The 72089-nt window shown below is 40.4% G+C and overlaps 1 protein-coding gene and 1 non-coding gene across 2 annotated transcripts; one reads left to right on the top strand and one right to left on the bottom strand.

Annotated features, from left to right (window-relative positions):
- Nucleotides 1-1639: 1639 nt before the first annotated feature.
- Nucleotides 1640-1746, bottom strand: LOC142173141 (small nucleolar RNA R71). The gene has a single exon (XR_012702574.1). It is a non-coding gene; the product is annotated as a small nucleolar RNA R71 (small nucleolar RNA).
- A 27215-nt stretch (nt 1747-28961) lies between these two features.
- LOC107798850 (receptor-like protein Cf-9 homolog) lies at nt 28962-55669 on the top strand. Its single transcript, XM_075236469.1, has 4 exons — nt 28962-29116; nt 54555-55392; nt 55482-55554; nt 55653-55669. The coding sequence occupies exons 1-4, from the start codon at nt 28962-28964 to the stop codon at nt 55667-55669; spliced, it is 1083 nt and encodes a 360-aa protein (XP_075092570.1).
- Nucleotides 55670-72089: the final 16420 nt, after the last annotated feature.

The raw sequence follows: 72089 nt of genomic DNA, 5'->3' as shown, positions 1-72089 counted from the left end.
TAGCCTAGTTTCGGAAGAGTAAATTGCAGGGGTAAAATTGGAAGTTCGAGGGCAAATCCACTTAACCTATAGAAGGTCTAGCTCGCCCAAGAAAGGATTATCAAGGTTTTCTTAGCTTAGTTCAAGGCAAGGAGAGGCAAGAAGGATAATTCAACATCGAGTTCTTCCTTTCTTCCTTTTGTTTTTACGATTTGTGATGAATTTGAATATTGTTATGATGAACCCTAGTATAATTAGCTAAATATTTAGTCTAAGGTTTTGATGGAACCTATTGAAGGATGAACTTCTTGTTATGTTAATATAGATTGCCTGGTTTAATCTCTATTTGTTCATTTACGTTCTTGTTGTAGTTAATTGATAGGATCCTCAATTAGTTGTGCCTATTTAGTGTGCATAACTCAGAAGAGAGTGCATATTTAGGTAATTGTTGAACAACATCACTCCCAAAGTATATGACGGATCAATAACTGAGGGTTTAAAGGCGGGATTAGGGATAACGAAGCCTTGGGTGCAGTCAAAAGTGAGCTGTAATAGACAAAACCAGCTAGCGTATCTCGGGAGAGTGCGTCTAGTAAATTATTGTGATTACTCGGGAGAGATTCATGGTAATAAGAGTGCTCATGATTGATAGAGACAATTAGGTTAATCTATGTGAACCATAACCGAAAGGGATTCCATCAATAAGGGAAATCATAACCTTAGAACCTTCTCTTAATTGTTTAAAACTTAATCATAGCTAGTTTTCAGTTGCTTATTTACAGTCATTCTTAGTTAGTAGAAATATCTTCAATTGTTATTCAGAACGTTTGTGAAGTTGATTCCATATAATTTAGTAAGTCTAATGAGAGTAATTAATAAATTAATTCCTTATGGGTTCGACTCTGGGCGAAATACTCAGATTATATTTGCAACGTCCGTGTGTCCTTTTTATAAGGCATAGTTGGGCATGATTAAATTTTGGCGCCGTTGCCGGGGAATTAACAATGTTATCAATTACAATTGAAAGAAATACAAAAATTCTTAGTGTAGTCAGTTTTCTCTACACCCAATCTATACATTGAAATTTTAACGTTTGTTGACTTGGGTATACAGGTGCATGCCTAGAAACTCATCGGGAACTGATGAAGTATTTGAAGCATTATCAGATCCCGAGAGAGTTTTCAAGGCCTTGAATCGGGCCAACCGGAAAAAACAAATAACAACAAACAACTGAACAATTTGAACCAGACATGGAGGATCACGAAGTAGACCCAGCTATACCAATAGCGCCAGAGGTTGCTCTCTATGACTGGGCACAACCCACAGCTGAAAATCTGTCCACAACGATTGTAGTCCCGCAGATACAGGCTGAATTGTTTCAAATCACGAATAACATGTTGCACTTGTTGCAAAACAAGGGACTATTTTCGGGGTCATAAATCGAAGATCCTCAACAGCACTTGAAAATTTTTCTGTCAATCTGCAAAACCCAAAGGCAGCCCAACATAACTTCGGAAGCAATCAAGCTGTTATTGTTTCCATTCTCAGTGACAGGAGCTTCCCAGACCTAGATAAACTCACTCCCCATTAATTCCATAACAACTTGGGAGGAGTTAGTCAAGCAGTTCCATAACAAGTCCCCCCACCCAACAAGACTGCTCAACAAATTGATGAAATTTTGAGTTTTAAACAGAGACCAATGGAGACACTGCATGAAACATGGGAACCTTTCAAAGGGATGCTGGTTATATGTCCGCATCATGGTGTTCCAGATCTGATGTTGGGGTAGAGGTTTTACATGGGATTGTCAGATAGCGTGAAGAACATTGTCGATGCTTCAGCTGGTGGAGCATTTTTGAGCAAAAATATGGAGAGAAGGCTAGAGTCTGCTTGACAAGATGGCACAGAATTTGAGATGGACAACCAGGAATGCACCTATCACTCCAGTGGTTCACTCAGTGCCCTTAGATCCATCCAACTCTATGGCTGAAAATATGGCCACCTTATTGACACAAATGAGTATACTCACCAAAAAGGTGGAAGAGTTAGGGCAGAAGCAGCAGGTACACATCGTAGATACTACCAATAGGGGCTTGTGCACATCTTGCATTAGTCAGTCAATTGGTAACCAGTGGAATGCAGAACATGATCATCATCACTACCCTGAAGACATGAACTATGTGTCTAATTATGGAGGCCAGAGACAGGGTGGTCAGAATTGGGGCCAGCAAAATCAGTCGTACAGGCCAGCCCAACCACAGTTCAACAATGGGAACATGGGAGGTATGAGACCTCCTAACAATATGGCACCTTACCCAAGGCCACGGGGATATAACAATCAGAATCAGCAGCAGGGGTATCACCCTCCTCAGCAGTAGAATAGTGGACAACAGGAAGATGGGTTTTCTAGACTTGAGGCAATGATGCAGCAGGTTATTGGGTCTAATGCTAAAATTAGTGAGAGAGTAGATGCACATGATTCAGCTATTAAGAATATTGAAGTGCAAATGGGCCAAATTTCTATGTCTCTGAACAATCGTCCTCATGGGACATTACATGCAGACACCCAGATAAATCCAAAAGATCAAGGCCCGAAGCAGCTGATGACAGTGAGTCTACGTAATGGTAGAGATTTGAATGTAGATCAAGAGAGAGCTCGAGAAACCAGACAGGCTGAGACACTCATACCAGTGCCCATTAAGCTAGATGAGTCAACGAAACTGACATAGGTGATAGTCCAGCCTGCCCAGGAAGAAAATAACATTCAGATTGAGACTGAGAAAGAAGCTGAGACAGCCCAGGAACCAGTAGTTGAGGTGGCAGCTGATAAAGAGCAATCCCAAATCATTGGGAAGAAGAGACATCCTACACCATTCCCTCAGAGGCTGGCTAAGTACAAAAAAGAGGAGCAACATAAAAAGTTCTTGGAGATGCTGAAACAAATCTAGGTAAATATTCCCTTGATAGATGCTTTGAAAGAGATGTCTGGGTATGAAAAAATGATAAAGGATTTAATGTCCCGAAAATTTGATTTCCAAGACTTGGCCACGGTGACTCTTACTCAGACCTGCAGTGCAGTGGTGACTAGACCAATTGCGAAGAAGCTATCTGACCCAGGGAGCTTTACAATTCCATGCACTATTGGTAATTTTGCTTTTGCTAAGACACTTTGTGATCTAGGGGCCAGCATAAATCTTATTCCCCTAGCGATTTATAAGAGGCTAGGGATTGGAGGAGCTAGGCCCGCCTCTATGTTGTTGCAGCTAGCTGACATGACTGTAAAAAGACCCTCTGGTATCCTGGATGACGTGTTGATTCAGGTGGGGAAATTTGTGTTCCCTGCAGATTTCGTGATCTTAGATTGCAAGGTGGATGAAAAAATTCCCATAATTTTGGGAAGGTCGTACTTGGCCACTGAGAGAGCTCTTATTGATTGTAAGACTGGGGAGCTCAAGATGAGATTGAACGATGAAGAGATAACATTCAATGTGCAGAAATCTATGAGGAGACCAAGTGAATTCGCCAATTGCACTCTTATTAATGTCGTGGATGTAATCGTAGAAACTGATGATGAGATGTTGACTATTGAGGATCTTTTTGTTGCATGTTTGATGAATTTAGATAAGGTGAATGTAGAAGAACTGGCAGAATGGGTGTTGGCATTAGAGGGCAGAGGGTTCTGGGATAGAACTCTTGAATTTGAGCTCTTGCACTTAGAAAATAGAGAAACTCCTCCAGCCAAGCCATCCATCGAAGAACCACCAAAGCTGGAGTTAAAGCCACTGCCCGCCCATCTCAGGTATGGGTTTCTTGGACCTGACTCCACATTACCTGTTATTATCTTATCTAGTTTGTTAGATGTGCAGGCACAACAACTCTTGCAGGTACTCAAGGAGTGTAAAACTGCCATTGGGTGGACCATGGCAGACATAAAGGGGATCAACCCCGCCTACTGTATGCATAAAATTCTACTGGAAGAGGGACACAAACCTTCCAGGAAACCCCAAAGAAGGTTGAACCCCAACATGAAGGAAGTGGTGAAGAAAGAAGTGATAAAGTGGTTAGATATGGGAATCATTTTCCCAATCTCTGACAGCAGCTGGGTTACCCCGGTTCAATGTGTACCTAAAAAGGGTGGCATGATGGTAGTTAAAAATGATAACAATGATGAGATGTCGTGGATGTAATCGTAGAAACTGATGATGAGATGCTGACTATTGAGGATCCTCTTGCTGCATGTTTGATGAATTTAGATGAGGTGAATGGAGAAGAACTAGCAAAATGGGTATTGACATTAGAGGGCAGAGGCTTCTGGGATAGAACTCTTGAATTTGAGCCCTTGCACTTAGAAAATAGAGAAACTCCTCCAGCCAAGCCATCCATCGAAGAACCACCAAAGCTGGAGTTGAAGCCACTGCCCGCCAATCTCAGGTATGAGTTCCTTGGACCTGACTCCACATTACCTATTATTATCTCATCTAGTTTGTTAGATGTGTAGGCACAACAACTCTTGCAGGTACTCAAGGAGTGTAAGACTGCCATTGGGTGGACCATGGAAGATATTAAGGGGATCAGCCCCGCCTACTATATGCATAAAATTCTGCTGAAAGAGGGACACAAACCTTCCAGGGAACACCAAAGAAGGCTAAACCCCAACATGAAGGAAGTGGTGAAGAAAGAAGTAATAAAGTGGTTAGATGCAGGAATCATTTTTCCAATCTTTGACAGCAGCTGGGTTAGCCCGGTTCAATGTGTACCTAAAAAGGGTGGCATGACGGTAGTTAAAAATGAAAACAATGAACTGATCTCTAAGAGAACTGTCATGGGTTGGAGAATTTGCATGGATTACAGGAAGTTAAATCTAGCCACCCGAAAAGACCACTTCCCACTTCCCTTCATTGATCAGATACTAGACAGATTGGCAGGGAGGTCACACTTCTATTTTCTGGATGGGTGCTCAAGGTACAATTAGATCTCCATTGCACCAGAGGACAGAGAGAAGACCTCCTTCACTTGCCCGTATGGCATTTATGCCTTTCGAAGGATGCCCTTTGGCCTATGCAATGCACCTACCACATTCCAAAGGTGCATGATGGCCATATTCACTGACATGTTGGAAGACATAATGGAGGTATTCATGGATGATTTCTCAGTGGTGGGGAACTCATTTGATGAGTGCCTTGTAAATCTGACTCGTGTGTTGAAATAGTGTATTGAGACTAACCTTGTTCTTAATTGGCAGAAGTGCCATTTCATGGTACAAGAGGGCATAGTCTTGGGGCACCGAGTGTCAGGCAAATGAATTGAGGTGGATCGTGCTAAAGTGGATGTGATAGCAAAGCTGCCCCCTCCAACTTCAGTCAAAGCAATCAGGAACTTCCTCGGGCATGCCGATTTCTACCGGCGATGCATAAGAGACTTCTCAAAAATTACGAACCCTCTCTGTAATTTGTTAGAAAAAGATCACCCCTTCTTGTTTTCTGATGATTACAAGGTAGCATTCGAGGAGCTGAAAAATAGGCTAGTCACAACACCCATCATTGTTGCCTCCGAATGGGAGCAACCATTCAAACTCATGTGTGATGCTAGTGACTATGCAGTGGGGCAGTGCTGGGACAGCGGAAACACAAGCTAATGCATCCAATCTACTATGCTAGTAGAATGCTGAGTGGAGCCCAGCTGAATTACACTGTGACTGAGAAGGAAATGTTGGCTGTGGTGTTTGCTTTCGACAAATTCAGATCGTACCTGATTGGATATAAGGTAATTGTATACACTGATCATGCAACTCTCAGGTACTTGATTGAGAAGAAGGAGTCTAAGTCGTGCCTGATTCGTTGGGTGCTGCTACTGCAAGAATTCAACCTCAAAATTCGTGACCGTAAGGGCACCAAAAACCAAGTCGCTAACTATTTATCACGACTTGAGGGAGCTGAAAACTCAGTTGAAATTGAGGATATTCTGGAAATCTTTCCAGACGAGCAGCTACTCGCTACTAGTCTTGAAGAAGTGCCATGATATGCGGACTTTGTAAATTACCTGGCCAACGGTATAGTTCCCTATGACCTTTCCTCTGTACAAAAGAAAATGTTTTATCCTGACTGCCGCATGTATTATTGGGATGAGCCTTACTTGTTTCGAATATATGTTGACAATATGATCCGTAGGTGTGTCCCCGAGATAGAACAATCTTCTGTTTTGCAGGCATGTCATGCATCGGCGTATGAAGGGCATTTTGGAGGAGTTAGGACAGCGGCGAAAGTGCTAGAGGCCGGTTTCTTTTGGCCAACATTGTTTAAAGTGCGCACCAATGGGTGAAGGGCTGCAATGAATGTCAGCGGACCGAGAACATTTCTCGTCGCCCTGAGATGCCCATGAACCTGATTCAAGAGGTGGAAGTGTTCGATGTCTGGGGGATTGACTTCATGGGACCCTTCGTCAGCTCCTTTAGAAATAAGTACATACTTATTGCTGTGGATTACGTGTACAAATAGGTAGAAGCTGTAGCATTGCCCACTAATGATGCAAAAGTGGTGGTGGGGATTTTGAAGAAGAACATGTTCACCCATTTTGGGACCCCGAGAGCGATTATCAGTGACGGAGGCACCCACTTCTGCAATAGAGCCTTCGAGAAGTTGCTAGCAAAGTATGATGTGTGCCACAAGGTGGCTACCCCTTATCACCTACAAACTAGTGGACAGGTGGAAGTGTCTAATAGAGAGATAAAGAGTGTATTGACCAAAACTATAAACTCCACAAGAACTGATTGGGCGAAAAAGCTAGATGATGCACTCTAGGCTTATAAAATTGCTTTTAAAACGCCAATTGGTATGTCCCCATATAAGTTGTCACTTGCCAGTGGAACTTGAAAATAAGGCTTAGTGAGCACTGAAACAACTGAACCTAGACATTGAGGCTGCGGGCACAACGAGAATCACTGAATTGCATAAGCTTGACGAGTTCCAACATCTTGCTTTTGAGAGCACAAGGTTGTACAAGGAAAGAATGAAGGAGTTGCACGACCAGAACATTGTTGAGCGAGATTTCAAACCCAGGGACATGGTATTGCTCTAGAATTCAAGATTATGGCTGTTCCCTGGTAAGCTTAAGTCACGATGGTCTGGTCCATTTCGAGTGGTTGAAGTATTCCCTTCAAGGGCTGTAGAGATTGCCTCAGAGAAAGACTCTCACACGTTTAGAGTCAATGGGCAGATGAAGTTATACATAGGCATGAAAGAATCAAAGAAAGTGTCAGAGATCAACCTGACGGAACCTCAGAGGTTGAGCAAGCGTTAAATGCACTTGTCTATGTCGTGATGCGATGTTAGGCGCTGCATGGGAGGCAACCCATTGAATTGTTGTAATCGTCGTGCCACAACATTAACTAAGGCGTTGGTTGGGAGGCAACCCAACAATAGTAGTCGTTGTTAATTGTGAGTTTTTAGGACATGCTAACCATTGCAGGTGACAATGGGCAGGTGATAAGTCCATCAAAGTGGTAAGAATAGGTGAAAAACATGAAAACAAAATCACCCAAGAGCGCGCCCGCGCTACAGGCCGCTCATATGGGAAAATATTCTGCATGGACTCAAACATATTAGTGCTCCTGTGCTATTGAATGCGCTACTGGCCACGCTACTAGCGCGATTGCGCTAGTGGCCGCACTAGTGGGATTGTGTTCTACCTGGGCTAGCGTGTCCACGCTTGTACCGCGCTAGTTCTGCCCAAAATCTGACGACTTTTGTGTTATGTTTTATGATTTGTTTTAATTTTTTTATGTTATTTTTTTCCTTTATTCTAATAACCTCTCATCTAATAAACCCTTCTTAAATCACAAAATCACCCCCCCCCCATCGGTACAACCATCTTCAAGACCCCTCCCTAACCCTAACCCCCCTTCTTCTTCAAAGAACTATCCTCTTCTCCAACATATTGCGGATAAGGCCTTTAAAAAGCCGATTCCGGAGAAGGGAATTGACATAGGATCGATTCAGCTACACTACCCTCACATGTACACTGAGTTGGTGAGGCTGGGGTTGCAAACTTTCATCGACGAGCCGGGCGAGGGCAATGTAATGGTTGTTAGAGAATTTTATGCCAATGTGAAGGAGCATGTCAATGGTATAGTCACTATGCACAGAAACTGTAGATGCCTCTGGTGAGGCTATACGGATGATGTACCAGCTGCCCCCTCCTGTGGACTCATATGAAGACTTTTAAGAGATGTATGGCAGAAAATACACGCAGTGGGCGATGTTCTTTGAAACTAGGGCTGGGCATATATCAGGTAAAACCGATAACCCGAACCATTAATTTTTTATTGGGTTATCGGTATCGGGTTATTGGGTTAATGGTTCGATAACGGTTTAAAATATTTTTACTATTGGGTTATCGGTTCGGGCCTCAGTTTGCCAATTTTGTTAATGGGTTAACCGATAATCCAATAAGAATTAATAAAATTATGACTTTATCCTTAAGTATATACAAATGCTAGGGCTTCAGTTCATACTCTCCTATTCTTTCTCAACCCCACTCTTCAGTTGCTTCATTTTCATTCTTCATAGACCTTACTAGTTACTCCTAGCATAAGTCTTTAGTATGCTATATGTGAATTCTTCTCTTTTTTGCTTAACTCCGATGAATTGTCTTTTCTTTTTTGCTTAACTCTAGATTGAGTTATCTTATCGGGTATACCGATAACCGAACCGATAATGATCGATAACCGATTAACCGATACCCGATAACTGATATCTTATCGGTTTGGTTATCGGTTTGTCAAATTTGTAAACCGATAACCGATATGCTAAACCGATAATATTCATAATCGAACCGAACCGGCCGATGCCCACCCCTATTTGAAACGATCTGTGTACCCGGGAAGGAGGTGATCTGGATGAAGTATGGTGAGAAATTTCACTCCTCAGCACTAAACTTTGAAGGGAAGTGCTGGTTGTACATTATCAACAATCATCTGATCCTGTCCCTCAACACTACGGAAGTGAATGGCCCCCGGGCGGCCTTGATTTGGTGCTTCATCAATGGTCACAACTTCGACGTGGCCAAAGTGATTCAGGAGGAGATATTCATCCGCTGTCCAGTCAAAAGATATGGATTCTTTTTCCCTTCTTTGGTCACTAACCTTTGCAGGCAAGCTCGAGTGCCGGAAAATCTGGCGGTGGATGGGTTGGTACCAAAAGATCGCAAGTTTCGCGCTGACAAGGTAACCACGGGTAAGGAGCTGACGGCAGCAGGTGGGGAGGATAGTAGTGGCTCTGATGACTCTGAGGATGAGGAGGTTGGGCAGGAGGACGTGGGGGCCAAACCACAGGACCATGAGCAAAGTGCATCAGTTGTAGTACCATCTGTCACTACAACACCTTCACAGCCACGCGCAGTACCTGCATGACCGCTTTGGAGCAGGATATGGCTAGGTTGCGTACCTCAGTCACTGATTTGGGTGCCTGCATTGACGCGGTGGCTGACCGACAGGTGAAGTCGGAAAAGAAATTCTTAGGCTGGCTGAGAGCTCTGGGTCGTGCTTGCCATGTGAACCCAGACACCGTCTCCGATCAGGAGTGATATTTCAGGGAAGTTCCTTTACCTCACTGTTCTTTAACTTTTTATGCCATGAGGACATGTCTACATTTTAAGTGTGGGGTGGAGGATACTTCGATGTACATATGTATATGTAGCAAGTTGACTGGTTGATGTTTATTTGTTTCTCTTTGATTGTTTTTGGTATTTTGAGTAATAGTTTTATTAGGTAATTTTAAAGTAGGTAAGTGAATTGTGCCGACGACGGATCTCTTTCGGCGGGGTTCTTGAGGGACTAAGTCGATAAAAAAAGGGGAATATGGAGACCCTTCCTGATGACGGATCCTTTAGATAATTTTCTTGACGGAAGTAAGTCTAGAGAAAAGACCAAAAAGATTTTTTATTTTTAGGTAATGTAGTAACTCCTCCTTGGTTTTTCTTTGGGCCACAGTTCTTTTCCAAGGATTTAGCTTGAACCGGGTGTAGGTAGTTTTTGGTTATTTTGTTTTTCTGTTTTTTAGTCTTTTAGTTAAAATTAATGGGCTACGAGCTGAAATCGAAAGAGAAACCCTTAACGTTGATACACTTGAACACAATAGACACTAGAGTGTAACGCTTAGTCTCAGTGGTTGATTCTTGCTAAAGTTCCTTAAAATTGTATGTTTGTCACTAACTTGAATACTCAGAAGAGAATGTCTTGATAAGCCAATCTGGAATGAGTCATATGCCATGTGGGTGTGAGTTTTACTGTATTCCATGATTAACATTTGATGCCTAGAACTTGCCCTGTGTGTTTACAAAGCGAAATAGTAGTTTCATTCAGTCTTAGAACTGATATAGGCATTTCTTTGTTGAGCCAAACATATAAAGTAAACCCACCTAACTGTAATACATCATAGTTAAACCTGCTTTGGCAACCACATTGCGAACCTTACCCAATTATTTGAATAGCCTTTTGTTTGAACCCGTTACCTCCCATAATCACTTGAATGGTATTGAAATTATGCAAAAGCAAAAGTTTTGGGTGGTGGTTTGGTTTTTGAGTGGAACCATTGAAATAGAGAAAATGTGCAGTGTTTGGAAAAGTGAAAGAATAAGCACCACGAAAAAAAAAGAAAAGAAAAAAAAATGAGTAAATGTAGTAATCGATAAGTGGTGGGTTGTTATAATTGCACCTAATGGATAAGGTTGTTGTAAATAAAAAAAAGTAGTGGAGTGTTTGGTTGACATAAGTATGGTTTTGAAAGTTAATGTAATTGTATTAAAAGTGCTTAGGGAGGTTAGTCACTATATCCAAATATATCCTACCCGTCCCTTAGCCTACATTACAACCAAGTGAAGTCCTATTGATCTTAGACTGAGTGGGCTCGATTAGTAGAGTAGTACACTACGGGCAAGCCTATGGTGCATCTTTGTGGCATGTGAATGTTCTTTTTGACAGTGAGCAAATTTTGTCTACTAAGTTCCTAATTGTTCTAAATATCATAATATGTAGAACTACTCTTTTAGGTGATGTGACGGAATGTGATTCATGAAGGAAAGGCAAGTCCTGACATCTGTGTAGAGTAATTTGAGTAAGTATGAATAATGCACGGCATGTGAGAGTCGACTTTTGAGGCAAAGGTTGTTCATTACTAGGCGTAACTTATGTGATATGTTCTTGGTGTGATGCGTTAGGGAATAATGCTTAGTGAAGGAACCTCTATAGAGTGTGGTGGATTGCTCGAGGACTAGCAATGATTTAAGTGTGGGTTATTGATAATAGGCTAGATTTATGTAATTTGGCGATTGTTTATGCCCCATCTCGATTATGTTTCAATGCTAAAATATAGTTAAATGATGTTAAATTGGCTCTAATTGTGAATTTCACACGTTGCAGGAGTGCGTAGCATGTATGAGGACTTAAGACAATGATTGGAGCTAAATTGAAGCAAGAAAAGCCCCTAGGAGCTGAGTACGTAGGAACACGAGGGAAATAAGTGATGAAATGAAGACCTGGACTAGCACGACCGTGCTAGCCCAGATGGTCGAGGCAGAATGGTAGGGCATATGCGCGGTCGCTAGCGCATCCACTAGCGCGACCGCGCTAGCCAGTTTCGGTAGAGTAAATTATAGGGGTAAAATTGGAAGTTCGGGGGCAAATCCACTTAACCTATAGAAGGTCTAGCTCGCCCAAGAGAGGATTATCAAGGTTTTTATAGCTTAGTTCAAGGCAAGGAGAGGCAAGAGGCAAGGAGGATAATTCAACATCGAGTTCTTCCTTTCTTCCTTTTGTTTTTACGATTTGTGATGAATTTGAATATTGTTATGCTGAACCCTAGTATGAGTAGCTAAATATTTAGTCTAAGGTTTTGATGGAACCTATTGAAGGATGAACTTCTTGTTATGTTAATATAGTTTGTCTAGTTTAATCTCTATTTGTTCAACTACGTTCTTGTTGTAGTTAATTGATAGGATCCTCAATTAACTGTACCTATTTAGTGTGCATAACTTGGGAGAGAGTGCATATTTAGGTAATTGTTGAACAACATCACTCCAAAAGTATATGAGAGATCAATAACTGAGGGTTTAAAGGCGGGATTAGGGATAACGAAGCCTTGGGTGTAGTCTAAAGTGAGCTGTAACAGACAAAGCCAGCTAGCGTATCTCGGGAGAGTGCGTCTAGTAAATTATTGTGATTACTCGGGAGATATTTACGGTAATAAGAGTGCTCATGATTGATAGAGGCAATTAGGTTAATCTATGTGAACTATAACCGAAAGGGATTCCATCAATAAGGGAAATCATAACCTTAGAACCTTCTCTTAATTGTTTACAACTTAATCATAGCTAGTTTTCAGTTGCTTATTTACAGTCATTCTTAGTTAGTAGAAATAACTTCAATTGTTATTTAGAACGTTTGGGAAGTTGATTCCGTAGAATTTAGTAAGTCTAACGAGAGTAATTGATAAGTTAATTACTTGTGGGTTCGACTCTGGGCTAAATACTCAGATTATATTTGCAACGTCCGCGTGTCCTTTTTATAAGGCATAGTTGGGCGTGATCAGAATGCCGGCAGATCTACCTTGGGTCTCCTGTTGGATTAAAGGCAACAACCCAACTGTAATTAACACGGTCCAGTACCGAAATCTACACAGAAACTGTAGAGTGCAGTATAAGTACAACCGACACCATGCACTGGTAAGTGTCAGCCTAATCTCGACAAAGTAGTGACGAGGCTAGGACAAGACACATATATAAACCTGTGCAATTAAGCAATATACGGGCATAATAACAGACAATAGAAATTAAACACATATTAACGGGAGGGGGAAAACATGGTGAGGGGAGTACGAGATCATGAGAATAGAATAGTAAAGAAACACAGTAAAACAAGTGCACGGTATCACCCTTCGTGCTTTTACTCTCGTTCTCACCATAACAAAATAAATGAATAATGATAGTGAATATAAAATGGTACGACATCACCCTTCATGCTTTACACTCTTCCTCACATGATAATAAATATGCAATGGCACGACGTCACCCTTCGTTCTTTACACTCTTCCTCACCCAAACAACAAAATAATAACAACCGAGCAAAAAAATTCTTAATAACAAGCCTCATATCAATATTTAGTTTCCCAACGTCAACCTCAACTTCGAGTCAATACTCAATAAACATCCAATTCTAGTAAAACATGATAAGAATTGTTCAACATGAAGAATAACCAGTTTAAGCATGAACAATACGAATAAAGAATACAACAATCATAAGAATAAGACTCACTCTCATGCTATGAACCGACAACAACATATAGGTACCCGTTACCTCACCTATACGTCGTACTCAACAACCAAACCCATAGAAAATAAATGACAATACCTAATCCCTCAAGCTAAGGTTAGACACAACACTTACCTCGCTACTGCGGCCAAACTCAAAGCTCAAACACTGCTTTTCCTCTAGATTTCCCCTGCCCCTTTTTTACCTTTCATGTTCGCGATACTACCTACGCGAACGCGAAGAAGGGCATATCAGAACAACTGCTGCAGCAAAATACCAGATTTTTTAAAGTCTAAAACATCCCGTAGCCTATCCGAAACTCACCCGAGCCCTCGGGGCTCCAAACCAAATATGCACATAAGTCTTAAAATATCGTACGAACTTGCTCGCGGGATCAAATCGCCAAAATAACACCTAGAACTATGAATTTAGCACCAAATTGCATGAAATTTTCAAGAAAGTTCAAAACTTCTATTTTCTCAACCAAAGGTCCGAATCACGTCAAATCAGTCCCGTTTCTCACCAAATTTCATAGATAAAGTATACATATCATAACGGACATGTGCTGGGCTCCAGAACCACAATACGGACCCGGTATCAATAAGATCAATTATTAACCAAATTCTTAAAACCTATATAATTCCAGTTTAATAATTTTCATAAAAAATTCATTTCTGGAGCTAGGGATCTCGGAATTCGATTTCGGGAATATGCCCAAGTCCCATATTTTACTACGGACCCACCGGGATTGTCAAAACATAGGTCCGGATATGTTTACCTAAATCGTTGACCAAAGTCAATAAAAAATTAACTTTTTAGGCCAAAAATTATTATTTCCTTAATTTTTCACATAAAAGCTTTTCGGATATACGCCCGGACTGCGCATGCAAATCGAGGAGAGATAAAATGACTTTTTAAGGCCTCGAAATACGGAATCGAGTTCTAAAACAGAAGATGACCTTTTGGGGTCATCACATTCTCCACTTCTAAAACAACCGTTCATCCTCGAACGAACATAGAAAAATACCTGAGCTGGAGAAAAGATGGGGATATTTGCTTCGCATATCGGACTCGGACTCCCAGGTAGCTGCCTCAATAGGCTGACCTCTCTACTACATACGAACCGAAGGATAACTCTTCGATATTAACTGACGAACCTACTGGTCTAGAATCGCTAACGGCTCCTCCTCGTAGGCCAAATCTTTGTCCACATGGACAGTGCTGAAGTCCAACAAATGGGATGGATCGTCGTGATACTTCCAAAGCATGGACACATGAAACACTGGGTGTACCGCTGATAAGCCTGGTGGCAATGCAAGTCTGTAGGCCACATCTCCCACTCGATCAAGGATCTCAAAAAGCCCGATAAACCTAAGGCTTAACTTGCCTTTCTTTCCAAACCTCATTATGCTCTTCATAGGCGACACCCGAAACAACACTCTCTCTTCGACCATGAATGCCACATCACGAACCTTATGGTCGGCATAACTCTTTTGCCTGGACTGCGTGATAACTAGGGATTTTAATACATTTTATACTCCTTCTTGCTTATGTTATGATAAGAAATTTGTACAAAATAGTCCCAAAAGGCTCACAAGTTGTGCTTGATTGTTGGTTTGATCAACAAAGTGACAAGATGTCAAAGATCAGCTCAAAAAAGAGTGAAACTTGCACAACTACCAAGACAAGACAAAGCTCAGGCAAAGCAGGCCCAATGCGGCCGCACACCATTCTGTGCGGTCCGCACAAGTGAGGTTCAGAGAGGTTGATTTCCAGGCCAACAGGTAATGCGGCCGCATGAGATTTAATGCAGTTCGCGTTGGAGTCATTACGGCCGCACTCAATTTAGTACGGTCCGCAGAACCAAGGATCAGAAAAGTGACAGTTTGGAGATTAAAGCCAATGCGGTCCGCACTCCATTTCATGCGGACTGCACTAGAAGCCACCGCGGCCGCACTCGATTCTATGCAGTCCGCATTGCGCAAGTTCAGAGAGTTGGATTTTCAAGTTTAGAGCCCTAGTACGGTTGCACGTGATTTTGTGCGATCCACACTAGCCCCGCAGGGTTATTTTTGTCCAGATTTTTCAGCTTAGTATAAATAGCTTCTTTTCCTATTTTTAGGTCATCAGATAGATTTTGTACTAAGCTGCGCTTGTGACTTTGATAGTTTTAGCTATTTTGAGTAATTTTAGCTTCAGTTCTACATTGAATCTTCTAGTTTATCTTAGCAATTAATTAATATGAGTTTTTCTTCATCTATTTCTTTGTTTTTTTCTTCAATTATGAGTAGCTAGACCCATAACCTAGGGTTGTGGCTCAACCCTAGTGTAGGTAATTGATGGGTCTTGTATTTTAGGGCTAGATTGATTATAAGTGTTTGATATTTGGGCCAATTTCATGTTTAATTGCTGAATTGGTGGTTGCAAACACTAATTTATGTTTAGTTGACTTTGGCTCTTCTTGAGAAAGAGAGCCCAAGTCTCTGAAATTGGTCCAATAAGGAATTAGGATGTACTCAAGAGATTGATAGCCCCAATTAAAGGGTTAAACCTAGAGATAGTAATACCCGACTTGAACCTTGATTGCTTGTGCAAATTTTCTTACCCAATTGGTCTTGAGAAAGTCAATTCGGGCAAAATCACTCGAACCACCGAGAGGTGTAGAGTGGGTAAAATCATGCAACGGTTAGATCATACTCCCCAAATATGTCAATCATGTCTTAGACTCAAGTATCTGTTAATTGATTACCTAGGCGGAAGTCACTACCCTAGTGCCTTTTAACCATTTGAACAACTCGCAATAGTTTACTCTTAGCTAATTCTAGTTTAATTGCGCATTGTAGTTTATATGATTAGAAGTAAATCAAAACCCAAAAATGTTTAGAAGTGCAATTTGGAACACATACACAACTCTCGATTAGATAGACACCCAACTTCAACTTCTAGCTCCCTGTGGAAATCGATCCCGACCTTAATCGGGTAAAAGCTGCTTTGACTCTCTCTCGCTACTCAATAGTAGTGCAGGTTTGGTCTCGATCAACTTTTTGGCGCCGTTGCCGGGGAGCTAACGGTTTTGGCTATCTATCTAACTAGTTTTGTGTACTGTTCTTCTTTCCTTCTTTGTTACTAATTTGTGTGTGTCACAACATCAAGTACCAAGTGGTAGCAAACAGCGCCAATGACCCTCTTGGAAATATGATTGTGGGGGAGGAGGTAGATGACGTCGGAGAGGATGAGGTGCCTATTGTACCTCAAGGACAACACAAAGGCCGCCATGCCAATGCTAATACAAATGACAATATTCTAGACCCTCCCCCGCCACCTCCAAGAGTGGCTCCTAGAGTGCTTCCGAACCAAGGCTATGCAAGTGCTATTGTCCCACCCCGAATTCGGGCGGGCAATTTTTAAATAACCAGTGTAATGCTGACTTTCTTAGAGCAATATGGGTATTTCACGGGCACTACAGATCAAAATGCTTACAAACATCTCAAGGGATTTGTGGATACATGTTGGGGGAGTAAGCAAACAAACGTGTCCGAGGATGCTCTCCAGTTGAGACTCTTCCCATTTTCACTTAGAGGGAAAGCACTTGATTGGCTTGAGCGACTTCCCAACCATTCCATCACTACTTGGGATGAGTTGGCGGATAAGTTCATTGCAAAATTTTTCTCACCGGGGCATATGGCTACATTGAGAGATGAGATCTTGGCATTCAAGCAAGAGCTTATGGAACCTTTGCATGAGATTTGGGAGCATTATAGAACAATGGTGAAGGAATGCCCCAACAATGATATGACCGAGGCGATGATCCAACAAACTTTCTACTGGGGTATTAACACCACAAACCAATGCATAGTGAACCAACTTGCTGGGGGCAACTTCATGAAGCTGTCTTATGATGAGGCTTGTGACATTTTTGACGAGATGGCAGACACTTCTTCCGCTTAGCAAAGTAAAGCCAATGTGCCCCAGGGTGACCCCACGGTTATTCATTTGCACAAGGAATTACATGATCATGGGCAGGCTATAGCAGAGTTGACAACTACGATGAACCAACTAGCGAAGGCACATTTGCAACAATTTTAAAATCCTCGCCAAGTGAATGCTATGGAGGGTGTCAATATGCTCGTCAACAAAAGAAGACAAAGAGGGCAACATAATCAAGGGAATTTGGAGCAATTTGACAATGATTATGGTGGATTCCAAAATGATGGTTATGATGAACAAAATGAGGAGGTGCAATATGTGAATAATTACCAAGGCCAAAGAGGCAATTCTTCCAACCAATAACAATGGAGACCCCAAGGCAACTAGGGCAATCAACAACAAGGAAATGGTAATTGGGGGAATAACAACCAAAACAACAACTGGGGCAATCAAAACAACAATCAAAACAACCAAGAAAATTGGAATGGTAATAACAAAAATTGGGGTGGTAATAACAGTCAAGTTAGATGGAACAATGAAAATCAAAGAAACCGAGGGGTAAGGCTTGCAAAGGCCCCAATGTACCAACAACCAAACAATCCACCCCCATTTCCATCTCAAGGTCCTAGTTTTTCTAGAAATGACATGAGTAGAATTGAAATGATGTTCAAATAGATGATGAAGAAGAATGCGGACTCGGATGCTCAATTTGCTTCCCACAATACCTCTATCAGAAACTTGGAGGTGCAGTTAGGCCAAATCTCACAGTCTTTAAATACTCGCCCTAAGGGTACTCTACCAAGTGATACGGTAGTGAACTCAAAGGGTGGGAACAATCATGTTATGGCGGTAACAACAAGAAGTAGGAGAGGTAGTGATGTGCAGGCCTCCAAACAAAAGCAAATTGTGGATGATGATGTTGAGTTGCAAGAAAACGAAGTTCCTTTGGTGGTTGAAAATGTGATTGATGAAAACGTGAATGAAAAAGTGAGGATTTGTATTCAAGATGTCGAGGTGGAAACTCAAAATGATATGAACCCGTCTAGGGAACACATAATAGACATGCCAGAGCCGGTTGTGCCTAAAGCCAAGGCTCTTTTTCCAAGGCCACCTCCGCCTTATCCCCAAAGGCTCGCGAAGCATAAAAATGAAAATTAGTTTAAAAAGTTCATTGACATGATGAAGAGCTTATCCATAAATGTGCCTTTGGTGGAGGCTCTTGAACAAATGTCGGGCTATGCTAAATTCATGAAGGACTTGGTTACAAAGAAGCATTCTATGGATTGTGAAACTATAAAGATGACTCACCAGGTGAGTGCTATAGTGCATTCAATGGCCCCGAAGCTTGAAGATCCCGGTACTTTCACCATTCCTTGCACCATTGGGAGTGCAGGTGTTGCTAAGGCTCTATGTGATTTGGGGGCTAGTATCAATTTGATGTCTTACTCAGTTTTCAAAACCTTGGGTATTGGGAAACCAGGTCGACTTCCATGAGATTACAAATGGCGGATAGAATGATGAAGAGACCATTGGGTATTATTGATAATGTGCTTGTCCGGGTGGACAAATTTATCTTGCCAGCTGACTTTTGTGATCTTAGATTGTGAGGTGGATTATGAAGTTCCTATCATTTTAGGGAGACCTTTCCTTGCTAGGGGGAAGGCCTTAGTTGATGTGGAAGCAGGGGAACTCACCTTCTGGGTGGGTGATGAAAAAGTGGTCTTTCATGTGTACAAATCAATGAAGTAGCCCAACAGTACTGAGGTGTGATCTTTTGTGAACCTCGTCACAGCAATGATAATTGATGACACCAATGCAATGATCAATGTGGAGGACCCATTGGAGGTCGTATTATTGAATCTAGATATCAATAAGGATGCAAGCCGAGTGGAGTGCGTGAATGCTTTACATGGAATGGGCTCTTACTCTTATGAGCCTAGAAAATTATCTTTGGACCCCGAGAATAGAAAGACTCCACTAACAAAACCTTCAATTGAGGAGCCTCCGGTGTTGGAGTTGAAACCACTGCCTCCACACCTCAGGTATGAGTTCTTAGGCTCAAATTCTACTTTGCCAGTTATTCTTTCTTCTTGCCTTACTAACATGCAGGTTGATGCCATATTGGCGGTGCTTCAAAAGTGGAAAAAGTCAATTGGATGGACTTTAGCTGATAATCAGGGATAATCTCCGCATTCTGTATGCACAAGATTATTCTAGAAGATGATGCAAAGCCCTTTTTGGAGCATCAACGGAGGTTGAACGAGGCAATGCAAGAAGTGGTGAAAAAGGAGGTGATCAAGTGGTTGGATGCCGGGGTTGTGTACCCTATCTCTGATAGCTCTTGGACTTCATCGGTGCAATATGTACCGAAGAAGGGTGGCATGACCGTGGTTACAAATTCACAAAATGAATTTATTCCTACAAGAACCGTCACCGGTTGGAGGGTATGCATGGACTACCGCAAGTTGAATAAAGTGAACCGCACGGATCACTTTCCTTTGCCTTTTCTTGATCAGATGTTAGATTGACTTGCTGGACGTGCCTTCTACTGTTTCTTGGATGGGTATTCTGGGTACAACCAAATCTTGATTGCTTTGAAAGATCAGGAGAAGACCACATTCACTTGTCCATATGACACCTTTTCCTTTTATAGGATTCCTTTTGGGTTGTGTAATGCACCGACTACATTTCAGCGGTGTATGATGGCCATTTTCACCGATATGGTGGAAGACATTTTGGAGGTGTTCATGGACAACTTTAGTATTGTGGGGGATTCATTTGATGAGTGCTTGAAAAATCTTGATAAGGTCTTGGCCCGTTGTGAAGAAACCAATCTTCTTCTCAATTGGGAGAAATGCCACTTTATGGTGGAAGAGGGGATAGTTCTTAGGCATAAAATTTCAAAGCATGGTATTGAGGTAGACAAAGCAAAAATTGATGTGATTTCAAGGCTCCCTCCCCCTACATCTGTTAAGGGAGTTTGAAGTTTTCTTGGGCATGCGGGGTTCTACCGAAGATTTATCAAAGACTTTTTGAAGGTAGTGAATCCCTTGTGCAAGTTGTTGGAAAAAGATGCTAAGTTCGTGTCTGATGAAAAATGTATGCAAGCCTTTAAACTTCTCAAGCATAACTTGACCACCACTCTTATCATTATCGCACCTAATTGGAGCTTGCCCTTTGAGCTCATGTGTGATGCGAGCGATGTTGAGGTTGGGGCGGTTTTGGGTCAAAGAGTGAACAAAATGTTTCATCTAGTGTACTATGCGAGCAAGACAATGAATGATGCTCAAGTGAACTACACGGTGACCTAGAAAGAACTTTTGGCTATTGTGTTCGCAATAGAGAAATTTCGGCCGTATATTATGGGTGCCAAGGTCATAATTTATACCGACCATGCAGCACTCTGGTACTTGATGACGAAGAAGGATTCCAAAGCTAGATTGATGTGATGGGTCTTGTTACTTCAAGAGTTTGATTTGGAGATTGTGGACCGGAAGGGTAGTAAGAACCAAATGGCGGGCCACTTGTCCCGCTTGGAGGAGGAGGGGAGGCCTCATGATGGCCTAGAGATCAATGATTCATTTCCGACGACCAACTCCTTTCGGTGTCGATGAATGGTATGCCATAGTTTGCGTATGTTGCTAACTTCCTTATCACTGGTATAATCCCATGTGAGTTCTCTTCTAACCAAATGAAGAAGCTCAAGCAGGATAGTTTGGATTTCTATTGGGATGAGCCATACTTGTTCAAGATTTGTACGGATGGTGTGATCCGAAGGTGTGTTCCGGAGGAAGTGCAATTAAGTATCTTGGAGGCTTGTCATTACTCTCCCTATGGTGGCCATCATGGCGAGGCAAGGAAGGCTTCCAAAGTTCTTAGTTATGGGTTTTATTGGCCAACTTTGTACAAAGATGCAAGCGAATTAGTGAAGAGATGTGATGAATGTCAAAGAGCGGGTGGAATTTAGAAGAAAGATGAGATGCCTCTCAATACCATTCTTGAGGTTGATACTTTTGATGTATGGGGCATTGATTTTATGGGCCCGTTTGTAAGCTCGTGTGGAACACATACATTCTTATGGCGGTGGAATATGTTTCAAAGTGGGTTGAAGCCGTTGCTTTGCCCAACAATGAGGCCAGGAGTGTTGTTCCATTTCTCAAGAAGAGCATTTTTACAAGGTTTGGTACTCCTCGTGCAATCATAACTGATGTGGGGGTCTCATTTTTACAATAGAGCTTTTGACACTTTGCAAATTATGGTGTCAATCACAAAGTTTCTACTCCCTATCATCCTCAAGTAAGTGGTCAAGTTGAAGTCTCCAACAGGGAAATCAAAAGTATATTGTCAAAGATGGTCAATGCTAATAAGACCGATTGGTCAAAGAAGTTGGATGACACTATATAGTCTTATAGGATTGCTTACAAGACTCCGATTGGTATATCTCCATATCGGTTGGTGTTTGGGAAAGCTTGCCATCTACCGGTTGAGTTAGAGAACAAGGCCATGTGGGCTTTGAGGAAGCTAAATTTTGAATGGGATATTGCAACCAATCTTCGTGTGGAGCAGCTCAATAAACTTGATGAATTCAGATTCCATGCCTACTTTAGTTCATTCTTGTACAAGGACAAGATGAAGTACCTTCACGATAAATATGCTCATAGCAAGGAGTTAAAAGTAGGTGATTTGGTTCTCTTGTTCAACTCTCGGTTACGTCTGTTTCTGGGAAAGCTTAAGTCAAAATGGAGTGGATCTTTTGAAGTGGTGTGTGTGACCCCGTTTGGTGCACTTGATTTAAAGAACAAAAATGGGGAAGTTTTCAAAGTGAATGGGCATAGGGTCAAACACTACTTGGGAAAAATTGATGACAGCTATGTGGTAGCACTTCTTCATCTCAAATGATTTGATGGTAACCTGCGTCGTGCCGTGACGTTAAATCAAGCGCTTCTTGGGAGGCAACCCATGTGTTTTTCTTCTTGCTTTTATTTGATTTTCATTGTAGTATAGGATTTATTTTTGGACTAACTAGTTGTGAGATGCTATAGGATTGTGTTGATGTAGTGCAGGACATAGTGGAAAAAGTGTTCAGGTCTCTAAAGTTTTCAATGCGGACGCACTACATTTAGTGTGGACCACACTGATGAAGGATGAAATGTCCACCTCTCTGAAGTTTGCCACCGCGGCCGCATTACATTTTATGCGGTCCGTGATAGACCACTGCGGCCGCATGGAATTTTGTACGGACCGCATTGGGTTGCCTTCTCAAACTTGAAACATGTTGTATGGTGCGGACCGCAGTCTATTTTGTATGGTCCGCATTGGGTTGGTAAGCTGGGCCTCAGGTCCTTTTTCTATAAATAGGGCCTGAGGTCTCCCTTTCACACTTTTCGACCCTTTGCTCTCAGAACTTATAGAAGCATTGTTCATCTTTCTTTTTGCTCGTAATTAACTGCTTGGACTCATTGACCTTCAGTTCATCTCACATCTGACAATGGTAAAACAAAGAGGCAAGGGTTCTAAACAAGCTGGTCGAGGTGAATCCTCCCGAGGAAGGAAACAGAAAATGATAAGACTGACTCCTCAAGCCCGACAAAACATTAAAAACATGAGGAAGATGATTAAAGCTGCTGATAGGGACATTGACATGTCTGGGAGTGTGTACGATCCCTCCCGGGAGATATCTTAAGACTCTGTGCCAGAATACATCCCTGACTGGACGGAGAGGAACATGCTAAGAGACACTCCTCCACCTTCCCACGCTGCCCAAGTGTCAGTAAATATATCTTCTGGGTTGTCTGAGGGCTTACCTGAAGACAGTGGGGATGAATACTCCACCTCTCCCACAGCTTCATTATCCGGAGAGGGTGCAGTAGGAGAAGAAGAGGTAGTAGGAGAAAGGGGAGAGCCCCAGGTTGGCGGGGTAAAACGAACTAGAAACCCGGAGGTGTGGCAAGACCGGTTTGTGAGCGAGGTAGCTTATCACAAATTTAGGGAATGGTGGTCGGTGAGGAAGTTGATCCTAGAGAGGAGCTTTGTTGATAGAGACTTATTACCTCACAACCCCAATGTGAGAATGCAGTTTAGAGAGAGAGTGAGTTGGGAGTATTTCTTAAACAACTGTAAGGATGCAAACGAGCACCTGGTCAAGGAATTCTATACCAATGTTGCCCACATCAAAAAGGGCACAAAAGTGACCAAGGTGCAAAATCTGAAGGTGCTTTTTAACGGGAAAACAATAAATGATTACCTCGGCTTTGATGAGGAGGATGAGGCACTGTATATGGCAAAGATGGAATTGGGCGAAGAGGTCCATCCCTGGTTTTCACAGTATTTGGCAATCCCAGGTAACACCCCTGATTGACTAAATGCGGGAGTGAAAATTTTGAGAAGAAGTCTAAATTTTGAAGCCAAGGGGTGGGAAACATTTGTGTGCAGTAGATTGGACCCCACTACTCATGACAACTCCCTCCCTCTTCATCGGGCAGTTTTGGTGGCATCGATCATGGCGGGTTACCCGATTAATGTCGGGAAGGTAATATCTCGAGTAATTACACAGGTAGTCAGTGAGGGTGACAGAAACTACCCCTTCCCCAGCTTCTTGACCATGTACTTTAGGGACCTCAAAGTTGAAAAGCGGCCGTTTGATATTAGTGTAAAAGCAAAGGCCCCATTCTCATGGTACATCATGCAAGGTGATGACAACCCAAAAAGCAAGAACTTCAAGGGAACAACTACTACTCTACCTGGCCAGTCTGAAGAGCCAGTTGTAGTAGTGGCTCCTACTCAGTCTACCTCAACCTCAGCGGATATTCACCCTAGTCCATCCACTTCAGTGGATCCAGATATACCCTCTTCCTAAGCCTACCCAGTGACTGCACACCGACTGAGCCAGGCCCTTCTCAGCATCAACAACTAGATGTAGATAGCTTCCTCTAAGTTTTCTATCCTTACTACTACAGTAGCAACTCAGTCGGCACCTCCACCTCTATAGGTCCCATAGTCTATTGAGGATGCCCTCAAGGATATTCTGGACAACCAGAAGAAAATCCTTAACACTTAGAAAGTTCTTACGGACACTGTGGAGTCTCATGGAAGAGCTCTCAAGGAGCTTGCTAGGAAGGCCAAGAAGATGAGAAAGACACGGGCTTCTAAGGAGTCCGTAAAGGAGTTGAGGGTTGAGGTTGACAGGATGAAGGCAGATCATAGCCTTTGGACTTATTGCTATAGGATCCGGTACCAGCAGCTCATCCCCATCCTGAGCAGTCCTAGAGGCCTCTCAAGAGGAAGAGGATGATTCCCCGTGCAGACGACATAATCATCTAGTTGGCAGACCCACTGGAGACCTCCTCCAGTCAGCCACAGGATGCACCTTAGGAGCCTGTCCAGGTCCATGCCCAAGTTCCAGTAGTAGAGCAGCATACCATAGGGAACCAGTCTGAGGTTCCCGAGCATATTGAGGACCTAGAGACCACTCATGAGCCCATGCAGACAGATGGGCCATAGGGAGTCTCTATATCCTTTTCCCCTTTTCGTTTTGGTGCTTATTTAGTTTAGTTGGCATTGGGGACAATGCCAGCTTTCATTTGAGGGGGTATGCCCTACTTTTATGGATTTGGATTATTGTATATATTTGACAGTTTTTCTTTATTTTTCATCTTTGGTTTGTATATAATTTTAACATTTCGTTACATTTCTCGTACTTTTATTTTACTTTGGATCTGTATATAAAGTTATGTTACATTGTACATATTCATCCCATCGATTGTATATTCGATTAAATCCCCTCTTGTAAATATTCATTTTACTTTCCGCATTTTTCCTTTCCGTAGCTCCTTATTTATGTTCGTAGCTTCTTGTTTTGAACGTTTACAATAAGCCATTGGTTTTCTTAATGCCACGGTTCTTTTCAAAGGTGGAGTTTGTGTGAACCAGGGGGCTTTTCCCAATGATGGATGGTGTGACAACCTTCTTAAGGGTTGAGTTCGTCTTTCTTTTTGCTTTTAGTAGTTAGTGGTTAAGGGTGCCTCAAGCAAAGCTTTACTTGGGCCTAGCACATTTGCCTTTGATCTCATGGTCAAAAATAAATTGTTGTATTTAAGATGGTGAAAGTCATGACCTTGAGACTCTTGTGTTGATCGATAATCATCAAGTGGTGTTTCGGTACCATTGTATGCTCAAATCTTATCTAAGGTCGTTCTGGGCCCCTGACTCTATGTCTTTAGTGATCCCGTAGCTTGTGTGGTGAGAAATCGCATTGCAAGTCCAAGTCCCGAGCCATTGGTCTAGAACTTGCCCTAAATGTTTGTTAAGGCGAAATCCTAAGTAAATTTTGACTTAAGACATGATTATAGGCACTCCTTGGTCCAAATGATAGCTTGAACACTTACATAACCTAACAATGATAAAATCCCTAGTCAACTCTTTTGAGCCTTAGACCTTTTTCCTTCAAAGAACCATGATACAAGCCTTTACCCATTCTAAAAGATACACTCTCTTGGCACCCGATCTTTCCTTTAGCACATGACAAAATTATAAGTTTGGGGGGAGAGACGAGGAAGGAAACAAAGTTTTAAAAAGGTAAAAAATGAAGAAAAGAAAAGGCAATGAAAAAAAGAAAGAAAAGCAAAAGGACAAAAAGAATGCTCAAAGTAGAATTGAATAAAAAGGGATTCAAGAAAAGCGAAGAATGAAAGGTGTGGAAAGTTGAGAAAGGAGAAAATATTTGAAATGCATAAGAAAGAGTGACAGTATGTCTCTCTAACCCCTTAGAAAGAAGTGAAAAGACTAAAAGAGTCAAATTAATTTGAGCCAAAATGAAACAAAAGAAGTGGTTAAGGGAAGATGGAACCTACTTAGACCAAACATTACCTACCCTAAACCAAAAGCCTTCACTATGTCTCCACAAAAGCCCTATATGATCTTGAGTTGAATGAAACTTACATTAGTGGTGACTCATATAAGGGGCAATCATATGGTACTTAGAGCCGGACTTGTGACTTTTCCTTGAGAGAGATGAGTGATTTTCCATTAACCTCGTTTTGAGTGCTACTATTCTAAAGGTGAAGTTTGCTTAGGGAGAGCAGAGGATGTGTGAGTTTGGGTTCCATGATGACCAAAGTAATAGAAAGAGTTCTTTGATGTGTTGAGTCAACTCTTGATGCTCTTGTGTCGCACTTAATCCATGGTGTTTAAAAGGGTAAATGTTGATAATAATTCATTTGTATTGATGGCAATTGTTAGTCCCAATTGATGCTAGATGAGGTCACTTTAGGACAACTGAATTTTCTTGGATTTTCCCTTAAAGGGTTGGGTCTTATTTTGTTTGCTTGAGGACAAACAAAAACTTAAGTTTGGGGGAGTTGATAACTAGGGATTTTGATACATTTTATACTCCTTCTTGCTTATGTTTTGATTAGAAATTTGTACGAAATAGTCTCAAAAGGCTCACAAGTTGTGCTTGATTGCAGGTTTGATTAACAAAGTGACAAGATGTCAAAGATTAGCTAAAAAAGGAGTGAAACTTGCACAAGTACCAAGACAAGACAAAGCTCAGGTAAAACAGGCCCAATGAGGCTGCACACCATTCTGGCGGTCCGCACAAGTGAGGTTTAGAGAGGTTGATTTCCAGGCCAACAAGCAATGCAGCCGCATGAGATTTAATGCAGTCCGCGTTGGAGTCATTGCGGCCGCACTCGATTTAGTGCGGTCCGCAGAACCAAGGATCAGAGAAGTGCCAGTTTGAAGATTAAAGCCAATACGGTCCGCGCTCCATTTCATGCGGACCACACTAGAAGCCACTGCGGCCGCACTCGATTCTGTGCGGTCTGCATTGCCCGAGTTTAGAGAGTTGGATTTTCAAGTTCAGAGCCCTAGTGCGGCCGCACGTGATTTTGTGCGGTCCGCACTAGCCCCGCAGGGATATTTTTGTCCAGATTTTTTAGCTTAGTATAAATGTCTTCTTTTCCCATTTTAAGGTCATCTAATATATTTTGTACTGAGTCGCGCTCATGACTTTGATAGTTTTAGCTATTTTGAGTAAATTTAGCTTCATTTCTACATTGAATCTGCTAGTTTATCTTAGAAATTAATTAATATGAGTTTTTCTTCATCTATTTCTTTGTTTCTTCTTCAATTATGAGTAGCTAGACCCATAATCTAGGGTTGTGGCTCAACCCTAGTGTGAGTAATTGATGGGTCTTGTGTTTTAGGGCTAGATTGACTATGGGTGTTTGACATTTGGGCCAATTTCATGTTTAATTGCTGAATTGGTGGGAGCTGTCACACCTCCTTTTTACTACACCCAGAAAAGGGTATAAATACAAGGGAGTTTTTTCAATTAAAGGACAATCGAAAAGGGATTTATTATTTTAAAAAATTCAGAGTTGTCACTTGGGAGATTTATGGTGTCCCAAGTCACCGGTTGAATCCTGAATCGAGGAAAAATTGACTCTGTTTAACAGCCCGCGAACCAGAAATCTGAGTAAGGAATTCTGTTAACCCGGGAGAAGGTGTTAGGCATTCCCGAGTTCCGTGGTTCTAGCACGGTCGCTCAACTATTATATTCAGCTTAATTATCTGATTTTAAACAATTATGAACCTATGTGCAAATTTTAGCTGTTAACCGCTTTTATTCCATTTGAAGCAGATTGAACGTCGTTTAAAACATTTCTTTGGATTGCGCCATATGAAATGCACCCGCAATCCGAAATACATTTTATTCAACGTTTTGGGATTTGGATTTGGGTCATATAAAATGCACACCCGAGCCCCTTTAATCTAATTTGACGTAGTTCAGTCAAAGAATAACAACCCAATCTCTGCACCGTGACAAAGTCATGTTCAGCTATAACCAATTCGAGTGACATGGAAGTAGATAACTCTATGAACAAACTCAAAACTGGAAATAATAACCGAATTGATCACAACATCAAATCGTCACATAGCCAATTAACATTCAGCTAGAATAAAAAGAGCAGAATCGCATGTAATGGCCATTAAGTCCAATGCAAAAAAAAAAAACAAAGAACGAATCTGATTTTAAAGATACTATCCCTATGTCATCAAGCTTTTACACTCAATTTGTTGTCAATTACAAAGAGGAATTATCAAACAAACCGACTCAATTACATGTCTTTATTGGCTTTTTCCTCCTCCACAGAAAATACAGGTTAGAAAGATCCCCATGTAGCACTTTAAACATACATAAAATAACAACTCAAGAAGCTCAATTACACAAATTTAGAATCAGTATTTTGTCACTAGGAATTTCTAATTATCTGGACGTTCTTTCAATTATAAAGGAATTTCATAAAGTCAAAACCAAATAATGTCCAATCTACTAAAATATCATATTCATGACATCAAGCTACTTTGGGCAACCAACAGAGATAACACATTTAATTTCAATATTCAAGCCATTTATAAGATCAAGCAGCACGATAAAAGAGATTAGAGGAACAGAGCAAGAGTTGGACCTCAAATGTACAGCAACAAATCGTTTGGATCTCGCGGACCACGTACGAAGACCTCGACGAACAACCTCACCTCCGACAGTACCTTAATCGCGATTTCGAAACAGATTGAATAGACGATATCTGTAATAAACCAAGCGAAGCTTGAAACCATATTCACGTGCCTCTCATGCTCACAAAAACTCGACGAGTTCGCTACTATCCCTTTCCCGTTATGTGCGTGGATGTGGCTATGTGTAAGTGTTTTCCGGCGAGAGGGAGATGAGTGTCGTGTTTTTCGTGTCAACATGGAAGGGAAGAGATCGGCTACTATCATGCATGGCTGTTCATGGTGTAGGCTGGTCGTTTGTGATGTGAAGCTTCATCGGAGATGGCAGCTTTACAGTGGACGGAGGTCCGGCGACGACGACTGTTTGTTTGGTGTCTCTAATGGTTGCTTCAGGTCTTCAAGATTGGGTCCTCTAGGGTTTTATTTGAGGAAGATGATGAAGCGTGGCTGGGGGGTCGTTTTGTATTGTTGTTGAAAGAAAACAAGATTAGAAACGGGTGGGGTAAGGCAAGGTTGAAGACGATGACGCGCAGGGGGGTCTGTATGGTTCTGCGTCTTCAACATTCTCTCTTTCAGCTTTTGGGCGTTAGAATTCTTTTGTTAGGTTGAAGAAGGGGTAGAACGGGGGTGGTTTGAAGAAGATAGATGCGAGGGGGTGGGGGTCGTGAAGAAAACGACGCAGGGGGTGGTGTTCGTTCCCTGCGCAGCTGCTCGTCAGTTTTTTTTGTTTTTCAGCCCTCCCCGTTCTTTTCGTTCCTTTTTTATTTTATAGTCTAGGTTTTTGGTAGGGTTTTAGGTTTAGAGGTATGAGCCTAGGAATTATGGGCTTGACAATTGTGGGTTAGGTCCAAAATCAGGCCTAAGAATGGGTTGCTCGAGCCCAAGCTCTATTCTTTCGCTGCGAACGAGATTAAAAATACGGGCTCATTTGTTAATTATTCCTACTATTCAAATAAAACTAACCATTAAAATAAATCTTTTTTTTTCAAATTTCATATTAAAATAAAAATACGATACTATTGTTGTATATATTTTTTTAAGATTTTATTTTAGATTAAAAATGACTACAAAACATTAATGAATTTATTTTTGTGATTTTTTGTTTTCTTGTAATAAAATAAAGTAAAAGAGTCAAAATTTCTTAAATTATGTATATTGTGCCTAAATTAAATATTTTACGCTAATATAAAAAAAAACTTGGAGGGTCAAAAATCACATGTCTACAGCTGCCCTTCTTTGACTGGAAACGCGTAGAGTTTTTAGACAAAGACTGACTAGACAGGTTTTTTGACCCGACCCTTATTTGGAGAAACTAAAACTAAGAGAGCGGGGAATGTGACCGAGCCCAGGTATCTGGGCTGCCTACATATCCTTGGCTATAAAGGAATCAGGCCACGTGTAGTTCAAAGATGAGGAGATGACGGAGTATGCCGAGGTGGAGATCTGGTCGAGGTGCCATTCCGCCGAGGTTCCGATCCGCGATCCCTGTTATTAAATCAAAAATCAAATGAAAAAGACTAACAAAACCTTTCAACTACGAGTTACAAGGTTCCTATCTATAGGTCTTCTGAAGCTTGATCTTGAGTCTTGAATGGTTCTTCATGTAGACTTTAGATTTGAACCTTGGCGCTTGTTAGCTGCAGGTGCTAGCTCCTTCTTCTACAGCTTTTGGATCAATACCGGACATGTAGTGCTTGTGACTTCTACCATGTCTTAAGCAGTTCACATCTTTCATCAAACTCTGCATTTGGATTCACTTCTTGCCTTTGTCTCTTTTTCTTTATTGTGACTAACTTCTGTTGATCACCTCGGACTGTTGACTCGCATTCTTGCCGTGAGATTCATTAGTTGCTGACTTGAATTACAATCTAAGATGCTTTTCCATTTCTTCAGGTGGACGCCTGACTGTTGAACTCGAACCGTCTTCTCTTGTTACTTGACACTATTTTCCCTTGCACCTTAAATTATTTCCCCTGAAACCTGAACTGTCTTCCTTAGAAACTTGATTTGTCTCCCCTTGTTTTCCAGGTGGGCGCCTGATTACAACAAAATAGACAAAACAAAGAAATTTTCTGCCCCAGTTTGCACTAGGAAGATTTGTGAATTGTTAGCAAAATTGTAAACCACTTGTACTATTGATGCAATGATGAAATTAAACTAAAGAATAGACTAGGAAACTATAAACTAAGCTTGACTAAAGTAAAAACTGACCCTATTCTCCAGGCGGGGCTCCCTGACTGCTAACTTGAAATGTATTCCCTGCTCTCCAGGCAGGCTCCTGACTGCTGACGTGAAATGTATTCCTTGATCTTCAGGCGGGCTCCTGACTGCTGACTTGAAATGTATTCCCTTCTCTCCAGGCAGGCTCCTGATTGCTGGACTTGAAATGTATTCCCTGCTCTCCAAGCGGGCTCCTGACTTCAAGATAGACAAAATAAAGAGTTTGAAAGCTGAAACTTAAATTGTACTCCCTTGTTCTCCAGGTGGGCTCCTGACTGCTGCGCTTGGACGGAGGTCCGGCGACGACGACTGTTTGTTTGGTGTCTCTAATGTTGCTTCAGGTCTTCAAGATTGGGGTCCTCTAGGGTTTTATTTGAGGAAGATGATGAAGCATGGCTGGGGGGTCGTTTTGTATTGTTGTTGAAAGAAAACAAGATTAGAAACGGGTGGGGTAAGGCAAGGTTGAAGACGATGACGCGCAGGGGGGTCTGTATGGTTCTGCGTCTTCAACATTCTCTCTTTCAGCTTTTGGGCGTTAGAATTCTTTTGTTAGGTTGAAGAAGGGGTAGAACGGGGGTGGTTTGAAGAAGATAGATGCGAGGGGGTGGGGGGTCGTGAAGAAAACGACGCAGGGGGTGGTGTTCGTTCCCTGCGCAGCTGCTCGTCAGCTTTTTTTTGTTTTTCATCCCTCCCCGTTCTTTTCGTTCCTTTTTTATTTTATAGTCTAGGTTTTTGGTAGGGTTTTAGGTTAAGGGGTATGGGCCTAGGAATTATGGGCTTGACAATTGTGGGCTAGGTCCAAAATCAGGCCTAAAAATGGGTTGCTCGAGCCCAAGCTCTATTCTTTCGCTGCGAACGAGATTAAAAATACGGGCTCATTTGTTAATTATTCCTACTATTCAAATAAAACTAACCATTAAAATAAATCTTTTTTTTCAAATATCATATTAAAATAAAAATACGATACTATTGTTGTATATATTTTTTTAAGATTTTATTTTAGATTAAAAATGACTACAAAACATTAATGAACCTATTTTTGTGATTTTTTGTTTCCTTGTAATAAAATAAAGTAAAAGAGTCAAAAATTTCTTAAATTATGTATATTGTGCCTAAATTAAATATTTTACGCTAATATAAAAAAAATCTTGGAGGGTCAAAAATCACATGTCTACAGCTGCCCCTCTTTGACTGGAAACGCGTAGAGTTTTCAGACAAAGACTGACTAGACAGGTTTTTTGACCCGACCCTTATTTGGAGAAACTAAAACTAAGAGAGCGGGGAATGTGACCGAGCCCAGGTATATGGGCTGCCTACATATCCCTGGCTATAAAGGAATCAAGCCACGTGTAGTTCAGAGATGAGTGAGATGACGGAGTATGCCGAGGTGGAGATCTGGTCGAGGTGCCATTCCGCCGAGGTTCCGATCCGCGATCCCTGTTATTACATCAAAAATAAAATGAAAAAGACTAACAAAACCTTTCAACTACGAGTTACAAGGTTCCTATCTATAGGTCTTCTGAAGCTTGATCTTGAGTCTTGAATGGTTCTTCATGTAGACTTTAGATTTGAACCTTGGCGCTTGTTAGCTACAGGTGCTAGCTCGTTCTTCTACAGCTTTTGGATCAAGACCGGACATATAGTGCTTGTGACTTCCACCATGTCTTAAGCAGTTCACATCTTTCATCAACCTCTGCATTTGGATTCACTTCTTGCCTTTGTCTCTTTTTCTTTATTGTGACTAACTTCTGTTGATCACCTCGGACTGTTGACTCGCATTCTTGCCGTGAGATTCATTGGTTGCTGACTTGAATTGCAATCTGAGATTCTTTTCCTTTTCTTCAGGTGGACCCCTGACTGTTGAACTCGAACCGTCTTCTCTTGTTACTTGACACTATTTTCCCTTGCACCTTGAATTATTTCCCCTGAAACCTGAACTGTCTTCCTTAGAAACTTGATTTGTCTCCCCTTGTTCTCCAGGTGGGCGCCTGATTACAACAAAATAGACAAAATAAAAAAAATTTCTGCCCCAGTTTGCACTAGGAAGATTTGTGAATTGTTAGCAAAATTGTAAACCACTTGTACTATTGATGCAATGATGAAATTAAACTAAAGAATAGACTAGGAAACTATAAACTAAGCTTGACTAAAGTAAAAACTAACCCTATTCTCCAGGCGGGGCTCCCTGACTGCTAACTTGAAATGTATTCCCTGCTCTCCAGGCAAGCTCCTGACTGCTGACGTGAAATGTATTCCTTGCTCTTCAGGCGGGCTCCTGACTGCTGACTTGAAATGTATTCTCTTCTCTCCAGGCAGGCTCCTGATTGCTGGACTTGAAATGTATTCCCTGCTCTCCAGGCGGGCTCCTGACTTCAAGATAGACAAAACAAAGAATTTGAAAGCTAAAATTTAAATTGTACTCCCTTGTTCTCCAGGCGGGCTCCAGACTGCTACGCTTGAAAGTATTCCCTGCTCTCTAGGCGGGCTCCTGACTTCAACTTGAAATGTATTTCCTGCTCTCCAGGCGGTCTCCTGACTTTAACATAGACAAAACAAAGAGTTTGAAAGCTAAAACTTAAATTGTACTCCCTTGTTCTCCAGGCGGGCTCCTGACTGTTGCGCTTGAAAGTATTCCATGCTCTCCAGGCGGGTTCCTGACTTCAACTTGAAATGTATTCCTTGCTCTCCAGGCGGGCTCCTGACTTCAACATAGACAAAACAAAGAATTTGAAAGCTAAAATTTAAATTGTACTCCCTTGTTCTCCAGGCGGGCTCCTGACTTCTGCGCTTGAAAGTATTCCCTGCTCTCCAGGCGGGCTCCTGACTTCAACTCGAAATGTATTCCCTGCTTTTCAGGCGGGCTCCTGACTTCAAGATAGACAAAACAAAGAATTTTAAAGCTAAAATTTAAATTGTACTCCCTTGTTCTGCAGGCGGGCTCTTGACTGCTGCGCTTGAAAGTGTTCCCTGCTCTCCAGGCGGGCTCCTGACTTCAACTTGAAATGTATTCCCTGCTCTCCAGGAGATCTCCTGACTTCAACATAGACAAAACAAAGAGTTTGAAAGCTAAAACTTAAATTGTACTTCCTTGTTCTCCAGGCGGGCTCCTGACTGCTGCGCTTGAAAGTATTCCCTGCTCTCTAGGCAGACTCCTGACTTCGATTGAAATGTATTCTCTGCTTTCCAGCCGGGCTCCTGACTTCAACATAGACAAAACAAAGAATTTGAAAGCTAAAACTTAAATTGTACTCCCTTGTTCTCCAGGAGGGCTCCTGACTGCTGCGTTTGAAAGTATTCCCTGCTCTCCAGGCAGGATCCTGACTTCAACTGGAAATGTATTCCCTGCTTTCCAGGTGGTCTTCTGACTTCAACATAGACAAAACAAAGAATTTGAAATCTAAAATTTAAATTGTAATCCCTTGTTCTCCAGGAGGGCTCCTGACTGCTGCGCTTGAAAGTATTCCCTGCTCTCCAGGCGGGCTCCTGACTTCTAACTTGAAATGTATTCCCTGCTCTCCAGGCGGGCTCCTGACTTTAACTTGAAATGTATTCCCTGCTCTTCAGGCGGGCTCCTGACTTTAACAAAACAGAAAAAGACAAAGAAAATTTTCTGCCCCAGTTTGGTGGTTGGGGACAGATGTGGTTGTAAAACTAAATCATATTACCAAGTATTACTAAGGATTTGAAAGCTAGGTCCCATTATTCAGGAGGGTCCTGCAAACTCTTGACTAAATTACAATTTAAAATCTAAGTTATATCTTCTACAGGTGTGACTTCTGCTAAATCTTGCTATCTAAGAGGATCATTAAACTACCCCCATTATCCAGGAGTGTCCTGAAAATCAAAAGTCCAATTTTATCTTAAGAGTGACAACTTTTATGGCTGAATTATACTACCCTACAACAGGCTTTACGCTAAATGTCGTTATCTAATCGAAATCTTAAAGCTAAGTCTCATTATTCAGGAGGGTCCTGAAAACTTTTAATTGATTCTTATATCAAACATGCAAACTTCTAAATCAACTTATATTCCTTTAGGATACATTTATGCTAGATTATGCTATTTCTGAACTTTAAACTAGGTCCCATTTTCCAGGAGGGTCCTAAAAATAAAAAATTAAACCTGTTTGGTGACTGCCTTTCTCCACGGAGGGTTTCTCCGAAACAACCGAAATTTCCTGCCCCTATTTTAATCAAAGAAAAATTTTGTCAGTTTACAATGTAGTGGTTGGTTTATGGCCTTGACTTTGAGGCGGTTTCTCCTTCATTTCTCATGATAACTGATTTCCCCTCGAGGACCTTGCTTGCTTATGGACTAGCCACTTTCTCTACCATCCTTATCACAGAAAATGCCCCTTCTCCGTTCAGACCCAATTCCTTCTGTCTGTTGCACTGCTCATGAACTGAAATTTACCAACCTTTGTGTTTTACCGAAAATACCTTTGATCCGTTCACCTAACACCCTCCATATGTTGCATCGTGCTCTTGTGTTGACGTGTACTGCACCTTTGTGTTTCTCATGAATTCCAAAGCACGACAATTGCCACCCACTCATCGCGCATGTTGTTTTTATTGACTTAAACCACTGGCCCTGGCTTTGAGGTCTGTTTCTCCTTCACTTGTCGCGATAAATTTGATTTCTGCTTGGAGAACCTCGCTTGTCACTGATTAAACACCTTTTGTCGATCTTACCACAGAAAATACCTTTGATCCGTTCACCAAACCCCTCCATCTTGTTGCATTGTTTATGAATTGATATGTACCAAACCGTCGTGTTTCATCGAAAATACCCTTGATCCGTTCGCCTAACACCCTCCATCTGTTGCATTGTTCCTGAATTGATGTGTACCAAACCTTAGTATTTCACAAGGGATCCCAAAGCATGTTGATTATTACCAGCTCAATGCGCTTGTTGTTCTTTCCTGACTTATGACACTTTGATGTACTGGCTAGATCCCGTTTTGTGCAATTGTAAAGCTGGTGGCAAATTTTGAAGTCATTTCTCACTTGTTCTGACCAAACAGACTTAGGAATAGGAAGTAAACAAGACAAATGGAACAGAGTAAAGGGCAAAGGAAAGAGATGATTCCTAACAAAAGAAAACTACAAAGTAGAAACCTATTAGATGTGGATACCAACTCTAATGACCATGACATGCACTTGTAGCCTATTCTGTTGAACAAGTCTGATGTTCAACCCCTGTTATACCTCTAAACCATGAAACTGGGCTTCAATGCTCCGATCATCCAATCTGATTCACAATCCTTATTCGACTTGTAGTTCCCGAAGGATTTTCACCATCAAGCCTCTCTCATTTTGTTCTTTCTCTCAACTTACCGTCGCCTTACGGTGCCCGCGAGGGTTTTCACCAATAAGACTCTCTCATTTTTGGATTTCTCTCAGCTTCCGTTGCCCTACGGTGCCCATGAGGGTTTTCACCAATAAGACTCTCTCATTTTCATTATTTTTCTGCTTGGACCAGAGTGTTGCCCCTGATATGAATTACCTCTCCTTGCTTGACTTGGCATTCCTCAAAGACTAATCGGAAGGTCTTTCTTTGGACTGTAACGTGGGCTTTTGGATAGGGTTAAAAAAAGAAAGGATATCAAAGGCTCAAAACAATTCACATGGGTTCAAAATTACAACATTCGGAATCAGATTTCTTACAACAACCACAACTTCTGCCCCAGTTTCTTGCTTGGGGACTTTTAGATTTTTATTTTGATGAGACCGAACCGTGAGGCTACCTACATATTCTTAAAAGGAATCAGGTTGAACGTAGTTCATGACATAGGAATTACTTTGTTGTTGTGATTTTCTTTTTTCTCTTTTTTTCTTTCTCTTTTTTTGCTTTCTTTTTCTCTTTTTGTTGTTTTTTTCTTCTATTTTTTCCTTTTCATTATTTTCTTTCTCTTCTCTTTTTTTTTTCTTTTTTTTTCTCTTTTTTTCTCTTTTTTTTTTCAATTTTCATTTTTTTCTCTCCCTTTTCGTTCTTTTCTTTTCTCCTTTTCCTTTACTTATCTTTCACGTTTGGGTTTCTGATCTTTGCTACTGATTCCGAAAGAGGGGTATGAAAGAAAATAAACAAGGCTCAGAGGGGTAACGAAGGATAAGGTGTTTAGATAACAGAACAAAATACCTTCGTCATTCCAATCTTCAAAACATGCCAAGTACAAAAAACACAATTAAACAAACCAAGAAAAACATTCGTAACATCTTTTGATTGTGCCAGACTTGATGACCATATCCACACATTCGCCTTCTACATCTATTACATACAAAGCGCAATTGGACAACACTCTCACTACCACGAACGACCCCCTACAAATTTGGGCAAACTTGCCGTTATCTTCACCCGATGCAGCATGATGCATTTCAATAGTGTTTGTTTTGTTCTATCTGCCCCAATTTCACACGATTCGGGCTTGAAGTGATCTCAAAATGCCTTCACTTATTTCCCTCCAATGTCCCTACATCTTCAACATTGTTTCGTTTCTTCGTGACTAAATTGATTTTTAAAACCAGGTTGAGAATTACGCATGCATGTCATGTCACTAGAGTCAATCAGGAAAAGAACTATAAAAATAAAAGGGAACTAAATGAAAATGACTAGAAATTACAGAAAACAAAAAATTGCATTAGATAGATGGTGAAAGGGTTTGAACAATAAAACAAGCAAACTAAACTGGGTTACAACCCTGGAATAACCTAGACAACACTAAACGAGTTACTAGGAAAAATAAACTAGGAAAAATAAATGATAGAAGGATTTGAGTCACAAGACGATGTCCGGATTACAATCCTGCAATAACCCGGACAACAAAAATGACAACAAACTAAACCACCAAAAGCTCCTCTCCGGCTGACCAAGAACTAGAGCGTCTTTCCAATTACCAAGCATGGTATCTTAGCCACTGAATTCTGCATCAGCAATACTAGGACCTTCACAAGTCTTCATCACATTATTCTTAACAAATTGCTTTTGGGTTCCTTTTGCCGGCTCGTTCTTAAGATCAACCCCTGATACCGCTGAAAGCTTAATAGCACGTGGACCTCCAAGGCTCCCAGAAGAATTATCACATTCCTTTTCAGAATAAACCATACCCACCATATGCGTCTCATTATGCACATGCGATGGACTTTGGCTAGTGTTTACTGCATCTGGATTTTGTACGACAATGTCGCCTACATCAATAAGCTTTTAAATTGCTTTCTTCAGATTCCAACAATTCTCTATGTCATGCCCCGGGGCATCTGAGCAATATGCGCACCTTTGAAAAAAATCAAACTTCTTTGACAGAGGGTTTGACATTTTTATATGAATCGGCTTCAACATGTCCATTTGCTTCAACTTTTGGAACAAACTGGCATATTATTCTCCAATAGGGGTGAAAGCCTTTTCATTTTTCAGCAACCTCTCATTCTTAAATGCTTGATTGGGCCGGAAACCTAATCCATGGGGTTTTCGGCAGGCTTGTGGGGGAGGGTAAGACATTTGGGGAAGTGGTGTGGGCCATCACGAGCCTTGTGGGTATGGAGCATATGGTGGTGCATTGTGGACAAGGTACTGGGAAAGTGATGTACGACTTTGGGAGTTCTGTAGGGAGAAGTAGCATTGGGGAGGATTACAAGTATATCCAGGAGGTCGACATTGAGGCTGAAAGCGTTTAGCAAGAATGACCGCTGAACCCTGTCGTCGGCGGGGCTCACCAACATCTTTTCTATCAATGAGAAGGCTATCCCGAGCAATTTGTTCGTTCCATCTGAGCCAAAAATCCCTAAAACATTTCTTGGGTTTCTTTTCCATTTGAGATAGGGAGGTGCAGTCTGGGACAACACCTGATCTGTATTGAAAGTATCGAACAAAATCTTGAGCCATGTCACCCAATGTAGGCCACTTACCAACATCTTGACGATTATGCCATTCCAAAGCAGCCCCGGTCAGGCTGTCACTGAAGTATTCCATCAACAAATCATCTTTCTCGCCAACACTTCTCATTTCACTGCAATAATCCCTCAAATGGGCTACCGGATCTCAACACCCATCATACAAGTTAAATCTTGGCACTTTGAATCCTGCGGGCAGACGAACGTCATGGGACACAGACAGTTCTTTATAAGCCATGCTACCTTGGTCTCCCATTCCTTGCTTGTTCTTTAAGGACTGTTCCATGCCTTTCGGCCTCCTGGGTATCCCATCTCGCCATTTTCTTCCTGTGAACTTTTCATTTTCAACATGAGGCCCATTCCGCGGACCCGACTTTTATGAGTTGGGAACCTTGTGGGCAACCTCTGAGGGGTAATATTGGGCATCGTGAGCTTTGAGTGGGTGTTCATTATTGGGGATGGTGGATAAGACAAGAGGGCAATTTTTGGGAAAAGTAATTGGAAGATGAGTGATGGAGCTACTAGGGTAGTTGGGAAAGCCATGATAAGCGGGTGGATCTAGAGAGTATGGGGGATCATCTGGCACTGTGACCGGTGTTTTGGTAAGAGTAGTATTTAGAAAGCTAGGTGGTGGCGGGGGTGGTGCCTTCCCAATCATCCAAGCCTGATACATGTCCGCCATGTGTTGTCTTAACATCTTTACCTCTTCAACTAACCCATTGTCTTGTTCAAACAACTGCTTCCGGGCACCGGTATCAACTAACTTAGTTCTGTTGTTGTCTGCCATTGCCTTTTGACCTTATGTTGTAGAGAAGATTTACCACTTTTTAAAAAAACCACAAACCAACCACCCTTCTGCTATGAATATAACAAAATGAAGCCATCACATTAGCGTTAAGGCATTTAACATAAAATAATCTCACTTTATGTGCAATGCACCTAGCCACAGTTATTGGTTCTAAAATGACTTCGAGGGTACAACGGTCAGTTGGCATCATCCCAATTTGTTCATTTCAATCCTTTCTTTTCTTTGCTTTTCTAGCACCTCTTGGCTTGCCCATTTCCCTTCATTTCTCTTTTTTTTTTATCACCACTCTTTTCTTTCTCTCATATCTCACATCCCACAATTTCACCTTTTTTTTGTTTCCTTCTTTTTCCCCTTTTCCTTTTTTTCTTTTCTTTTAACAGTAAAAAATAATTCGATCAAACCCTATGTAGGTTGCCTACGTATCATGACCCCGCATGAATCAGATCTTTATGTAGTTCTAGAAGATCAGGAATAAAGGAAACAAACTAACGTTCTCTGTTTCTACCTTAATGACTCTGACGAGAAAAGGGAAATAAAAGAAACAAATCTCTTTTTTTGTTTTTGACTTTTCTAGACTTAATGTTCTATAACCTATTCTAAACTCAAGCTTACGAGCATATATTTTTCTTTTTTTTATTTTTTTTTGAAACAAACACTCCATGGGAAATTATTAAGGAAAACCCTAGAAGAGAACAAATTTTTTTTTTTTTGATTCTCTTTTTTTTAGGAAGAAGATCGAAAGAATAAAACACGGAAAAATATTTTGAATTTTCATTTGATATCCTAACGCAAGATTTCGAAGCAAGCAATGAAAAGGTAAAATAGAATGTTTTTGGATTTTAATTTTGATTGCCTAAAGGAAAAATTCTAATGATAAACAAAAGATAAAGTATGCTTTTTTTCTATGTACAATATCCTAAAGTTCTAATGCAGATAAAAATAATTTTTTTTCATCCTTCATTAATTTCCCCAAAGAAACACCTCAAAAGAAAATCTTTTTGGATTTTGGAATTAACACCTTAAAGAAAGCTTTTAAAGAAGTACTAAAATAAAATTCTCTCTTTTTTGTTTTGAATTTTGGTCCTAATATTCTAAAGGAAACATAAAATAATTCATTTTAAGTCCTAGATATTAATTGCCTAAAGGAGAAACAACCTCAAATTTTTTCATTTCTAGAATTAGTATTCTAAAGAAAACTTATAACGGAAATATAAAAATGCAACATCTCTTTTTTTGGATTTTTGAGTTACAACACATTTTTTCAAATATAAAACAGAAAATAACAATAATAAAAAGACTTGACATTACTATACAAAAGTAGAAAGTAAAAGACGATATAAAATGAGGAACAGACTCAAAACATAAAAATAAAACAAATCTCCTTAAGCAACTCCTGACTGAGCGATCCTGACCGGATGGTCACGGGGTGTCTGCCATGCTCAAACTTCGGTAAATAAATCCACACCTGTATGAGAAAACTTTAACCAATACTATGTGAGATAACAACACGCCCTATTAGACACATGCAAGACATAATTGGGACTATTTTTGCAAAATGACTTATTTGGTCAAAAGGTGGCTAGAAGTGCAAAATTTGGCTAAGACCTCGCAAAGCCAAGAACTTAAGATTTACTGGGAAGACCAGACCCTATGTGGGTTGCCTACGTATTCCGCCCCGAGAGACGAGAATCAGGTTCGCGTAGTTCGGACAAATTGGATACAGGCGAGAATAATAAAAAAACCACTAATTCATAGAAATCAAATTTTTTCTTGCTTTTTCTTGAAAAATGACGAAACATGCAAAATCTTTTTGGGTTTTCTTTTTTTTTTCGATTTTTGAAAAATGATATAGAGTGAAAAATCTTTTTGAAGTTTCCATGCTCTTTTTTTTCTTAATAAAATGGAACAAAAATATAATTGGCCCCTACTCGCTTCATCCTCACACTTCAACCTCTCTCTTTGTCTTTTTCTTCTTTCTTTTTCATTGTTTTTTTTTTCATTTCTTCATTTACCCTCAACTATCATTGGTCCGCCAAATGACCCTTTTACCCTTGAATAAATGCAACATGTAGCACATAAGATGCATCAGGATGGTCTTTTATTTTTTGGGGTATACCTGTCCTAGACGGACCCAACCCCTGTGTTGAGTCCCCAAAGTCAAATGCACATGATGCAAACAAACGTGCCTACTAGGGATCCGACATGAGGCTGAGTTATTCTAGGTTCAAAACCTGGGTTTATTGTTCTAGACCTGGCTTACCCGAGCGGACAGCTCGAGCCGAGGGGGGCAGCGTACCGGGAATACGGAAGCTTCACCGACTTTGCAACTTGTCCGAACCTCGTTCTAAATTTGGGATATGACTCCAATAGAAAAGAAGTCACACAAAGTGCACACTTCTTCATGATTTAGAAGGCTCAGAGAGAAGAGGGTTTTCACAATAATTTATATACAGTTCACGGAATATCAAAACGATAAAAGCAATCAATTAGCACATTAGGCCCAAATCATGTAACAAAATCAGATAATGAATAAAGCCAACTATAACAATTATTCTAAGCTCAAATTCTTGAACCCTGAACCAGAGATTCTGGGTTCGATTCCCCAGCAGAGTCGCTAGAGCTGTCACACCTCCTTTTTACTACACCCCGTAAAGGGTATAAATACAATAGAGTTTTTCCAATTAAAGGACAATCGAAACGGGATTTATTGTTTTAAAAAATTCAGAGTCGCTACTTGGGAGATTTATGGTGTCCCAAGTTACCGGTTGAATCTCGAATCAAGAAAAAATTGACTCTGTTTAACAGTCCGCGAACCAGAAATCCGAGTAAGGAATTTTGTTAATCCGGGAGAAGGTGTTAGGAATTCCCGAGTTCCGTAGTTCTAGCACGGTCGCTCAACTATTATATTCAGCTTAATTATCTGATTTTAAACAATCATGAACCTATGTGCAAATTTTAGCTGTTAACCGCTTTTATTCCATTTGAAGCAGATTGAACGTCGTTTAAAACATGTCTTTGGATCGCGCCACATGAAATGCACCCGCAATCCGGAACACATTTTATTCAACGTTTTGGGATTTGGATTTGGGTCACATGAAATGCACACCCGAACCCCTTTAATCTAATTTGACGTAGTTCAGTCAACGAATAACAACCCAATCTCTGCACCGTGACAAAGTCATGTTCAACTATAACCAATTCGAGTGACATGGAAGTAGATAACTATGTGAACAAATTAAAAACTGGAAATAATAACCAAATAGATCACAACATCAAATCGTCACATAGCCAATTGCTAGAATAAAAAGAGCAGAATCGAATGCAATGGCCATTAAGTCCAATGCAAAAAAAACAAAGAACGAATCTGATTTTAAAGAAACTATCCCTATGTCATCAAGCTTTTACACTCAATTTGCTGTCAATTACAAAGAGGAATTATCAAACAAACAGAGTCAATTACATGTCTTTATTGGCTTTTTCCTCCTCCATAGAAAATACACGTTAGAAAGATCCCCATGTAGCACTTTAAACACACATAAAATAACAACTCAAGAAGCTCAATTACACAAAGTTAGAATCAGTATTTTGTCACTAGGAATTTCTAATTATCTGGACGTTCTTTCAATTATAAAGGAATTTCACAAAGTCAAAACCAAATAATGTCCAATCTACTAAAATATCATATTTATGACATCAAGCTAATTTGGGCAACCAATAGAGATAACACATTTAATTTCAATATTCAAGCCATTTATAAGATCAAGCAGCACGATAAAAGAGATTAGAGGAACAAAGCAAGAGTTGGACCTCAAATGTACAACAACAAATCGTTTGGATCTCGCAGACCACGTACAAAGACCTCGACGAACAACCTTACCTCTGACAGTACCTTAATCGCAATTTTGAAACAGATTGAATGGATGATATCTGTAATAAACTAAGCGAAGCTTGAAACCATATTCATGTGCCTCTCATACTCACAAAAACTCGATGAGTTTGCTACTGTCCCTTTCCCGTTCTGTGCGTGGATGTGGCTATATGTAAGTGTTTTCCGGCGAGAGGGAGATAAGTGTCGTGTTTTTCGTGACAGCATGGAAGGGAGGAGATCAACTACTATCGTGCATGGCTGTTCATGGTGTAGGCTGGTCGTTTGTGACGTGAAGCTTCGCCGGAGATGGCAGCTTTACAGTGGACGGAGGTCCGGCGACGGCGACTGTTTGTTTGGTGTCTCTAATGGTTGCTTCAGGTCTTCAAGATTGGGGTCCTCTAGGGTTTTATTTGAGGAATATGATGAAGCATGGCTGGGGGGTCATTTTTTACTCCTGTTGAAAGAAAACCAGATCAGAAACGGGTGGGGGGAGGCAAGGTTGAAAACGATGACGCGCAGGGGGTCTGTATGGTTTTGCGTCTTCAACATTCTCTCTTTCAGCTTTTGGGCGTTAGAATTCTTTTGCTAAGTTGAAGAAGGGGCAGAACGGGGGTGGTTTGAAGAAGATAGACGTGAAGGGGTGGGGGTCGTGAAGAAGACGATGCAGGGGGTGGGGTTTGTTCCCTGCGCAACTGCTCGTCAGCTTTTTTTTGTTTTTCAGCCCTCCCCGTTCTTTTTGTTCCTTTTTTATTTTATAGTCTAGGTTTTTGGTAGGGTTTTAGGTTAAGGGGTATGGGCCTAGGAATTATGGGCTTGACAATTGCGGGCTAGGTCCAAAATTAGGCCTAAAGATGGGTTGCTCGAGCCCAAGCTCTATTCTTTCGCTGCGAACGAGATTAAAAATACGGGCCCATTTGTTAATTATTCCTACTATTCAAATAAAACTAACCATTAAAACAAATCTATTTTTGTATTTTCAAATATCATATTAAAATAAAAATACGATACCATTGTATATATTTTTTAAAGATTTTTTTTAGATTAAAAATGGCTACAAAACATTAATGAACCTATTTTTGTGATTTTTTGTTTTCTTGTAATAAAATAAAGTAAAAGAGTCAAAAAATTTTAAAATATCTATATTATGCCTAAATTAAATATTTTACGCTAATATAAAAAAATCTTGGAGAAGGTCAAAAATCACATGTCTACAGTTGCAAACACTAATTTGTGTTTAGTTGACTTTGGCTCTTCTTGAGAAAGAGAGCTTAAGTCTCTGAAATTGGTCCAACAAGGAATTGGGGCGTACTCAAGAGATTGATAGCTCCAATTGAAGGGTTAAACCTAGAGATAGTAATACCCGACTTGAACCTTGGTTGCTTATGCAAATTTGCTTACCCAATTGGTCTTGAGAAAGTCAATTCGAGCAAAATCACTCGAACCACCGAGAGGTGTAGAGTGGGTAAAATCGTGCAACGATTATATCATACTCCCCAAATATGTCAATCATGCCTTAGACTCAAGTATCCGTCAATTGACCACCTAGGCGAAAGTCACTACCCTAGTGCCTTTTAACCATTTGAACAACTCGCAATAGTTTACTCTTTGCTAATTCTAGTTTAATTATGCATTGTAGTTTATATGATTAGAAGTAAATCAAAACCCAAAAATGTTTAGAAGTGCAATTTGGAACACATACACAACTCTCGATTAGATAGACACCCAACTCCAACTTCTAGCTCCCTGTAGAAATCGATCCCGACCTTAATCGGGTAAAAGCTGCTTCGACCCTCTCTCGCTACTCAATAGTAGTGCAGGTTTGGCCTCGATCACTACGCTGTACAAAGTCTGTCCTGAATGATCTTAACCTTATCCAAGGCATCCTGTACTAAATTTGTACCCAATAACCGAGCCTCCCCTGACGCAAACCACCCAACTGAGATTGACACCGTCTACCATATAATGCCTCGTAAGGAGCCATCGGGATGCTCGACTTATAGTTGTTGTTGTAGGAAAACTCCGCTAATGGCAAGAACTGATCCCAAGAACCTCCAAAATCAATAACACAGGCGCAGAGCATATCCTCCAAAATCTGAATAGTACGTTTGGACTGTTCGTCCGTCTGAGGATGAAATGTTGTGCTCAGCTCGACCCGCACACCCAACTCACGCTGTACTACCCTCCAAAAATGTGAGGTAAACTGCGTACCCCAATCAAAAATGATAGACACGGGCACACTATGAAGTCGAACGATCTCACGTATATAAATCTCTGCCAATTACTCCGAAGAATAGGAAACTGCCACAGGAATGAAATGCGCTGACTTAGTCAGCCTATCCATAATAACCCAAACTGCGTCGAACTTCCTTTGAGACTGTGGGTGTCCAGCAATGAAATCCATAGTGATACACTCCCACTTCCACTCAGGAATATCTATCTTCTGAAGCAAACCACCAGGTTTCTGATGCTCGCACTTTACTTGCTGTCAATTTAAACACCGAGCTACATATGCAACAATATCCTTCTTCATCCTCCTCCACCAATAATGCTATCGCAATTCCTGATACATCTTAGGCGGTTCCAGGATGAATAGAATATTGGGAACTATGTGCCTCTTCTAGAATCAACTTACGAACCCTATCCACATTGGGCATGCAAACACGAACCTGCATCCTCAAAACTCCATCATCTCCAACTGTAACCTGCTTGGCATTACCATGCCACACTATGTCCCTAAGGACAAACAAATGAGGGTCATCATACTGCCTATCTCTGATGCGCTCAAACAAGGAAGATCGAGCAACTGTGCAAGCTAAAACACAGCTGGGCTCAGTAATATCCAACCTCATGAACTGATTGGCCAAGGCCTGAACATCTAATGCAAGCGTCTCTCACCGAATGGAATATACGCAAGGCTGCCCATACTGGCTAATTTCCTATTCAAAGCATCAGCCACCGCATTGGCCTTCCCGGGATGATACAAGATGGTGATATCATAGTCTTTCAATAGCTCCAACCACCTTCTCTGCCTCAAATTGAGCTCCTTTTTCTTGAACAAGTACTGCAGGCTCTTATGATCCGTGAACACCTCACACAACACGCCATATAAATAGTGCCTCTAAATCTGCAGTGCGTGAACAATGGCTGCCAGCTCCAAGTCATGAACATGACAATTCTTCTTGTGAATCTTTAGCTGCCGCGAAGCATATGCAATAACCTTGCCACCCTGCATCAATACCGCACCCAGTCCAATATGAGATGCATCACAGTATACTGTATAAGGCCCTGAACCTGTGGGCAATACTAACACTGATGTCGTAGTCAAAGCTGTCTTGAGCTTCTGAAAGCACGCCTCACACTCGTCCAACAATCTGAACGGGGAACCTTTCTGGGTCAATCTAGTCATCAGGGCTGCTATAGTTGAAAACCCTTCACAAACCGACGGTAATAACCCGCCATACCCAAGAAACTACGGATCTCTGTGGCTGAAGTAGGTCTAGGCTAGTTCTGAACGGCCTCAATCTTCTTAGGATCCACCTGAATACCCTCTACTGATACAACGTGACCCAAGAAAGCAACTGAACTCAACCAAAACTCATATTTTGAAAACTTAGCATATAACTTGCTGTCTCTCAAAGTCTGAAGAATGATCCGAAGATGCTGCTCGTGCTCCTCTCGACTACGAGAGTATCAAGATATCATCAGTGAATACAATCACAAAGAAATCCAGGTAGGACTTGAACACTTGGTTCATCAAATCCATAAATGTTGTCGGGGCATTTGTCAACCCAAATGACATCACTAGAAACTCATAATGCCCGTATAGAGTCCGAAAAGCTATCTTAAGGACATCGGATGCCCTAATCCTCAACTGATGGTAGCCAAACCTCAAATTGATCTTCAAAAACACTTTGGCACCCTGAAGCTGATCAAATAAGTCATCAATTCTTGGTAATGGATACTTGTTCTTGATAATGACTTTGTTCAACTACCGATAGTCTATGCACATCCTCATCGATCCATCCTTCTTCTTTACAAACAACATCGACGCACCCCAAGGAGAGAGACTGGGTATAATAAAGCCCTTATCAACAAGATCTTGTAACTGCTCCTTTAATTCTTTCAACTTTGGCAGGGCCATACGGTATGGCAGAATGGAAATGGGCTGAGTTCCCAAAGCCAAATCAATCCGAAAGTCAATATCCTCGTCGGGTGGAATCCTCGGCAGGTCTATAGGAAATACCTCCAGAAACTCTCAAACAACTGGTACAGAATCCATGGAAAGAACCTCCGCACTAGAATCACGGACATAAGCCAAATAAGCTAGACAACCCTTCTCGACCATATACCGAGCCTTCATACAAGAAATAATCGTGTTGGTAGAATGACCAGGAGTCCCTCTCCACTTTAATTGAGGCAACCCCAGTAAGGCTAAGGTCACTGTATTATAATGAAAGTCCAATATAGCATGATAAGGTGACAACCAATCCATTCCCAAAATGACGTCGAAATCAACCATATCGAGAAGTAGGAGATCTACACGAGTCTCAAGACCCCCAATAACAACCACACACGAACAATAGACATGGTCTACAACAATAGAATCCTCCACAGGTGTGGAAACACACACATGGGCACTCAAAGAATCATGTGGCACAACCAAATATGAAGCAAAATAGGATGACACATATGAATAAGTAGATCCTAGATCAAATAATACTGAGGTATCCCTACTGCAAATTGAAACCGTACATGTGATAACCGCGTTAGATGACTCAGCCTCAGGCCTAGTTAGAGCATAACATCGGGGCTGAGCCCCACCATTCTGACTACATCTCAAGGATGGGCCCTGTCTGGCTGGCCTCCACCTCTAGGGGCCTGACCTCCACCTCTAGCTATCTGTCTCCTACCTCTACCTGGCTGAGCAAGCGGTGGAACACCCAATGCTAGGACCATGGCACGAGAACCCTGATGTTGAGAACTGCTCGATGCTCAAGAGCAATACCTAGCAATGTGCCCCGGATCACCGCAAGTATAACAGGACTTCAGCTGATGTGGTTGATGACCCTGAAACTAACCCTGGTGGCTTGAGTAACTACCTTGAAAACTCTAAAGCGGAGGTGCACTAATAGGAGCTAGTGGTGCACTGTAGGCTAGTTGATCGGGATACGACATACGAGGACCACGACCGCCTGAAGCACCGTGAGAAGTCTGAAGTGCTGAATAAAACAGCTTGGGAGGATGGCCTCTGCCAAAAGTACCATGGCCTCCAGATGAGGCCCCACTGAATCCACCGGAGTGACGAGGCCTCTTGTCAGATCCCTGACCACTCTCTTGAGCTAAAACCATCTCAACTCGTCTGGCCACATTGGCCGCATCCTAGAAAGAAATCTTGCTCCTTGTCTTCTTAGCCATCTACAATCTGATAGGCTGAGTGAGTCCCTCAATAAACCTCCTCACTCACTCTCTCTCGGTGGGGAGTATAAGAAGAGCATGAAAGGCCAAATCAATAAAGGAGGTCTCGTACTGGGTAACGAACATGCTGCCTTGCTAGAGATACTCGAACTGCCTGTGATAGTCCTCTCTAAGAGTAACAGGAAGGAACTTCTCAAGAAATAACTAAGAGAACTGGTCCCAAGTCAAAGCAGGTGACCCAGCTGATATGGACAAACAAAAATCCCTCCACCATTTCTTGGCGGAACTTGGCAAACGAAAGGCAGCAAAGTCGACCCCATTGGTTTCTACTATCCCCATGTTGCGTAACACCTCATGACAACTGTCTAGATAGTCTTGGGGATCCTATGAAGATGTACCGTCATAGGTAGTAGTGAAAAGCTTGGTAAACCTATCCAATCTCCACAAAGCCTCAGAAGACATAGCTAATTCATCGCCGGTCTATGCTGCAACACTCAACGGTACTACCCCAACTGGCTGAGCTAGTAGAGTCTGAAACTGGGGAGCCAGCTGCTCCGAAGTGTGAGTAGCGGGAGTCTGGGCTCCTCCCCCAGCTTGGGAGATGGCTGGTGTTATAGGGAATGTGCCAATTTGAGCAACACCCTCCATAAGGCCCACTAGGCGGACCAAAACATCCTGAAGCACTGGGGTGGCTATAAACCCCTCTGGAACCTGAGTTGGTCCGGCAGGAACTGTTTGGGCCGAAACCTCATCATCAAACTCCACCTGAGGCTCCACTACTGGTGCTGCTGCTCGAGCTCTGGGCTGGGCCCTACCCCTACCTCATCCTCTAGCACGGCCTCGACCCCTACCTCCCGTAGGAGCTGCCACTAGGGGCTCTGACTGTTGCTCGGCTGAAGAAGCGATACGTGTTCTCACCATCTGCGAAAGAACAAGAGTAGAGAGTTCAATTAGCACTGAGAGATCAAATCGCACGACAGAGAAGAATAGAAGTAAAATTGTTCCTAAACTCTGTAGCCTCTGGGGGATAAGCACAGACGTCTCCGTACCGATCTCTCGGACTCTACCTAGCTTGTTCGTGAATTGTGAGACCTAGGCAACCTAGTGCTCTGATACCAACTTGTCACGATCCGGATTTTCCACCATCGGGATCGTGATGTGCCTAACTTTTCAGAATGCTAGGCAAGCCAACAGATAAAGGATTAATATGCTAACCACTATCCAAATCAGTAAATAACAATAATTAAACCAAAATAGAGTAAAAAAGTGCGGAAATTCATAATAATCCAAATACTAATACACGACTATGCAAAATCTGGTGTCACAATCCACGAACTTCTAAGAGTCACGATAAATACCGGCTGAAAGAAAATACAATAGTTCTAGAATTAAAAGAAAACAAGAAAGCTAGGATAACTGGAAGGGGACTCCAGGGTCTGCGAATGTCGGTAGATCTACCTTGGGTCTCCAGTTGGACTGAAGGCAGCAACCCAACATTGATCAACACGGTCCAGTACCAAAATCTGCACAGAAAGTGCAGAGTGTAGTATCAGTACAACCGACCCCATGTACTGGTAAGTAACGAGCCTAACCTCGGCGAAGTAGTGACATGGCTAGGACAAGACACATATATAAACCTATGCAGTTAAGCAATATACGTGCATAATAACAAATAATAGAAATTAAACACATATTAACGGGAGGGGGAAAAACATGCTGAGGGGAGTACGAGATCATGAGAATAGAACAGAAAGAAACACAGCAAAATAAGTGCACGATACCACCCTTCGTGCTTTTACTCTCGTTTTCACCATAACAAAAAAATGAATAATGATAATGAATATAAAATGGCACGGCATCACCCTTCGTGCTTTATACTCTTCCTCACATGATAATAAATATACAATGGCACGACATCAACCTTCGTACTTTACACTCTTCCTCAAATGATAATAAATATGCAATGGCACGGCATCACCCTTCGTGCTTTACACTCTTTCTCACCTAAACAACATAACAACCGGGCAATAGAATTATTAATAACAAGACCCATATCATATTTAGTTTTCCAATGTCAACCTCAACTTCGAGTCAATACTCAACAAATATCCAATTCCAGTAAAACACGATAAGAATTGTTCAACATGAAGAATAACCAGTTTAAGCATGAACAATACGAATAAAAAATACAATAACCATAAGAATAAGACTCACTCTCATGCTATGACCCGACAACAACATATAGGTACTCGTCACCTCACCTATACGTCGTACTCAACAACCAAACCCATAGTAAATAGACAACAATACTTATTCCCTCAAGCTAAGGTTAGCCCCAACCGTTACCTCGCTACCGCGGCCAAACTCAAAGCTCAAACACCGTTTTTCCTCTAGATTCCACCTCCAATCCACTCGTATCTAGTCATAATTAACTTAATAACATCAATTATTGCTAAAGAAATCGATTCTGATGCATAATTATAATTTTTCAATATTTTTCCCAAAAAGCCAAAAACCGACCCTAGGCCCGCTTGGTCAAAACTTGAGGTTCGGACCAAAACTCATTCACCTCGAGCCCAAATATGTAATTAGTTTCAGAATCTGACCCCAAATCGAGGTCTAAATTCTAATTATACAAAAATCCCTAATACTACCCAAATCCTCAATTTCCACCATAAAAACCCTAGATTTTAGGTTGAAAATTGATGAAATGCAATCGGTAATTGGAAGAAAGTAATTTAGAATCATTTACCAACACTTTGGGGAAGAAGTTGCCTCTTGAAAATCGCCTCTAAGTCTTCTAGTTTTTGAAAATATGAGAGAATGGCCTAATCCCATTTTTGGTTGTGTTCTTAAAACACTGGACATGCCTTATTCGCATTCGCGAGAGGCCTGTCGCGTTCGCGAAGCTCTGGCTCTATTGGCCTATGCGTTTGCGAGTTACCCATCGTGTTCGCAAAGGCATATCCCCCAGCCTCCGCGTTCGCGAGCCCAATGCTGCGTTCGCGATGAGTTAATTTCCCCTCCCCAAGGTCCCATGCTTCGCGTTCGCGCTAGACATGTTGTGTTCGCGAAAGGTAAATCCCCCCTGCTTCGCATTCGCGAAGAAGAATTTCCCCTGCCCCATTTTTACCTTTCGCGTTCGCGATACTACCTACGCGAACGCGAAGAAGGGCATATTAGAACAACTGCTGCAGCAAAATACCAGATTTTTCTAAGTCTAAAACATCCCGTAGCCTATACGAAACTTACCCGAGCCCTCCGAGCTCCAAACAAAACATGCACACAAGTCTTAAAGAATCCTAGGAACTTACTCGCGTGATCAAATCGCCAAAATAACACCTAGAACTACGAATTTAGCACCAAATTGCATGAAATTTTCAAGAAAGTTCAAAACTTCTATTTTCTCAACCAAAGGTCTGAATCACGTCAAATCAGTCTCGTTTCTCACCAAATTTCACAGATAAGATATAAATATCATAATGGACCTGTACCGGTCCCCGGAACCATAATACGGACCCGATATCAACAAGATCAATCATTATCCAAATTCTTAAAACATTTATAATTATAGCTTAACAATTTTCATCAAAAATTCATTTCTTGGGCTAGAGACCTCGGAATTCGATTATGGGTATACGCCCATGTCCTATATTTTACTACGGACCCACCGGGATCGACAAAATACGGGTTCGGATCCGTTTACCCAAAACGTTGACCGAAGTCAACAAAAATCAAATTTTTAGGCCAAAATTTATTATTTCCTTAATTTTTCACATAAAAGCTTTCCGGATATACGTCTGGACTGCACACACAAATCGAAGAGAGATAAAATGAGGTTTTCAAGGTTTCGGAACACGGAATCGAGTTCTAAAACAGAAGATGACCTTTTGGGTTATCATACTTAAACTCTTTTTGCATCAATCAAAATCAATTAACATAGTTTAATTTCACATAACTGATGATTCCTCTACAAACAAATACTAGTATGTATTTCAGATTCTGACAGTGAAAATAAACTAATATTCTGAGCATGATCTACAAAAACCTGTACTAGAAATACCATATAGGAATATTGTAACATTCTCATTACATCTTTACAACTACTATTTTGTTAAAGACTGACATTTTTTTTTTTATGAATTATTGACTTGTAAGTCAAGGTCTATGGAGTATGGACCAACCAGTACTCTTATCCCAACTAATCAAATTTCATTTATTTGAATTTTTGACTTGAAATGCTTTTGTCATGGTCCCTACACCAATTAATACTCTTAAAGCCTACATCTTTGTCCAATTACTTGATAAGCGCAGAGAAGATATGTGCATATATAAATTGACAACTCAAAATTTGATTGAAAATCACTAGGTGAGCTTCCTGGAATTGATTACTGCAAAGCAACAATAGTACATTTTCTTTGCTATATATACCTCAGAATTATTCAATAGAGGAACAAAGCAAAGATTTCTTGATTGTTTTGAATCTTTATAGTGCAGAAATGGATTATGAAAAACTTGCATTGTGTCTGCTATATGCCCTTCTCTGTAGACTTGCTTTCTACTCATTCTTACCTCATTTGTGCCCCAAAGATCAAGCTCTTGCTCTTCTACAATTCAAAAAAACGAGGACATGCTAAAAAAAACGAGGGATTTGCCAGGAAGACACTTGTAACATTTGCAACAGGGAAATTGAGGACATAGAACATATCTTCTTCCGTTGCAATTACTCGAGACAAACTGGGATCAAATCAATACAAAACATCCTTTTTCTCAGAATCCCGTAGGAAAAGATACCCTACATAATTGGCTTAAAAATCAACTCTTGTCCATGGTTTTTTTTAACAATTACCTACGCTGGGCAGACTTTCTCTCATTACTCCTATGGCATATATGGAACTTCAGAAATGGGATCCTCTTTCGAGGAATTAAATACCCTATCACCAAAAGTCAACCCATCAGTTAAGCCATGGAATTCTTATACATGGCAAAAAATAGTTGCTTAAAACCACCCAAGAAAACTATCCTTGTAAAATGGGAACCGCCCAACCCAGCTTTTATAAATTGAATATCGATGGCTCTTGTATGGGAAATCCAGGAGTGGGAGGAATAGGAGGGGTGTTTAGAGACGAAAGGGGTCGATGGATTTTAGGGTTCAATATGAGATTCGACCATGCTACTAGCATATATATGGAAATCTTGGCCCTCCTCCATGGAGTCAAACTAGCACTAACAGAAAAACTCTTTCCACTAGTAATAGAGACGGACTACTGTTTGGAACTATTAAACCTCCTAAAATCTAATAACTGTCTCTACCAAAATTTGATTGATGACTGCAGGTACCTATTACGGAAGGCGAATGATCCACAGCTGAAGCACGCAGAGAGGCTAATGGAGTAGCGGACCTGTTAGCTAAAAATGGTTGCAGCCTGGACACTTTTTGTACTTTGCAAACTTATGTTGTTCCGCCTGTTTTTGTTATTCATGTACTAAAAAGAAACAGTCTAGGCACTATGTTACCTAGACTGAGCTCTAGTTGTAATAATTCTTAGTTGTTGTTGTATGAATAAATCGTTTATTACCAAAAAAACACATAATTGGACAATTCAAGCAAATTTTAATACTGGAAACTCTCAGATTCATTAAATTGCATGGGAACAAGTTAGAGGGGAAAGTCTCAGGATCTTTGATCAATTGCAACTATTTGGAACTGCTTGATTTAGGTAAAAATGAGTTGAACGACACTTTCCCAAAATGGTTGGGAATCCTACCAAATTTGAAGATTTTAATTTTGAGATCAAATAAGTTGCATGGGTCCATCAGAGCTTCAAGAAATAGAAACTTGTTTTCACAACTTCAAGTTCTGGATCTTTCATCCAATGCATTTAATGGGAATTTACCAACAGTTTTTTTTGAGAATTTCCAAGCCATGAAAATAAATGATGAGAACATGAGTACACCAATGTATGTAGGATATGAATATTATTCTGTGACGATTACAACAAAAGGATTGAATCTTGTATTTGTTCAAGTTTTGACTACTAACATAGTTATCGATCTCTCAAAGAATGGATTTGAGGGTCAGATTCCAAGTTCTATTGGAGATTTCATTGGACTTCGTACGTTGAACTTGTCTCACAATGGCTTAGAAGGTCTTATACCAACATCACTACAATATTTATCTGTACTTGAATCATTGGATCTCTCATTTAACAAAATTGGTGGAGGAATTCCGCAACAACTTGTATCTCTCACATCACTTGAAGTCTTAAATCTCTCACACAATCATCTCATTGGATGTATCCCTAAAGGAAATCAATTTGATACTTTCGAGAACAATTCATACCAAGGGAATGATGAGTTACGTGGATTTCCACTCTCAAGAGGTTGTGGTAATGATGAAGTAACACAAGCGACAACTCCAGTTGTGCTAGATCAAGGAGAAGAAGATTCATCATTGATCAGTTGGCAGGCGGTTCTCATGGGTTACGGTTGTGGACTAGTTATTGGACTGTCTATAATATACATAATGTTGTCAACTCAAAATCCATTATGGTTTTCCAGGATGATTGTAAAATTGGAACAAAGAATCGTTACGAGAATGAAAAAACACAAGAAAAGATATTAGTGTGTCCAGGTATTCAACTTGATCTCTATGCAGCTTCTTTTGATTATCGATGTTTTATAATCTGACCATATTAACTCTAATTCTAAATTCATTTTGGAATACTGCAGGTTTACCATATGAATAAAGACATGAGTTTTCTTCCTTTGAGACTCAAACCAGATTTGTTGTCATTTTTCTCTATAGTTTGTTGCATAGAGATTATTGGTTAAGTTCATGGCCTCAATTTATATCATTGCTTTCTATAATAAGCCTAATTATTAGTTGACTAATTGGATTCGACTGTATAGTTAGTTCATAAATTTATGAAGTTATTCTTAACTTTTTATTAAATTACATGAAGTAATTTAATGGAAAGCTAAATCGTTAACCTCTTAAGACTGTCTTTGATATGCTAGATTACTATGATTAATTAGGACTGTATTCTGGGCCGGGCCTTCGTGGGCCAAACGGGCCGGGCTTCGTGGGCCTGGGCTTCGTGGGCCTGGGCTCTGGCGGTCCCTGGCTTCGTGGGCTCAACGGGTGGAACCGGCCCGTGACGGGCCTAAGCCCATATGGTCCTGGGCTAAACGGGTCGGGCTCGTGGGTTTCGCGGTTTTTTTAAGGTAATTTCTTGTAGTATCATGGCTATATTAAAAATATATATGTAGTATATATGTAGAAATCTAATTATTAAAGTGCTTGACGAAAAAGAAAATAACAAAACAATAGTAAAACACTAAATTGTCATGCATAATAAATTAATCACAAAGTACAACATGAAGCATAAATACGTCGAATAATTTTGAAATAACACAAATTGTTGAAAAAACCTTAAAGACGAATTCTTGGATAAATACCCTCAACACAATGCTTTATATGCTTCCTTAAAGTGCCTGTGGTTTGAACAGTTCTAAAATTTAAGACTCTTCCACAGTTCTTGCACTTTAATTTTTGGCCTTCTTCATTTTCTTCAACCACTTCATAGTACTGCGAAATAAATAAGCGCACTCTTTCCGAACGAGGCATGATGTAACTTGAAAATTAAGATTGAGAGATTGAGAGAAATTTAGAATGAGAAATGAGTATTGAGTATTGAAATGAAGAAGAGGGAGGGGGTATTTATAGTGGTAGAGAAGGTTAGTTTTGTATATTGAAAAAAAAAACTTGTTTGAATTTTGATTTTTGAATTCTGAAATTTGAATTTTAAATTTTGAATTTTGAAAAATCTTTTTTTTGTAGTGTTGTGATACAATATCATTCTTGTTTTGTAGTATATATAGTATACTAGTATAGAATGTTATGTATATATATTTCATTGTATATTGTCTTGTAGTATATATTGTATGTTATGTATATATATTCTCTTATATATTTTTTTGTAGTATATATTGTATCTTATGTATATATATTATAACTTATATATTTTCTTGTAGTATATATTGTATGTTATATATATATTGTAGCTTATAAATAATTCCAAGTAAAGACAAAGAAATATTGCGAAAAGATATTCAAGGGTATGTCTTATAATTTTTATTACCAAAAATGACATATCTTTCTTAGTCTTCCTTCCCCCAATGGAATGAGCACAACAAGGTACTAATACCACCATTAGAAGGAAAAAAAACTAAGGAAGATGTGCCAAAATATAAGTTACATATTAGTCTATGTATTATCTCTAACAAATCTCATAAATCCTTCAAGGTTCGGAGGAGGTTGCGTTGGTGGTGGTGAAAAAAAGCTTGCTCATCACCACTTCTGGGCGAAACCGAATCCTCCGCAAGTTCCGCTATCATTTCTTCATAAGCTTCATCTATCGCCGATTGTGATTCTGCAATTCCAAAGTTTATTCTTTACGAGCGGATCCAATCTCTAAACAGTACTGATTTTTCTAAGCTATCCCTCATAGATGCTCTATGATCACCTATTTGCAGTCTTGCTTGACTGAAAGCGCTCTCTGATGCAACAGTTGAAGCTTGAATTGATAAAATATCCCGAGCCATCCTTGCAAGAACCGAAAATATTTTTTCCTTGCCTTCCACCATTCCAAAAGATCAAAAGAGCAGTCTGGATTCTCCTTTTCAAGTCCCTGAGACAAATAAACTTGAAGCTCATTTAGATGTGAAGTTTCATCATAATTATCACCTTGAGAACCCCTGAACTCCGTCCAAGATTTAAGAGCTTTTAAGCCCACAACTCTTTTAGACGATTGTGAGCTAGACGAAGTAGGGGTTGGAATAGTTGGCCTAGCATGCTCTAAGGCAAGTTGATAAGCATTATAAACTGTTTGAGCATTAATTTTAATTGAGGCTTTTGCATCTGCAAGTGTAGCAACTTCCTCATTTGAAAGATCTAAAGCCTTATAAATATTTGAATACCAAAAATGAGGACCTCCCAATTTCATTGTAGGATTTAACATTGCAGCAAGACCATATCTGCAACAGGATTTAGTAAATGCAGGATTTAGTGTAACATGGAAAATATTAGTAAATGCAGGATTTAGTGTTGTTGTAAGCATGTCTATAGCACTAGTGTTACTAGAAGCATTATCCATATAAATTGCCATTATTTTATCGCTAAAGCAAAAATATCTACAAATATCTGCAACAGTGTTAGCTATAAACTTACCTGTGTGACGTGAATTAATTATTCTATACGCAATTATGCGTTTTTGCATTGTCCATTCCTCATCTATCCAATGACTTGTAACAGTTAGATAATCACAATCATTACCACTTCTACCAATATCAGTAGTAATAGAAATTCGATTAGGTATATGAGTAAATAAATACTGCAAATATTGTTCATATTCATGTTTGAATTTATAAATATCACTCTTAACTGTTGCGCGAGGCCAACCTTTATAAGTAGGATTAAAAACTCTTCTAATATAATGAACCCAATTAGGATTAGAAGCAAAAGTATAAGGTAAGCACATAACAGTAATCATCTTTGCTAATTCTTCACGATCTCTATTTGGATCGTAATATAAAATACCTCCGGTGACAGTGTTAATTCCTGGTTGAACTAGATTTGAACTTGTACTAGGGTTAACCGCAGAATCTACACTTGTCCCCTCTAGCTGCGCTTTCATTTGTAAAAATCTAGCCTTATCTCTAGGGTGTGTTTTTATGTGCCTAGTCAAACTACCCGTGCCGCTACGGTCTCCAGTATATTTATGCGCTATTAATTTCCCACAAGTTTTACACTTAGCCTTATTTTGTTCTCTTACCTAAGTAAAAAAAATTCCAAACTAATGATGTTTCTAGGTGTTTAGCAGGTTCTCTATTAAAAGTAGGAGTCTCTACAGGTGGGTCGGCCGGTGCATCAGTTGGGTTATTAAGAGGACTAGTAGGTGTATCATCTAAATCCGGTGCTTGAGTTTCATCATCATCCTCATTTTCCTCATTATTTTCTAAGATAGTTTCATTAGGATAAAGAGCATTCATAATTTCATCATCTAATCTTTCACCTGGTGCAACATTATGACAAAATTCACTATCGGTAAATTGAAAACAAGGGTGATCACTATCAAGAATTACGGAAGGAGGAGGACGTCTAGGTTGGCGACTACTTTCAACTTGCTTATCTTTTCTAGGTCGGGGAGCCGGGGTAAGGGCAGTTGGTTGGCCACTACTTTCACCGGTTTTATATTTTCCTTTACCAAACATTTTTTTCAAAGAAAATGCCATATTAATTATAATTATGCAAACTAAACCACACAAAAATATATTCTTAAAACGTAAGAGTTGAAACGAGTTTACTGGATTACCGAACAACTTCTTGAAAATTGAAAATCGTTGAACACTTGAAAACTTCAATTCAACAACTTCACAATTTTTCACGAAATTTCAATAATAAATTAAGTAATTGTAGTAGAGAGATTGAGAGATATTGATGAATTGGTGAATAAAAATGAAAGAATGAGGGGGTATTTATAGTTGAGAAATGAGAAAAAGTGTAATTATATAAAGTTTGGGGGCCAAATGGGCATTTTCTAAACTTAAAAACGGTCAAATTGCCAGCCCAAACGGCTAGATTTTAAATATGGCCGTTGGAGAATTTTAAAAACAATTTTTTTTTAATATATGAAGACCGGCCCGTCACGGACTTCTCAGGACCACCAGGCCCGGCCCACCAGGCCCGTTAGGACCGTGGGCCCGGTCCGATCCGGTTCAGGCCCGACCCACCAAGCAGCATTATGATTAATTGGCTTAAATATCCTTATGGTAATAACGCAATCGATAAAGATTGCTGAAAAGTTCAAGCATATAACTTCTAAATATGAGCATTTAACCGAAAATCTAATAGGAAACCTTTGCACATCTGTTGAATTTTGTAGAAATTTTCAATTTTCTTATTTGAAAATAAAAGCATGCAACACATTTATAGAATTCAATATTTTCCTATTAAAAAATTATCTCCCATATCAAATGGGTTGAAAATTGTAGACAATACAGGACTTTCCATGTTAATTAATCCAATTCAAAATTGAATTTACTAACAAGACTTTATTAATATTTTATATAACATCTTTTATATAAAATAAGTGCTATATATATATATATATTTTAACCAAGAGATATAATTTCGTTTTTCTATTCTAAATAGAATATTCAAGAGATATAATTTCGTTTTTTCTATTCTAAATAGAATATTTCAATTTGTTCACAATATTAATTATATCCTCTGTGCTAGCAAAAAATATAATAATATTTTATTTGGACTAATAACTAAATTTATTTGACTAATTAATTTTTTTAATTTAATTATCAAATAATAAAGCAATTAATCCTTTAGCAAAGTTCAGAACACTCGTTAGTGTGCGACCCCATAGGTTCAATACTAAGCCGGTAGTAAATTGATCACATCAATATACTAATCAAGGGTGGCGTCTAGCAACACTCCTTAACGACCGAATAGCATGAAGTATACAATTTACTCTCAAGAACCCGTAGAAGAATAATGTATTAATTCCTTCTGTCATTATAGCTCTGGGTCGCCCTAGGATATGGTTCAACTGTCAAATCCTAATAAGCGACCAACTATGTGTTTATGTCAAAATATAATCAACCATTGAATGACCTAAGAAACTCTTTTCTTTTTTCATTCAATCGCCCTGGCCAAGGTCTTAATTTGGTCGGTTATAATTCATGACAACATGGAGCTTAAACTCATTACCAAGAGTTGACAGATTCCATCTTGATCAATCACTAATTCTACAAGTATTTAATCATACCCAATATCCTTTCAATCTATCGCCCTAGGGCCATAGGTGTCTAGTATCAAAGTACAATAAATAACTTGTCAATTACTATGATTATATCAGGTCAAAGGAAGTTCTTACATCACTTTCTTCCAGAGAATATCTCATTGACAGTTTATGGTAATTCTAACCATTAGGAATTATCCAATGAGTCGGTTCAATGATTATATCTCTATATACATCATCTATCTATGTGATTTAGTTAATGAGATCAACTAATCTTTATCCTATAAAGATGATCACATAGATATTGATCTAACCGGATTATTAATGTTCAAATTAATAATCCTATGATCAAGAACAAAATTTAGATTAAATTATAAGAGACTTCACTCTCATTATCATGATCTCCATCACAATGTCAAGTCTCAAAATTTAATCAAGGACCTTATCAAATTAATCAATCAATTAATAATAATGATAAGAGAATATCAAATGCCATATATATATTTTATATGAAATAACGTTCACAAAAAAATATGTTTAGATCACCAAATATGACATTGGATCTAGGGCATATCTAATATATCTCTAACAATCTCCCACTTGCACTAGAGCCAATCGTTCTTGTACTTCATTCCCAATTTCCACTTGTGCTTGTCAAACTCCTTTGCTCCAAGAGCTTTAGTGAATGGACCTGTAGCATTTTCTTTTCCATCAACCTTTTGAATCTCGACGTTGAGTCGTTCAATGATTTCTCTTATCAAGTGATACCTCCGTGGAATGTGTTTGGATTTTTAGTGTGATTTTGGTTCTTTTGCTTGAACAATGGCTCCAGTATTGTCACACAACAATGGAATTGCACCCTTTATTGAAGGAACCACACCAAGTTTAGTTAAGAACTTTTTCATCCATAAAGCTTCCTTAGCCGCTTCACTAGCTGCTATATATTCTGCTTCAGTCACTGAATCAGCTACTGTAGCTTGTTTGGAACTTTTCCAACTCACTGCACTACCATTTATGGTGAATACATAACCAGAAATAGATTTGCTATCATCTCTATCTGAAGAGAAACTTGCATCAGTATAACCTTCAAGTTTCAACTCAGAATCACCATAAATGAGGAATTGGTCTTTAGTCCTTCTTAAATACTTAAGAATGGTCTTGACCACCTTCCAATGTTCCTCACCAGGATTTGCCTGATATCGTCTAGTCACTCCTAGTGCATAAGCCACATCGGGACGTGTACATGTCATGGTATACATGATAGCTCCCACTACACTAGCGTATGAGACTCTACTCATGCGTTCTCTCTCTTCATGTGTTTTAGGACAATCCTCCCTACTAAGAGTAATTCCAGTACCTATCGGTAGATAGCCTCTTTTGGAATTATCCATGTTATACCTTTTCAAAATGGTATCAATATACAAAGACTGGGAAAGTCCGAGCAGCTTCCTCGATCTATCTCTATAGATCTTTATTCCCAATATATAAGCTGCTTCTCCCAAGTCTTTCATGGAGAACTGTTCAGATAGCCAAATCTTGGTACTTTGCAGTGCCGGTATATCATTCCCTATGAGCAATATATCATCAACATATAATACTAAGAATATAATTGTGCTCCCACTAATCTTTTTGTACACACAAGGTTCTTCTTCGCATCTAACAAAATTGAACTTTTCAATTGTCTTATTAAAGCGAATATTCCAACTTCGAGAAGCTTGCTTCATCCATAAATGGATCTTTGTAGCTTGAAAATTTTATTATGATCAGACGGAGATGTAAAACCTTCAGGTTGTGTCATATATACATCCTCTTCTAGATCACCATTAAGGAAAGCTTTTTTCACATCCATTTGGCATAGTTCATAATCATAGTATGCTGCTATAGCAAGTAGAACCTGAATTGGTTTGAGCATTGCCACGAGAGAGAAAGTCTCGTCATAGTTGATGCCTTCCTTTTGACGATATCCCTTGGCAACAAGACGAGCTTTGTAGGTCTCCACCTTTCCGTCTACTCCAATCTTTTTTTTAAAAATCCACTTACACCCTATAGGTTTTATATCCTTTGAAGGTTCAACTAAAGTCCATACTTTATTTTCCTTCATGGATTCTATTTCGGATTCCATGGCCTTTTTTCATCTCTCATAGTTAGAACTTTGTATAGCCTCTTCATAGGTCTTAGGGTCATCATCATTATGATCAACCTCACTTGATACATCATCTTGTACCATTAGATTTAATCTAGTTGTTACATGACGTTCTCGAGTAGACCTTCTAAGAAGTACTTGTACAACTTGTTCACCTTGTGTTAGATTTGATTGTTGTTCAATTTGGTTTAGAACTGGTTCATTAACCTGTTCTTGAACTTCAACCGTTGAATATGACAACTTCCTTGGCAACTTCAAAATATCCAATAAAGGTCCTTCAACTTGGGTCTCATGATCTTTATTTTATTGTTGATTCATTAGTTTCCTGAACTTCATCAAGTTCTATATGTCCCCTATAATTTCCTTCCAAAAGAAATTCCCTTTCCAAAAAGGTTACTCCTCTAATCACAAATACTTTATGGTCAGAAGGGTGATAGAAATAATATCCCATTGTTTCTTTGGGATACCCAATGAACCTACACTTATCAGATCTTGAGTCAAATTTATCAGACTGCAGTCTCTTAACATAAGTTGGACAACCCCAAACTTTAATATATTTAAGGTTAGGCTTACATTCTTTCCATATCTAATATGGTGTTGTAGAGACTGACTTAGTGGGAACTTTATTTAGTAAGTATGTTTCTGCTTCCAAAGCATATCCCCATAAATTTATTGGAAGATCAGTAAACCCCATCATAAATCTCACCATATCTAGTAAGGTTCGATTTCTCCTTTTAGACACACCATTATATTGTGGTGTTCTTGGAGGTGTCCACTGTGAGAGAATCTCATTCTCTTTGAGATATTTAGTAAAATTTTCACTAAGATATTCTCCACCTATATCAGACCTTAGTACCTTGATATTTTTACCCGTCTGTTTCTCAACTTCACTACTGTCACACCTCCTTTTTCCGCGCCCGAGGGGGCGCAGGGGAGTTTTTTCCAATTAAAGGACAATCAAAACGGGATTTGTTTATTTATTTCAGAGTCGCCACTTGGGAGGTTTAGGGTGTCCCAAGTCACCAATTTTAATCCCGAATCGAGGAAAAGAATGACTCTATATTATGGTCTGTGTACCAGAAATCCGGATAAGGAATTTTGTTAACCCGGGAGAAGGTGTTAGGCATTCCCGAGTTCCGTGGTTCTAGCACGGTCGCTCAATTGTTATATTCGGCTTGATTATCTGATTTTATACAAGTATGAACTTATGTGCCACTTTTATCTTTTAACCGCTTTTATCATTTACTGTTTTTATCAAGAATTACAACGTTGTGAAAATGTATCTCGAACCGCGTTACAATCAATGTACCCGTGGTCGTCGGCACATTTTGACTCCGTTGAGATTTGGATTTGGGTCACATCAATGTGCACCCGAGTTTAAGGAGATTAAATTATTAAAGGCGCGCCTAAAGCGACTAGCGTATTTATTTTGGGTAAGACCGTGGAATTTTACTAAACGGTCCATCCCGAAGTCCAAATAATTCTTAAAGCAAACATTTATTGTGGGCCCCGCAATTTGTATTTTTATTTGGCGAGGCTCATCTCATTCTTATTTTTTTTAAAATGAATTTGCAACGTCATGGACACGCATCTCGAACCACGTCACAATCAATGCACCCGTGATTAGAAACACATTTCGACTCCGTTGAGATTTGGATTTGGGTCACATCAATGTGCACCCGAGTTTACGAAGGTAAGATTTATTAAGGCGCGTCCTAAAGAGTCTAAAGTATTGTTATTTTAGGAGGGTTGTGAGATTTGCTAAACAACCCATCCTGGAAACTAAATGCTTCAATAATATACATTTAACAAGGGCCCCGCATCCGCGCGTTTTGTTTATTTTCATCGAGGCTCATCTCGTTCTTATTTTTAAAAGGATATCCTATAGCAACTACGTTTCTTGTCGTGTTTGTCTCTATCAATCGAAAACAGTTGATAGTCCTAATTAATTACATGTTTGCAAATTGTTTGTAACAACATTCAGAAAAGCTTGAAAATCAGAAATGAGGCTGCATGTACAGTCAACCGAACAAATAATCATGGGCCCAAATCCAGCCCATGCGTGATAGGCCAGACCTGGGCCACTGCTTGTTCGATGCGGACCTACTTGGTTTGCTTCGATTTGGGCTCGACCTTCATGAGGTTGAGGCCCTGAACTGATTCTTTGTTCTATAAATGAGTTTATCAATTTATATGCGACAATCTGACAAAAGAGGAAAGTACTTTAATTAAAGTGGATAGTTTTCCTATTTGACCTATGTTAGAGAATATATTACATTATCAGACTAAGTTTAAAACACGACTTATTGCAATGGGAATATTTTCACCTAACAGCATACATATATGACTAGCACTCACTTACCTACATTGATATACTAAGCATGTAGGCTACTTCTATTATCCAAACGAAAATGTAACTATTATATACTACATGACATTTAATACAACAGTCCATGTATATATATAAAAAAAAACAATCTGCAGGTCCTCTCTTTTGCATTCATGCTCAGACTTTCAGTTACATTGGTGGTATCAATTGTGTACCTGGTAAGGAAAGGAAAGGAAGAAGGAGAGTGATCAGTTGAGTAGTGTGCAGTAATCACAGAAACAACAGATACACAGCCACAGCACAGCAACAAACCAACAACCAAGATTGTTTTCCACCGTCCACGAACAACCAACAATGATTCCCAGAATAAATGAAACCAGCAAATAGTCGAGTGCCAAACCAATAATTCCAGACGAAGAGTAATGATACACCAGAAGTAAAAGAAGTTCAATGCAGCAAATACCAACAGTTCAGCAACCAACAAACAGCTCAGTCACTGCAGACGACAGAACTTGGCCAAGGCAGCTTGACCAATATGAATTCTTGTTCAACTTTCAGATGGTGTTTGGTTACAATCTATTTGGAAACTAACTTATGTTTTTCAGCTTTCTTTAAACTCAGAAAAACCTTTCCTCAGACTAAAAGTTTCAGCTTTAAGACTAAAGATTCCAGCCTTTTGTTTTCTCCTTTTCTGAAGACTAAAAGTCCAGCCCTTTTTCAGTTCTCAAATGGCCTCTTTATAAGCCAAATGACCAGTGCAGTTAAGCTGCACTCACGCTGCAACTTGCAGCCTGCCCATACTCTGTTAAACCCATGCTTGAGCATCTCTTGATGTCAGCCATTGGTTCCCCACGTTTGGTTTTTGTTTAATCAAGAGTTATGGGCATCATTTTATTATTCATTTTAAACCCCATACTCTTGTGTCTTGTTCCCCATTGGTATTAGTTTAATCCCAAATTAGTACCCTACTTGTCAGCTCATTTAAACTAATCATTTTTGTTCTTTTCACACCCCAGACTACCCCTGTCAACCTTGATTATTACTGCCCCTGCCTATTGTAGTATCAGGGCATTTTTTGAACTGATGAAAGTTCGAACTCAAGACTGCCTGGGCTGAACCTTTTCAGTCAGTTTTACAGTGCAAACAAAATAATGCCGGGGCAATTTAGTCAGTGGCAAGGTTCAATTAGTCACCTGAAATTATTAGCTTATTTGATCCATCAGTTATAGAGAGCTAATCGACGACATTTATCGAGTCGACTATACTAATTATAACAGGTAATAACCAGTCGCTCATATAAACAATACGTTAAGGGACCTAAGGGGTATCAGACAATTTTTGTTAAATTACTGGGCCTATATGAATTAATTCATTTGACGACTAATCTAACTGACGATCATGTTCATCACAGAGTGCATTTAGAACACAAACAGAAAGACAATCGACCAAATAAAAGGCCTTTAACAGAGATGGAAGAGATCCGAATGAAAAATAACAACATAACAAACAAACACAACGGAACATGCTGACAACTTAGTTAGAACTAAAACAAAAGAAAGGAAAACTTACTGAAAGAGTTTGAAATCAAAGCAGACCCAAATCAGACTCAACTTCGAACTCTTGAGGCCGAACAAACTTTAATCAGGGTGTTCTCATATGAGAACACCTTGATTAAGGTCTATTAGACCTCAAACCCTTGTCCAGACCGGCCGGATTCCCCAGGTGCATGTGTTCTAAGGTCTGGATTTCCAGATCTGATTTTTAGGGAGTTGTGGGTAGATTCGGACCAAACCAAGCTTGGTTTGGTCACGAGGAAGGTCAGGGGAGTGTCTGGTATGAAGATGGGGTGGTTTGGCATAGTTCCGGGTTCGACTCAAATCTTCAAATGAAGATTCGAGACGAAGCAAGATGATTCGAGGCAAATGGATAGCAGATCCATGTTTAGGACAGTGAAGTGGTCTTAGGGTGTTCAGGAGGTGGCCACCGGTGTTCGTGCCGCTGGCTTTAATGGCGAAGGAGACTAGGGCGGCTGCTAGGGTTCGGGGGGTTTCAGGTTTGAGTTTGGGGACGATGAAGGGTGGGGTTGGTATAGGGGGTGCGGGGTATGATAGGGGGCTTATATACTGGGAAGCTGATTGGATCTGAGCCGTTAGATCAGATGATCTCAACGGCTTAGATCTGATGCTGAGAAATGAGACGGGGTCGTTTGATAGTTAAACGGGGTCGTTTGGTTTAAGTGAGGGGTTGGGTCGGATTGGTTCATGGGTCGGGTTTTGAACGGGTTACTGATAGTGATCCTGGACCGTTGGATTGGATTGATCGGAACGGCTGAGATGAGTCGCCCTTGAAATGACGTAGTATGGGTATTGAACTACGTCGTTTTGATAACTGGTGAATGGGTCTTGGGCTGGCTGACTTGGACTGGGTCTGAGTGCTGGTTTGGGCCTGCTTTGTTTTATTTCTTCTTTGGCCCAAACCGATTTTCTTTCACTCTTTTGCTTTTTTTTTTCTTTTTCTTTTAAACAAAAATGAGATAACAATAAAATAGTGAAATTAAAATCAACAACACTGTAACATTTCCACATAATTATCACAAAAGTAAGTTAAATCACAACCTAGAACGAACGACGCACATATATTTATATATTTTTTTGAATTTTCTTTTAACGACACATATTTTGTATTTTGTTTGATAATGACTAAATGCGAAATGGACAGACCTACAAACGACTAATAACACATGTCACGGAAAAAATCGAAAAATTGTACAGCGAAATCATTTGTCACTACTTTTATTTTTTGTTTTCCTTTTGGAGTGATTGCTTGTGAAGCAAAAATCACGTGCTTACAACTGCCCCTCTTTGCACGAAGACACGAAGGGTTTTCGCGCAAAGATAAAGCGAGCGATTTTTGCCTGTCCGAATACTCCGTGTGAAGCATTTTTGAAAAAGATTTGACCGAACCTTTGCTTCAGAGGTTTCCTACATATCCTGGGCTGAACAGGAATCAGGTCAATGTAGTTCGGGAAATTTTGGTAGCTGGGACTACCGTGTGACTGTAGTGCTTGTTGTCGCTGTGCGCTGTTGCAGGCTGCCGCAGGATGCTACTGCTCAACCGATCTCCCTGTTACACTGCTCTAAAAGGAAAAACAAGAAGCTAAGCTAGACTGAGGATCATGAGATCTTATCCATCTTCAACTTGTTCTTGTTGCCTTGCTTTCTTGCCGGCTAACGCTTTCCTCCGATGCCTTTATCTTGTGACTTTGGGAGATGATGCTGGTCCTTTGCTAACGTTTGAATGACAGTTTTCATCACTTCGCTTGATCCGCTGGGAACATGCCCTCTTCTTCACGCCTTTCCATTGTTTCTTTGGTGGTATGGCTTTTCATCAAAATTGTTATATTGGGCATGCTATAACGTTCCCAAACTGCTTCTTTTGAGAAGCGTTCTTTTTCCTTTTGAATTGCGCGCTTGCCTCTGCAGTTGTCTGCTTCTTGGTGTTGGGGATTTTATTGTTTCCCGTTTGGGGATCTCTGTTGTACCCTTCCGTCTTTAGGTGGGATGACTGATTCCAAAATCTAGAGCTGAATGTATTCCCGCATTATACTGGTGGGCGACCTAGAACTTAAATGTATTCCCGCATTATACTGGTGGGCGACCTAGAACTTAGATGTATTGCCGCATTATACTGGTGGGCGACCTAGAACTTAAAAGTATTCCCGCATTATACTGGTGGGCGACCTAGAACTTAAAAGTATTCCCGCATTATACTGGTGGGCGACCTAGAACTTAAAAGTATTCCCGCATTATACTGGTGGGCGACCTAGAACTTAAAAGTATTCCCGCATTATACTGGTGGGCGACCTAGAACATAAAAGTATTCCCGCATTATACTGGTGGGCGACCTAGAACTTAAATGTATTCCCGCATTATACTGGTGGGCGACCTAGAACTTAAATGTATTCCCGCATTATACTGGTGGGCGACCTAGAACTTAAATGTATTCCCGCATTATACTGGTGGGCGACCTAGAACTTAAATGTATTCCCGCATTATACTGGTGGGCGACCTAGAACTTAAATGTATTACCGCATTATACTGGTGGGCGACCTAGAACTTAAAAGTATTCCCGCATTATACTGGTGGGCGACCTAGAACTTAAAAGTATTCCCGCATTATACTGGTGGGCGACCTAGAACTTAAAAGTATTCCCGCATTATACTGGTGGGCGACCTAGAACTTAAAAGTATTCCCGCATTATACTGGTGGGCGACCTAGAACTTAAAAGTATTCCCGCATTATACTGGTGGGCGACCTAGAACTTAAAAGTATTCCCGCATTATACTGGTGGGCGACCTAGAACTTAAATGTATTACCGCATTATACTGGTGGGCGACCTAGAACTTAAAAGTATTCCCGCATTATACTGGTGGGCGACCTAGAACTTAAATGTATTCCCGCATTATACTGGTGGGCGACCTAGAACTTAAATGTATTCCCGCATTATACTTGTGGGCGACCTAGAACTTAAATGTATTCCCGCATTATACTGGTGGGCGACCTAGAACTTAAATGTATTCCCGCATTATACTGGTGGGCGACCTAGAACTTAAAAGTATTCCCGCATTATACTGGTGGGCGACCTAGAACTTAAATGTATTCCCGCATTATACTGGTGGGCGACCTAGAACTTAAATGTATTCCCGCATTATACTGGTGGGCGACCTAGAACTTAAATGTATTCCCGCATTATACTGGTGGGCGACCTAGAACTTAAAAGTATTCCCGCATTATACTGGTGGGCGACCTAGAACTTAAATGTATTCCCGCATTATACTGGTGGGCGACCTAGAACTTAAATGTATTCCCGCATTATACTGGTGGGCGACCTAGAACTTAAATGTATTCCCGCATTATACTGGTGGGCGACCTAGAACTTAAATGTATTCCCGCATTATACTGGTGGGCGACCTAGAACTTAAAAGTATTCCCGCATTATACTGGTGGGCGACCTAGAACTTAAATGTATGCCCGCATTATACTGGTGGGCGACCTAGAACTTAAATGTATTCCCGCATTATACTGGTGGGCGACCTAGAACTTAAATGTATTCCCGCATTATACTGGTGGGCGACCTAGAACTTAAATGTATTACCGCATTATACTGGTGGGCGACCTAGAACTTAAAAGTATTCCCGCATTATACTGGTGGGCGACCTAGAACTTAAATGTATGCCCGCATTATACTGGTGGGCGACCTAGAACTTAAATGTATTCCCGCATTATACTGGTGGGCGACCTAGAACTTAAAAGTATTCCCGCATTATACTGGTGGGCGACCTAGAACTTAAATGTATTCCCGCATTATACTGGTGGGCGACCTAGAACTTAAAAGTATTCCCGCATTATACTGGTGGGCGACCTAGAACTTAAATGTATTCCCGCATTATACTGGTGGGCGACCTAGAACTTAAATGTATTCCCGCATTATACTTGTGGGCGACCTAGAACTTAAATGTATTCCCGCATTATACTGGTGGGCGACCTAGAACTTAAATGTATTCCCGCATTATACTGGTGGGCGACCTAGAACTTAAAAGTATTCCCGCATTATACTGGTGGGCGACCTAGAACTTAAATGTATTCCCGCATTATACTGGTGGGCGACCTAGAACTTAAATGTATTCCCGCATTATACTGGTGGGCGACCTAGAACTTAAATGTATTCCCGCATTATACTGGTGGGCGACCTAGAACTTAAAAGTATTCCCGCATTATACTGGTGGGCGACCTAGAACTTAAATGTATTCCCGCATTATACTGGTGGGCGACCTAGAACTTAAATGTATTCCCGCATTATACTGGTGGGCGACCTAGAACTTAAATGTATTCCCGCATTATACTGGTGGGCGACCTAGAACTTAAATGTATTCCCGCATTATACTGGTGGGCGACCTAGAACTTAAAAGTATTCCCGCATTATACTGGTGGGCGACCTAGAACTTAAATGTATGCCCGCATTATACTGGTGGGCGACCTAGAACTTAAATGTATTCCCGCATTATACTGGTGGGCGACCTAGAACTTAAATGTATTCCCGCATTATACTGGTGGGCGACCTAGAACTTAAATGTATTACCGCATTATACTGGTGGGCGACCTAGAACTTAAAAGTATTCCCGCATTATACTGGTGGGCGACCTAGAACTTAAATGTATGCCCGCATTATACTGGTGGGCGACCTAGAACTTAAATGTATTCCCGCATTATACTGGTGGGCGACCTAGAACTTAAATGTATTCCCGCATTATACTGGTGGGCGACCTAGAACTTAAATGTATTCCCGCATTATACTAGTGGGCGACCTAGAACTTAAAAGTATTCCCGCATTATACTGGTGGGCGACCTAGAACTTAAATGTATTCCCGCATTATACTGGTGGGCGACCTAGAACTTAAATGTATTCCCGCATTATACTGGTGGGCGACCTAGAACTTAAATGTATTCCCGCATTATACTGGTGGGCGACCTAGAACTTAAATGTATTCCCGCATTATACTGGTGGGCGACCTAGAACTTAAAAGTATTCCCGCATTATACTGGTGGGCGACCTAGAACTTAAATGTATGCCCGCATTATACTGGTGGGCGACCTAGAACTTAAATGTATTCCCGCATTATACTGGTGGGCGACCTAGAACTTAAATGTATTCCCGCATTATACTGGTGGGCGACCTAGAACTTAAATGTATTACCGCATTATACTGGTGGGCGACCTAGAACTTAAAAGTATTCCCGCATTATACTGGTGGGCGACCTAGAACTTAAATGTATTCCCGCATTATACTGGTGGGTGACCTAGAACTTAAATGTATTCCCGCAT

Source organism: Nicotiana tabacum, chromosome 18 (genome assembly GCF_000715075.1).
Source record: "Nicotiana tabacum cultivar K326 chromosome 18, ASM71507v2, whole genome shotgun sequence".
Lineage (NCBI taxonomy): Eukaryota > Viridiplantae > Streptophyta > Magnoliopsida > Solanales > Solanaceae > Nicotiana > Nicotiana tabacum.
This window is presented reverse-complemented; position numbering and strand designations above follow the sequence as displayed.

Bases quoted from the DNA above. Each gene is read 5' to 3' on its own strand.
- LOC107798850 (XM_075236469.1), top strand. From the start codon at position 28,962: ATGGAAGGGAAGAGATCGGCTACTATCATGCATGGCTGTTCATGGTGT. The intron at 29,117-54,554 runs GTCTTCAAGATT...GGAAACTCTCAG, and splicing joins GTCTCTAATGGTTGCTTCAG to ATTCATTAAATTGCATGGGA. The intron at 55,393-55,481 runs GTTCTCATGGGT...ATGGTTTTCCAG, and splicing joins CATTGATCAGTTGGCAGGCG to GATGATTGTAAAATTGGAAC.